We start from the raw sequence: 70,962 nt of genomic DNA, 5'->3' as shown, positions 1-70,962 counted from the left end.
AAAAGTTTGCAAGTTCCTTAAAAAGTTAAACAGATATCTATCCTGCGACCCAATTATTCCACTCCTAGATATTCACTCAAGAGCAATGGAAAGCTACGTTCACACTGAGAGCTGTACATGAATGCTCAGGGCTACTTTATTTGGAATAGACTGAAAGTGGAAAGAACGAGAAGGTCTGTGAGCGGGTGAATGGCTAAACAAGGTGTCAAGTGCCCACGAAATGGAACTTTACTCAGCAACAAAAAAGGAGTGAGTTGTTGAGACATGCTACCACACGGATGAATTTCCAAATAATTATGCTAAGTGAAAGCAGCGAGGCCCAAAACAAGGAGTATGGACTTTGTGATTCTATTTGCATAAAATGGTAGAAAATGCCAGGGAATTTATGGCGAAGGACCGCAGATCAGCGGTTGCCTGGGGACGATGGTGGGGAGAAGGGTAGATTACAGGAGCATGAGGACGCTTGGGGGTCAGTGGATATATATTCATAGAACCCTGCTTGTGTCAGTGGTTTCACGTGAGTTTGTGTATGTCACACATGAAATTGTACACTTCACATATGGACCGTTTGTTGTACATTTATTATGCTTCAATAAAATTAAATTTAAAATTCATTGAGCTGGACACTTAAATTTGATGTCTACTTCAATCAAAAAGCAAATAAAAATTTTAAATGCGTATGTGACCATGGAATCCCCGTCCCCCTGAGCTCTCTCTGCTGTCCCCCCAAGGTCATCCTCCAGTGACTCCTATTGCATTTGGGATGATGTCCACACTTCACCATTCTCACTGCGGGGCTTCCATTTCCTCAAAACGCTGTGTCCTTTCCCGACTCCAGGCCCTTCTCATTTAAACACATGGGACCCCAGTGTGTTAGTGTGTTAGGGCTTCTGTTGTGACAAAATCCCACAGACAGAGTGGCTTCAACCACAGAAATGTCTTGTCTCAGTTCTGGAGACTGGAAATCCAAGATCAAGGTGTCGACAGGGCTGGTTCCTTCTGAGACCTTCGTCCGCAGCTGTCTTCACAGGGTCTTCCCTCTGGGTGTCTCTGTGTCCAAACTGCCTCTTCTTATAAGGACACCAGTCCTATTGGATCAGAGCCCACCCTAAGAACCTCATTTTAACTGGATTACATCTGCAAAGACACTCTTTCCAGTGGGGGTTAGGACTCCAACATACGAATTTAGGAGGGGGCCGTAATTCAGCTCATTACTCCTTCTAGAACCGTCTCTTCCTTTCCCACCATACTTCTCAGCTCACTCACTCTTTCACCAGGAGGCACTTCCAGGACCCCCAGGCCAGGTCAGCCCCCAGTGGAGGACATGAGTCTTGTTCTCACCTCTGGCCTCCCCTTGGCCTCCGAGGCTGTTGTCTGCGCTAATCCAGGTCCTGGTGAAGCGACAGGACCCAGCTGTGCTCAGTGGGTATTTGCTGCATTGCCACATGATGGGTGGATGGATGAATGAATGAATGAGTGAGTCAGTGAGTCGACCTGGCCACGCCGCCGCTCCACCTCCCCCAGACCCAGAGGGCACCGAGATCTCTGTAGCCTGTGGCGTTTTAGTAAGCTTCTCCCGGGCCCCCAGGGAAGTCTCTGGAAGCCTGAAATTGCTGTTTTTTACCTTGGGCTGGAAGGTGATCAAACAGACTTATGTTTAGCAACAAGGCTGACTAGAGGCCACTGCCAGACAGACGGGCCTGAGTTCTGGGTTCCTGGCGACCAGCCTTCATGCTTCCCCAGCCCTCCCTGCGGCCGCCCTGACCCACTTTCCCCTGCCAGGCCCTCTGGGTGGGCAGGACGGCTGTGGTGCCTCAGAGCCGTGTGCTGTGCTATGCTGTGCCGGCAGGAGCCCTGAGACCTGATTCCTGAGTGATAGGACAGGAGGGGGCAGAGCTTGACTGTAAAGTGGGGTGGCAGCCCCCGCTTTCTGGGGATCGCCGGGGGCTGGGGTGCGCCATGCTTGTGGGTGCTGCCCAGGGGCAGCAGGTACCGCCTGCCCCTGGTGGGGCTGAGCCCTAGAGAGCTGGGTTGCGCCCTGCTCAACCCCATGTTGGCTGGGGGCTCCGGGAAGCCAGCTTGACATCGCCCAGCCTCAGTTTCCTCACCATAGCCCCCTACCAGGGGTGCTGACATAAGCGAGGTGAGTGCCACGTGCCCTGAAGGCTGGGGTCCTTAGCCCTGGGGTTCTGCAGACCCGGTGGACATGGAGACCTGCGATGGAGGCAGAGTGGCCACACAGCCGCTGTCCTGCTCTGACCCCTGTGTCCCACAGCAGCTCCTGTGTTCTCTTCATCAGAGGGCCACCCTCCAGCTGCCGGCACCAGAACCCAGTTGGTGGAATGGCCTAGAAAATCCGTCCCCGGGGGAAGAGTAATGGACAGGTGGGGAAAGGCACAGGTGTGCCAGCTCCCCGCCCTTGATTGGGGCACCTTGAGGTGTGACCCACACGTCTCAGGGCCCCTTTCAGGACGGGGCCAAGCTGCCCTCCATGGGACTCTGCATAAAATCACCCCCTCTGGGCTCCCTGCTCCCTCTGCCCTGCTGCCCCACCAGCCCTCTGTCTTCCCTGGGTCACTTCCTAATAAACCCCCTTCACAGGAACGCCTCTCAGGATCTGCTCAGGGAACCCTTCCTTGGATGGGTGACCGGCGGGGTTTGGGGAGATCAGGGCAGGCCCAGGTGGCAGAGGGTATGTGGGTGGCAGGATTCTGGAGATGAAGCCCTGTCCCAGTGTGGGCCAGTGGTGGCAGGTGGGGTCCTTACTGTCTGCAGAGTACAAGCCAGGCGGCCCTGCGCCCTCGTGCTCCAGCCTCAGGCCTTCCCCAGCCGCAGGGAGCAGTGGGCAGCTTGGTATAAGTCCTCCCTCTGCAGTCCGAGCCACCGCCAGGGGGACGCACATGTGACCAGGACCCCGACCTCACGATCCTACTGCTCCGTTTTGCCTGGTTGGTACAATGAGATGATAAAGGTCCCACCCCAAGGGATCGCGGAGCAAAATGCACCATCAATAAGAGAGCATCGAAGGGCCTGGCACGTGGCTGCCCCCAGGCTGGGCAAGGCCCTGAGGGCATATATATCTTTGTGGGGTGACTATCTGAGTCATCCTAAATCAGCATGGCAGAATTGTTCCGACCCAGGCCCGCTCCATCCCACAAGAGAACCCCCAGGCCAGACAGGGGGAACCATCGGCTTGTCAAGCTGCACCCTCCACCCTGGACCCAAGGCTTTGGGTGACGCCACCCGGACGACCCCCATGTCATCACGGCACCTAGATGACCCCACGTGTGCATTTCCTGGGGCCACCACAACAGACTGGGTGATTTAAACAACACAAACATATCCACTCACAGTCTGGAGAGTGGAAGTCAAAAATCAAGGTGTGGGCAGGACCGTGCTCCCTCCTGAGCCCCAGGGGAGGGTCCTTCCTGGCGCTTCCAGCTTCTGGGGGCTCCAGACATCCCTAGGCTTGTGGCCGTATCCTTCCCAGTCTCTGCCTCTGTCTCCACGTGGCCTCCTCTTCTCTGTCTGTCTAGTTTCCTTCTGCCTCCCTCTTAAAAGGACAATTGTCATTGGATTTAGGCTAATCCAGGGCGACCTCATCTCAAGATCCTTCACTTAATCACATCTGCAAAAGCCCTTTTCCCATAGGAGGTCGGGGATAGGTTTCGGGGATTATGATGTGGACGTATCTTTTGGGGGGAGGTCACCATTCATCCTTCTATACCGCACGTGTGAGGCGGCTCGGGGCAAGGAGAGTAGGAAAACCCAGAAGGGGGGAAGCAGGAGTTGAGGCTCCTGTGGTTGAGCCTGGGCGACCCACTGGAGGGGATTTTAGGAAATTTCCAGAAGCACGGAATCCCCGATACAGGGCACGGGGAGGGGCGCCCTTGCCCGGGTCTGAGGGCTGGTGTGGCCACCGCACGGCTGGCACCTAATCACGGTTGGCCCTTTTCACACGACAAACGTGGAGCTGCCCAGGAAATGGCCCCAGAGTTTGGAGACGGCCCGGACCCTGGAGTCGGCCCAGTGTAGAAGCTGTGTGAACCTGGCAGAATACTTGTCTTCCTGAAGCCTCAGTTCTTCCACCTGTAACACAGGGATGATGGTGGTCCCAAAGCCCAGGGCTGCCATGAGGTCTGAACACGACGTGGACCAGGCAGCACCAAGCCCGGCACCGGGTCCCTCCTCTCTCAGGCGCGAGGCTGGTCCACAGAAGGGTCTGGGGACCCGTCCGGCTCTGGGTCATCGGTGGGTGCCTCAGGCCCTCGTCCACGGCCAACCTGCAGAGACCCGGGGGCTGGGGAGCTGTGTCCACACACAGATTCCTACTCTTCGTCCAAGGTGAAAGTCAAATAAATATATAAAAGGTGGCCAAGGAGAAATGTAGACTGTGTACCGTTTACGTGAGTGATTAAAATTCTTTGGCTGGCATGTTTCATCCCACCTCCAGGAGAGAAATAGTCCTTCTTATTAAGTTCAAATGTAACGTGTCAGGTGGGGCTGGTTGTTAGGTGCTTTTCTCCCTGTTAGGCTGAGCCCAGAACGAGGGCGGCTTCTTCAAAGGGGCCTGTGGACCACCGCCCGATCCCACAGTGAGGCCGGCAGCCCCAGCCTCCCCAGGGCTCAGCCTCTCAGCCCCCAGCATGAGGCCCGGCCATTTGGCTGGATGCCCTCCTGCAAGTCGGTCCCAGCCTCCCTCCCGTGAAACTGCATTTGGGCTGTGTGCCACATGGCCTCAGCCCGCCTTGTGCGCTCTTTCCTGCACCCTCTGCCCTAGACTTAGCCCCTGACCCCTATCGTATGGAGACCAAAGTCTGGGAACGTTGGAGCAGTTCGTATTCCGCTTCATTGCTTCCCACGTCCCCCACCACATAGGCCGACAGGACCCAGGTCTTGCCCGTCCCCGGCCTCACGGGCCGTCCTTGTCCCATCATGCACTCTGCTCCAGCTGCATGCCCCGCCTCCTGTCCCTCTGGAGACCCCACACTCAGTCTGGCCTTCGCTTTGCACATGCTGTTCCCTCTGCTTGGAATGCTTCCCCTCCCCCTTCTGGTTAATTTCCATCCCCCCTCCTGGTCTGTGTGAGTCTGCTCCGGCAGCCATAAAAAAGTACCATGGACCGGGGGTGGGGGTGGGGGGGCTGAAACAACAGAAATGTATTGTCTCACAGGCCCCGGAGGCTGGAAGTCTGAGATCAAGGAGTCAGCAGGGCTGGTTCCTCCTAAAGCTTGTGGAAGGCCATCTTCAATTTCATGTGGCCTTTCTCTCTCTCTGTCTGTCTCTATATCCAAATTTCCCCTTTCTATAAGGACACCAGTCACACTGGATTAGGGCCCACCCTAAGGACGTCACTTTAACTTGATTACCTCTGTAAGACTCTCTCTCTAAATAAGGTCACGTTCTGATATCTTGAAGGTTAGGACTTCAACATACCAATTTGGGAGACACAATTCTGCCCATAACAGGGTCTAAACCCCAGTGTCATTTCCCAGGGAGCCTTTCTCTGACCCCCTCCTCCAGGACAGATCAGATACACTGAGGACCTCCTTTGCTTCCCCTTCATGGCCCACACATCCCATGAAATTGCTTGTTCAATATCTACTCATCCCCCTCCAGACTCCTAGAGGACAGGTGTCCACCTGCCTTATAACCACCACCCACCTAATGCCTCTCACAGAGCAGATGCTCAGCGAGGATTTGTCAAAAGACAGGCAACCCTTTGAAGCCATATGCCCCATGTGGCCCAGGCTTAGCACCGTGGTGCACAGGCACACAAACACACACAATCACACACGCACACACACAGTCTATGTATCACTGAGGAGTGACGTCAGTAACAAATAACAGAGAACCCAGCTAACCTTGACTTAAGCAAATAGGGTTGTTGTTTTTTTTCCTCACACAAGAGGTCTAGCAGTAGGACGCAGCTGTGGTTGGCTCTGTGGCTGGCATCTCTGCAGTTCTCTTGGCTTGCCATTCCTGCTTGTAGCCTCGCCATTCCTTCTTGTTGCCTCATGGCTACAAGGTGGCTGCCATGGCTCTGGGCATCACCTCCATCTTCAAAGTATGAAGACAGAGGAAGGACAGTGCCACATGTGTTGGTCTTGCCTTTTCTTCTTAATCAAGAAAGTGAAAACCAAAACCAAAAACGACACCTTTCTCCAAAGTTCCTAGAAGACTTCTGTTTATTTCTCAATGGACAGAAATGGGCCACACAGCCACCTCCATGGCTGAGGAGGCTGGGAGCAGGAGTGATTAGTTCTCCTATCCTCTGTAACGGGAGGCAGTGAGTCAGAAAGTGTTTAGAGTGCGGTTGGGTCAGCCCACCAGCAGTGTTCACCCCCCAGGCAGAAGTCCACAACGAATTTTGAATTTTGGGATGTCTCTGGTTGTTTCTTTGCACTTCCCGAACCTCAGGAAGGGCTCCCAGAGCCTGCACCAGCGAGCCTCAGCTCCCCTACAGCCCCTTCCTGGAAGGCGCCCAGGCTCCTGCCTCCTGCCCGCCTCCCTCTCCTTCCTGAATCTGCATCCGCAAGGCCCAACACTCAGAGCTGCAAGGATGGAAACTTCCTCCCCAGGGGAAGGAGAGAGAGGAAGAAATGCAGCAGGGCAGGCAGACGGCGGTGGGACACTCACAGCCAGTTTTGCCCCAACGCGAATGAATGAATGAATGAAGCTACCTGTGCATCTCAAATAGTGTACACAGGTGATAAAAAGGCCACGTGGGGCAGTGGCCATGTGAGCAGTTGGTGTCAAGCCCAGGAGTCAGCCCTTTTCTGGGTCTCTGTCTGCTCATCGGAGGACAGAGTGACTGTCCAGGTCACGCCTTCCTCCCGGGTGGTGTCTCCGTGTCCCCTGTATGTGCATCAGTGTCACACCTGTTGGGAGGGGCAGGTGCACTGTCGCCAGGAGCCCCTTGCAGCCCAGACACAGAGGCTTGAGGCCTCCAGGACGGGTTCTGAGCAGCAGGGGAAGCCCAGCCAGGGTGCTGCGCTGCTCTGGGGAGAGAATAGGAGATACAGAGGTTTCCCCAAAAACAGTGAAAGAAAAGGCCCTGGGCGGGGCAGCTCTAGCCAGCACCGCTCTGGTGGTCTCTCAGGCGGGGGCCCCGTTGTGACACTCCTCCTAGGTGACAGCACCGAGCTTGGCTCTTCCTCAACTTGGGGAACCCGTGCTCTTGCCTGATGCCCTCCTGGAGCCACGCCCGGGCCACTCTCCCACCTGTCCCCCTTGCACCCTGTGGAGAGGATCGCCTTACCTGTCCAGGGGCGTCTGCCTTTGGCTTGGAGTTCTCAATAACATCCAGTGAATCTATTAAAACAACTCGAGGCAAATTCTGCTTCCAGCTCTGTTGATGTACCTGGCACCGGGCTGACCCTCCCCGCCAGGGATGGCCACATGCCTGGACAATATGTCTGAGGCAGCCCTTGACAGCTTCTGGATATAGCCAGCCACGTGAGACTGCAGTGCCCAGAGAAGGAAGCTCGGGAAAGGAGCAACAAGATCCCCTGAGACAATTCCCACCATGGCTCCGCAAGCTGGCCGGTGGGGTCCTCGGAAAGCGTGCTGGGCCCACCAAGCCGAGGGGACAAAGAGCAGAGCTCGGGGCATCGATGCTTCTGGAAGCTGCGGGGCAGGGCAAGAGACAGGCCCCAGACTTGGGGGTGGGATGTGATTCCAGAGGTTGGGCATTGCTGGGGCACACGGTCCAGCCAGGGTACAGAGGGTCATTGACCCCTGCACATCCGGCTGAGAACAAGAAAGTCTTGCCTTAGCAGCAAGGATGCCATCGTGAGGCCAGACCCACCTTAGGCTCCCCCGAACAAACTCACATCAGCCCTGATAGGATCTACAGGAGACAGTGTGGGAGGGGGATCTCCCTGAGCTAGAGGGTCGTGGGAACACCTTGGGCTCCCCCAATACCCACCAACAAAGTACGAAGCCGAGGACGTACAAGTTCGGGGAACAGAGAGAAATGGAGAACAAATGCCAACACCCTCCAGAGGGAGAAAAGAGGATGAGTGTCCCCACGATATACCCTTCATAAGCTTCAGTGCGCAGCAAAAAATAGGTAGATAAAAAAAAACAAACAGGAAAATGGGAACCGTAGTCGAGAAAAAAGCAGTCAATTAAAACGAACCACAAGATGACTCACGGGCCAATAAAAGAATCGCGAGGGCGCTAAGGCATTAACCATGAGAATAAAAATTGGATGAATTGACTTCAGCAAAATTAAAATATTCTGGGCTTCAGAAACCACGGTAAAGAAAACTGAAAGCCAGATCACAGACTGAGAGAGGAGATTCACGCCGCACATCTCTGCCACAGGGTTTTCATTCCGAAGATATAAAGGACTCTTAAACTCAACCATAAAATAAACAACCCAGTAAAAATGTGGGCACAGGTTACGAACTCACACTCCCCAAAGGAGACATCTAACTGGCCAATAAATACGTGAAATGCTTCTCACCGCCATTAGCAAGCATGGGAATGCAAACTCAAAGCGCAGTGAGGTGACACTTCACATCCACTAAATGGTTTGTGTTAAAGATGGGCGTTACCAAGTGTCAGCTAGGATACAGGGCATCTGGTATCCTCATACACCGGTAGGGCAGCATGCGAAGTGGTCCATCCACTTTGGAAGAAGTTGGCAGAGTTTATTTATTTTTTTTGTTGTAAAGATGTTCACTCAGACACCCAAGGAAGAACTGGTCGACATAAGGAAAAACCTTTCCAGGGGAGACTGCGAATGTCTGGAAAGTTGGCGGTTCCTTTTAAATTAAATATACGGTTACTGTACAACACCGTTGCCCCACTCCCAGGGATTCACCCAGGGGAAAGGGTAACCTACACCCACAAAAGACTCAGACACTGAGTTCACGGCAACAGGAACCGGGGCAGCCCACTGTTCATCAACACGTGACTGATAATCCAGGGTATGTTCGAAGTGAAAGGAACAAAGTATAGATCCACACGGGCTCCCGAAACCTCGTTAGTGCTCTGCTGACCAAAAGAAAGATGGACCCACAAGAGTGCCCGCCACATACGCCACCCGCATCCCTGGCAAATCTGAACCGTAGCACCAGATGGTCACCTGTAGACAAGGAAGGTCTGATTGATGAGAAAGCGGCAGAAGAGACCTACCTAGAAGCATTCTGTATTCCAGTAAAGGTGATGGCTGCCCAGCTGTGTACATGTGTCCACTCGTTGAGCTGAACACTTAAATTGGTGGGTTTCATTGTGTATAAATTATACCTCCGTAAAGCTGATTTAAAAAAAAAAAAAAGTCTGAGGCATTGGTGTTTGCCTTCCTTCTCTGCCCCAGACTAGGTAGGGTAACTAACGGGGACCGTGTGTCCAGATCCAGGTGTTCTGTTGGTGGGCTTGGCGAGGGCTTGATTCCCGGGAGCAGGTGGAAGGGGCAAGCATTAACCCAATGGCAACCCAGCACGTGAAAGCCACGTCCCCCGGCAGGTTTGTCGTGGCCACAAACTACCCCCACCCCCTCCATCTCAAAGGTCTACAGCAGCAAAGGTTTGTGTCCCCCGTACTTTACATGGCGCTACAAGTCGGCCCACATTCTTCACGCCAGGGTCCAAGCTGAAGACACAGTCCCGGCGAGGAACACGCTATTCTTGCGACAACACTCAACGGCACCTCAAACTCCTCCCGGGACGGGTATCCTGTCGCATTCCGTTGGCGCCAGGAAGCAGATGGCCTCGACCAGCAGCACTGAGGCAGAGATGTAGGCCCTTTCTGCACGAACCACTGCCACGTCACAAGGTGACTCTGGGGATGTCCTGTTCTCATACGGGAAGGGGACACAATAGCTGGGAACAAAACCTCCACCTACTGTGTCTTCCAATCAACACACACACACAGACATACACAAGACCCTTGCACAGAGTTTCACACTTTACAAAGCCTTTTCGTAGCCACAATCCCATTTGATGACATCAGTGACTTAAAGGTGAAGGGTGACCTGGGACGGGAAAGCCCACTGTAAGCTCTAACCATTGTCCAACCCTTGACCTGACCCGTTTTCCTCAGACGCTCCTCACTTAGTGGTGGCCCTACAGTCCCCCGTCCCCCCAGGATGGAGACCTGGGTTGCATCTCTGACTCTCCTCTGTGACCCTCCACATTGACCAGTCAGTGTGTCATGGAAGACGCTTTCATTACAAGGAACAGAACTCCTGGCTCAAGCTGGATTTAAAAACACAGGGACTTCATGGCTTCAGGCACAGCTTGATCCAGGTCAAACCATAGGGCCGGGAATTGGGTCTTCTTCCTCTTTCTTTCTTAACTCTGCTTCCTTAAGGTTGGTTCCATTCTCAGTGAAGAACAGCCATCAGCACTGTGCAGGGTGTGACCTGCACCTCTGTCCATGGTGGCTGCCCACATCTGTTGGGTTAATGGGGGAATGGAAGCAGACAGCAGGTCTCTCCCATTTCTGGGCAACCAAACTTTTCAAAGGCATGGGAGGCAGGCCGGCTGAGGTCCACCAAACAAGGCAGGCTGCTAGCTTTTAGTGACTCATGTGAGAAAACAACCTAAGGGTGGGGAAAGAACCACCCAAAGGGATGAGAGGGGACAGAGCCCAGAGCACACAGGACTGGGGATTGAGCCTGAAACAGCCAGAGGAGAAAATCTCACCGCTCATGGGGCATTCATTAGAATACTGAGAATAATTTTGCCTCAGTAGTGGGGGTAAAACTAACCCCAGACAGGACACTGTGCTGTTCCCACCCAACAAATCTTAAAAGCAACACCAGGGCTTCCCTGGTGGCGCAGTGGTTGAGAGTCCGCCTGCCGATGCAGGGGACACGGGTTCGTGCCCTGGTCTGGGAAGATCCCACATGCCGCGGAGCAGCTGGGCCCGTGAGCCATGGTCGCTGAGCCTGCGCATCCGGAGCCCGTGCTCCGCAACGGGAGAGGCCGCATCAGGGAGAGGCCCGCGTACCACAAAAAAAAAGAAAAAAAAGCAAGACCAAATAAAGATCAGACTGTCTCCAGGGAACCTAACTGCACCCAAGAACAAGGTCAAGAAGACTTTTTTTTGGATACCAAAAAATATATGGCCCCCAGCAAAGTAAAATTTGTAAAAATGTCAGCCATCCAATCGGAAATTACCAACATACGGGGGGAGTGGCCAAGATGATGGAGCAGAAGGACCCTGAGCTCACCCTCTCTCATGAGCACAGCAGAGTTACAACTACTGACAGAGCAACTCCTGATGAGAAAGACCAGAAGACTAACAGGAAAGATCTTCTACAACTAAAGATATACAGAAAAAAACACAAGATGGGTAGGAGGGGCGGAGACACACAGTCTAGTCGACACCCACACCCCCAGGTAGGCGGCCCACAGACGGTAAAGTCATCACGATTGCAGAGGTTCTCTCCAAGGACCAAGGGGTCCGAACCCTACATTGGACTCCCCAGGCCAAAGGTCCTGCACCAGGAAGACAAGACCCCAGAACATTTGGCTTTGAAGGCCGGCAGGGCTTACTTTAGGGAGAACCAAAGGGTTGTGGGAAATAAAGCCTCCACTCTTAAAGGACACACACGAAACCTCGCAGGCTCCAAGACCCAGGCAGAAGAAGCCATTTAAAGGAGCCAGGGTCAGACCCACTTGCTGACCTTGGAGAGCCTCCCTCCCAGAGAGGCAGGAGACGCCTGGAGCTCCACCTGAGGACACAGGCACCGGAGGCTGCCATTTCGGGGGCTCTTCCTACCACGTGGACACCGGGCTGGTGAGCGCCATCTTGGAATCCTCCCTCTAGCTCATTAGCACCGGGACCCATCCCGCCTACCAGTCTGTTGTCCCCAGTACTGGGACGTCTCAAGCCAAACAGCTAGCCAGGCAGAGACACAGCCCCACCCACCAGCAGCCCAGGTGCCTTAAGATGCCCTGAGCCCACGGCCAATCCCCCAGACCCAGCCCTGTCCTCCAGCATACCAGTGAGCTAGCACGAGCCCCGGGACCCCCGGGGCCCCACTGCCAGAGACCCCAGGATGCAACTCCGCCCGCCAATGGGCAGGTACCAACCCTGGGATCCCCTGAGCCTTGGCCCCACCCACCTGCTGGCAGACATCAGCCCTAGGACCACTGCAGCCTGCCATGTTAGGACAGCAGGCCAGCACCAGCTCCAGGACCTTCTGAGTCCCACTCACCAGCAGGCCAACAAAAGCTCCAGGATCCCCATGGCCCTGCAGCCAGAGACCCCTAGGACCTGACCTGATAGAATTAGCATATGATCCAGCAATTCCACTCACGGGTATTTACCCAAAGAAGACAAAAACACTGATTTGGAAAGATATATGCATTCCTATGTTTACTGCAGCATTATTTACAATAGCCAAGATACTGAAGGAACCTAAGTTCTCATCAATAGATGGATGGATAAAGATGTGGTATACACACACACACACACACACACACACACACACACACACACACAATGGAATATTACTGACCCATAAAAAAGAATGAAATCTTGTCATTTGTAACAACTTGTATGGACCTAGAAGACATTATGCTAAGTGAAATAAGTCAGACAGAGAAAGACAAATACTGGATGATTTCATTTATATGTGGAATCTAAACAACAAAACAGATGAACAAACATAACAAAACAGAAAAAGAGTTACAGACACAGAGAACAAACAGGTGTTGCCATAGGGTGTCGGGGGAGGAAAGAAATAGGTGATGGAGACAAATGGGTCGTGGGTATGAAATGCTCAGCGCAGGGAATATGGTTAATAACTATGTAATATCTCTGTCTGGTGACAGACGGTAACTAGACTTACCGTGTTGATCGTTTTCAAATGTATAGTAATAATAATGAAACACTCTGTAGTGTAACAGCAACTAACATAGTATTACAGATCAATTATACCTCAGAAACAAAGAAACAAACAAACTCATAGAAAAACAGATCAGATTGGTAGTTACCAGAGGTGGGGGTAGAGGGTAGGGGTAGGGTTAGGGGGAATTAGATAAAGGTGGTTATAAGATATAAGTACCAGAGATGTAATGTACAACATGATAAATATAATTAACACTGCTGTATGAAAGTTGTTAAGTAAATCCTGAGTTCTCATCACAAGGAAAAACTTTTTTTTTTAATTTCTCTAACTTTGTATCTATATAAGATGATGGATGTTCACTAAACTTATTGTGATAATCATTTCATGATACATGTAAGTCAAATCATTATGCTGTACACCTAAAACTTTTACAGTGCTGTATGTTGACTATATCTCAATAAATTGGAAGAGAAAAACAAAAAGCAAAAAAACAAAATTATCAGTATGCAAATCAACAGGAAAATACAACCTAATACGAGGAGAAAAATCTATCTACCAAACTGACAAAGAAATGACAAATACGATAGGATTAATAGACAAGAACATTAAAACAGATAATAAAACTATATTCCTACACCACGGTAATATCATGTGAAAGCATGAGCAGGAATCTGAAACTGGGTGAGAGGTGTACCTTTGTACACCTGTACTACCTTTGCACATTTTCTATAAACCTAAAGTTATTCCCAAATTAAATGTTTATTTGTTTTAAAGCTAGAGGAAATCCTGAATGTGTTAAGTAGAAACATAAAAGATATAAAAAGACCCAATGTGAATTTCTAGAGATGAAAATGAAAATATCTCAGATCAAATACACACTGGTGGGGTTAATAGTATATTAGACATTGCAGAAGGAAGGAGAAGTGAGCTCGAACACAGAAAAACAGAAATTATTCAAAATGAAACACGGAGCAAAAAGACTGACAAAGAAATGCATGGTGACAATAAACTGTGAGAAAACTTCAAATGCCCAAATGCATGTATCACTGGAATCCCTGGAGGAAGGAGGGGAGGCAGAAAAAAATATTTGAAGAAATAATAGATAAAAAGTTTCTCAATTTGAGGAAAACTATAAGCCTACCGGTCCAAGAGGTTCAATGAAACTCAAACACAAAAAACATGAAGCAAAATGTACCAAAGTACATCGTCATCAAATTGTTTAAAACAACAGAGAGCTTTAGTAATCTATTACTGTATAACAAATTACCCCAAATCTTAGCAGATTGAGAAGAGCAGACATTGATGATCTCACAGCGTTTCTGAGGGTCAGGAATCTGGGAAGGGCTTTGCTGGGTGTTTCTGGCTCGTGGTCTCTCGTGAGGCTCTAGTCAAGATGTCGACCAGGACTGCAGTATCTGAAACCTGGGACATCCAAGCCCACTCACAAGGCTGTTGGCAGGAGGCCTCAGCTACTCACTGTGGGGACTGAGGGCACCATCTTGGAAGCTGATGCTACAAAGGTGGGATCTTGAAAACATCCAAGATGACAGCAGATTTCTTGGCCTAAATGGAGACACACAGATCAATGGAACTGCATAGAATCCAGAAAGAGACCCACACACTTAGGATCAGTTGTTTTTTGACAAAAGTACGAAACTAAATCAGTATGAAAAGATAATCTTTTCACTGGTTCTGAAACTACTGAATACCCATATGCAAAAAAAAAAAAAATTTCAATTGACCCTTTATGCCATGTACCACAACTAACTCAAAGTGGATCACAGCTCTAAGAGCAAAACTTAAAACTGTAAAACTTTTAGAAGAAAACATAGGAGAAAATCTTTGTGACCTTGGGTTAGGCCAAGATTTCTAAGATACAACACCAAAAGCATGATCCATTAAAAAAAACTGATAGTGGCTGAGAGTCCGCCTGCCGATGCAGGGGACACGGGTTCGTGCCCCGGTCCGGGAAGATCCCACATGCCACGGAGCGGCTGGGCCCGTGAGCCATGGCCGCTGACCCTGCGCTTCGGAGCCTGTGCTCCGCAACGGGAGAGGCCACAACAGTGAGAGGCCCGCGTAACGCAAAAAAAAAAAAAAAAGATTTCTTATGGGATGAATAAAAACCCAGCATTGTCATGATTATGGAGTTAGGCGCCTTCGTCCACCTGAACCGTAGACTCCTTGGGAACCCTTAGGCAGAATATACCAAACGCCTTTCAATTATTCATATTCTTTGACTCTGAAATTCCTTTTCTAGGAAATGCCCCCACCGAAATGCTCAGACATGGGAAATCTGAACGTATACATATGTTCACTGCAGTGATGTTTAAAATAGTAAAAAAAAAAAAAAAAAATTGGCCACGACCCAAATATGCATCGCTGGGGACTGAACAATACATCCTCGGGATTCTGCTGAGCAGCTCAACTCTGACAAAGCGGGAAGCTGTGTCCAGTGGCCAGAGGTCGCCACAGTGTTCTGGTACCTGGATTAAGTTCCAGAGCAGCAAGTATTTGACCCACCGACAGGAAGTGGAGCCTTTGTACCTGCGGAGACCTGGAGAGAGGTCTGCAGGTGTCCCAGGGTTATCTCTGGAGGCAGGGGTCACTATCATGTGGTTTTTTACTTTTTCACTTGTGCTTTTCTATATCGTTTGAATTGTGTTAGGTGAGACTTTGTTTATATAATCAGCAAAAGTAGTCATGGCATTTTCCAGTTGATAACAGGGCTGCCCGACAAAGGTATCCCCTGGGGAAGTGGCGGGGGATAGCAACGGATCTCAACCTTTGTGCCCCGATATCTGGAAGCTGGGTCAGTCCCAATCTGTTCCCTGAAAAGAGGGGGCAAAGGAGCCAGATTGGGTCTGGCAAGACAATAGTCTTTTGTCCTCAAACTTGGAAGGCAGACTGTCATAAATTTTGCTTTCTTGGAAAGGTTCTGGGGATTCCAGGAGACTGAGGACATTAGAGGTATAGGGAAGGACACTTTGGTTTGCAGAGTACAGACATCCAACTCAAACTCCCGGAGGTTGTTAACATGACCTGTATAACCTGGAGGTTCAGGGCCAGATCAGGCTGTCTTCAGGTATAGCTGGATCCAGGGGCTTAAACAAAGCCCCTGGGGTTCTCTTCCTCCTCCCCTTTCTCCCTACCTTCTACTTTCAGTTCTTCTCATCTCTGCTGCACTTAGCAAGCCCTAGCAGGAACTCGGCTTGCCCAGCCTGGACCACAAGCCCATCCCTGTGACCGGGGGACGTGGGGTATGAATACTGCCAGCTCCCTCCAAGCCACATTGAGGGGGAGAGAAATTGTCGAAATTTTCCAAAGGAAAGAGCGTGCTGCGCCTGAAGGAGGAGAACCCTGCTCCACACACAAAAAAATTGCAGAAGCCAAGATCCACTGTAGCCGCGTTCTACAGATTCTAGTACTTGTCTGAGCGGGCGCGTGCTCAGAGCTTTACAGCTTCATCTTCCGGGTTTTCCACGTGATTGTGAGTACTCACAGGCCCTGGTCGCTCTGATCCCCAGACAGTCCAGAAAGGCAGATGGGATCCTTCTCCCTTTACTGGTGAGGAAACAGAAGTTCAGGGACACCGGGTAAGTGGTCCAGCGCACCAGGTAGTAAGCAGCAGAACTAGCCCCAACAGTTAGGTTCTCTGATGTCCGATCTCGCTGTACTTCTCTGCTCTCAGGCTCAGGCTGTCAGGCATCACCCCCATCACCACCAGGATCCCCACCGCCGTCATCAACACCACCATCACCATAACAATCACAAAAACATCCCTAACACCTTCCCCTGGGCAATTCATCACAGAGCCGTAGTTCACAGCTATAGGCACTGCCAAGGAGCTGTGAACCTAAACCGAAAAGGAGAAGTTGATTGAATCAGATTTTCCTAGTGGGAACTCCTTTCTCGGCAGCCAGGCCTGGGCCTGGCTCTTCCGTGGCCGGAACCCAGCATTGCACTCACAGCATTGCGATGCTTCTCCCAGATGACTGGGCTGATCCCAAAGGCCTGGGATGGTGTTTAGGGATCAACACACGTGAGTCACCGAGCCTGACATTCTTTGGAATCTGACAAGCTTTCTACTTTGGGAACCTGCTGAGTTGACTCAGCAGTGGTTCACCAGCAAGCAGGCGGTGAATGTGGGAGCACGCCCTCCTCGTTAGCTGCGCTGGGGCTGCGGGAGGCTGGGGTGGGTCCTGCGGGCTGTGCTTTCAGGCTCTGGTTGTCTCCTTTGTGGAACTTGGGATGGAAGTTAGGTTCCGAGAGATGAAACGCTGCACCCCAAGGCTGCACGGTAACAGGAAGAGGCAGAGCTCGAGCCCCGATCTGTGAGACGGCAGAGCCCACAGGCATCATTGCCCCGCGCTGTCACCAGCTGGCCCTTTGTTTCTGCCATCCGTCCCGCTCTGCCTTGGGCTCTCTGTGGCTCTCTCCCAACGTTGGGGGAGGATGGCTGGGTGGTTGGTGCTGCGTGAGGCCGAGGGTGTGCCCCACCTCCCTGCACTGAGCGGTGGCATGTCAGGAGCCTCTTGGGGGTGCAGAGTGCCCCCCTGGGCTGCCACGGGTTGGGGTGACTGTCAGTCTGGGTTCCACCAGGAAAGAGAGGACTCACGCTGAGAAAACTGCAGAGTGGAGGGAAACCACGCAAGGTCGGCAGCCTACCGCACCCCAGGCTGCTGTCACCCTTAGGCCGAAGGGATAAGGGGAAAGTACCACTGCCAGAGCCTGGGAGGAGGAAATCCCGGAGAGAGAGCTGCCGAGGGAGATGTGACCTTCAATCCAGGGACACAGCCTGCCCAAGGTGACAGCCCAGGGGAGACGCTGTGACATGGACATCCACACCTCACCCGCCTCCCCTCTCTTACCTGCAGCCACAGGCCCAGGGCCAAACCCAATGGGAAGCCAGAGAGTATGGGAGCCCAACAAAGGGGTCCATCAGGCTCAGCCCCTGGGGCAGAGAGTGGGCGTCTGGTCTTGTGTCTCCTATGATGAAGAGAAAATGTCCTCAGCCTGGGGAATCTTAGGATGTGTCTGAGGCCAGAGGTTGAAATGTCACAGGAAGTAGAGGTATCCGTTGGAGTTTCCCTACGAAAAATGGGGGGACATTGGGAAGGGGAGATAGGCGGCCAAAGGGAATTTCCCCTCTGTGAAGCACGCAGGTGGAATAGGACATCCATCCAATGCCAGGTCTCGCAGTGCATCTGCAGGTCCTCCGGGGCCTGCAGGGGGTCTTGGGTGCATCATCTGGGGACAGGTGTGCACACAGCCCTGTCTGCAGTACCTTCTCATTCTGGTATGTCCACAATTCCTACAATGAGCTCTCGCTATCTCTTTCCCTGTGGGAGACCCTCAGGGACCAGAAACCCCCAGAATCATTGCCAGGGGCAGTCAGCCCGTGGAAATATCCTTTCTCTCCCTGGGGCTTGCATCCCCCTGGAGAAACCCCCAGGCTCCACCTCCAGCCTCAGGATGCACCAACACCTCCACTCACTGGTCCCTCCATAGTCCTGGACACTGGCTCTTTCATCACACGGTGATGGGGCAGGTCCCCCAGCCAGGCTTTGGGGAGACACAGTAAAAGTGCCGTTCCTCTGTTTTTTAAAGATCTGAGAGCCGGCTATGATGGAGGAAATGCAGATATAGCGTTTATACATAGAAAAAGCATCTAACTCGGGCTTGGAAGACCAGGGAAGGTCACGTGAGCTAAGATCTGAACAGCTGTTATGCAAAATACCCAGGGCATGGCATCCCGCTTACCCACCAAGTGAGGGCTCTGAGATAAGAGGTGATGTCACCTGAGAGCTGCAAATAGGCCCGTGTGGTGGGAATGCAGAAGGTGGCAACAAAAGGGGGTGTGGAGATAGGTGGGGACAGATCTCAAGAGTTGCCCCCCGAGACAACAGCAGCAGTGCCCAGGCCAGATGGTCAGGTTGAGAAGGAGCCCTCTGCTGCTGGGTGGGGAATGGGTTGGAACAGAGCGAGACTCACGGTCAGGAGGCCAGTGAAGAGGCTGTCAGAGTGGTCCCAGGGAGGATAGCCTAGGGCGATGGGGGTGGAGAAGGACATTTCGTCAGACCCAAGAGCTCCCATGAATGTGAAAGAGGCCCCGAGGGCTGATGGATCCCCCACAGGGAGTGATTAAGAGGGTAGCACCGAAGATGAGTCCCGGGATTCTGTGTTGGAGAAATGGGTAGATTGTAGTAAGTCTTCAGAGGGAGACATGGGGGAGGAAGGTTTGGGGTAAGATGCTGAGTTCCTCATTTCTGGTCACAGCACAGTAACTGGAACTGGATCAGCCCCTCTGTCATAAACAATCATAAAACTGCACAGAATATATGAGGCCACTGTTTTCAACCTCGTATCAAAGGCAGGGCAAGACTGTGAACCCCAAGAGGAGAAAATTACATGAAGTGAGCCTTGAGATCTCCCTGGATCTGTACTTGGGGATACTTCCTGGACCGCGGTGCAGCATGTGGGCGTCCATGTAGAATTCAGAAATCCCACTGAACAGACGGTGCAGAGATGAGAGTTTGGTATTGTTGAAGCAGCTAGAATCTTCAGAGCTGGAAGCTGTACGGGGAGAGGGGAGAAAGTCCACGTGAGGGTCCCTGGGTTCTGATGAGACCACCTGAGTCTTGTGTTTTGATAAATTTATTTATTTTATTTATTTATTTTTGGCTGAGTTGGGTCTTCGTTGCTGTGTGCAGTCTCTCTCTAGTTGCAGCAAGCGGGGGCTACTCTTCATTGCAGTGCGCAGCCTTCTCATTGTGGTGGGTTTTCTTGTTGTGGAGCATGGGCTCTAGGCGCGGGCTTCAGTAGTTGTGGCACGCAGGCTCAATAGTTGTGGCTCACGGGCTCTAGAGCGCAGGCTCAGTAGTTGTGGCGCACGGGCTTAGTTGCTCCGCAGCATGTGGGATCTTCCTGGACCAGGGCTCGAACCCATGTCCCCGGCATTGGCAGGCAGACTCTTAACCACTGCACCACCAGGGAAGTCCCCACCTGAGGCTTAACAGGTGGTCTCAAGCCCTAAAGTTTTGAGAGTGGAACAGAGATGCTAGATGTCAAGCAACACTAGGGGACTTTGGGGTTCTTTTCCAACCACAGTGGAATAACCTCATTAACACTAGGGCATCTAGCTGTGACACCAGAAAGGCCTCATCTTAATAATTAGGTTCACACCTTGGACTAAAGCCTATGGTAGACCTTCTATAACAAGAAGCCTTAATAAGATTTGCTTGGAGCTTGATTCTCACCAAGTTAGAGAAGTTTGAGAGATGCCTTAGGCTTTCCACAGATCTGCCATAACAAATAATAAACCAAGACCACCCACATTCAGGTAATCAACCAGTAATTGAAATGCCTGCTAGAACAAAAATCAACCCTTTTCAGAGGGAGATATTCGAATCCAGAGTTTCTACGATATATCACGCACAATGCCCAGTATATAATCAACAATTACCAAGTACACAAAGAAACAGAAATGTGACTCATAGAGAAGAGGGGAAAGCAACAGTCAACAGAATCAATCCTGAAATGGCCTGGATAACAGATTTAGCAAACAAATCTTTCAAAGCAGCTGTAACAAATATGTTCAAATATTTAAAGAAAAATTTACTCAAAGAATTAATAGAAAATATCTTCATCATAAGGGAGCAGATAAGGAATCTAGGCAGAGGAATGGAAACTGTAATAAAGAAACAAATGGACATTCTAGAACTGAAAAGAACAAAAAGTGAAATAAATACACGGGTAGGAATCATGAGTTACTCGGTTTGAAACATCCCACGATGCCTCCACTTGGGTATCCACTTGGGCATAATGTCTCCACTCGTGTATCCATCCCACTTGGGTAGGATACCCAAGTGGAGACATTAATATATACGATTGGAGATATGGGTCTGACATTCAGGAGGGAAACCAGGCTGGGAGATAGATATTTGAAAGTCATCAGCATGGAGATAAAGATGGACGAGCTCACATCTAAGGCTTTGGAGAGTGGTGTAACTCTCAATTCAGTCAAAGTCTTCAATCTCACTGGGAAGTGAAAAAAACCAAATAAGCAAAAACACAAACACTGAGCTCTAGAGAGCTTAGGTACCTGCAAATAACACCCACCCTTTCAGTCCCACATCTCAGAGGACCCTGCCCCCCAAGAAGAGCCTCAACTAACCTTGCACAATTTGATGCCCAGCTACTAATTACAAGCTCCTTATGAAGCAGAGAGGGGCCTTGGGGATCCTTCTCTGCCAATGACAGCTGCTTTGGGGAAATTGCTGTGAATGGGGCTCCTTGCTGGTGCCTAGCAGACCAGTTCTCCTGCTCCCTCCCACTCTTGCAAAACCTGCTCTGTGATTTGCTTGGTCCTGGAACCAACAGCGTCCCCATGGGCACCCCATACCCTTAGGCTCCGGAACCTGAGGAGGGGAGTGGGGGCGGTGGCAGCTGTTAGGAGCTGCTCTTGGCAACCCAGTTTCTAGGGTGTGTTGAAACAGAAAAATAGGAACAGGGCTGCTGAGGTGGGCATGAGGAGCTCCCCATCCAGTGGAGAGGTAATGATTAATAGTAGTCTTTATCTGAGCTTCTACCTTCTGCAGGCACTGTGCCACGCATGTTACATGAACTGTCACGACGTCCCCATTTTCCATGTGAGGTCACAGAGGTTGAGAGAAGTTCAGCGACTAACACATAGACAGTGGTAGAGCTAGGATTTGAACATAGGTCTCTCTGTTTCCAGAGCCTGTATGTTTAGACTGAGGTGTGTGCCCACCTGTTTTTTAGACCTATTTCTTAGAGTCATCCTGGTCTCTGAAAACGGCTCATCGTCTTCCCAGTTTCTTGGTCCAAACACCTGAGAATCACACCACTTCCCTTCTCTCCCCAGACAATTCACAAACCAACTCTGTCATCTCTACCTACAAAATATGTCCTGAGCCTGCCCCACCTCTCCAGCTGTGTCTCCACTGTCCTCTCTAGCCTGGTCTACTGTGATATCCTTCTCACCACCTTCCTTGTTTCCACCCCTGCATCATTCTGTACACCCCCACGTGGGAGCCAGAGACATCCTTTGAAAAACTTAGACCAGTCATCCTCCTCTTAACACCCTCCCTTGGTTTCACATGCTGCTCAGAACACAATCCATAGTTCTTACCTGACTCCTTGTCAGGTCTCAATTCAATGTTACTTCCTCATCAAGTCTTTCCCTGACAACTGAAGTACACCTTCTCTGCTACAGAACTTCCCTGAGTCACCATAGGGATTTATTTGTTTTCTGTCTGTTTCCCTTGCCCCCGCCCCCATACACACACACACTGGGAGTGCCACCAGGGCAGGAACAATCTGATCATTTTCTAGAGCCCAGCAGAGCAGGTAATTGAGTGCAAATTTTGTATGGATGTTGGATGGATAGATTGATGGGCGGTGGATGGATGGATGGGTGGATGGATGGTTGATGGATGGGTGAGTGGGTAGATGGATGGATGGGTGGATGAGTGGATGGATGGATGGGTGGATGGGTGGATGGGTGGATGGATGGATGGGTGATGGGTAGATGAGTGAATGAGTGGATGGGTGGATGGATGGATGGATGGGTGGGTGGATGGATGGATGGATGGTTGATGGATGGGTGAGTGGATAGATGGATGGATGGGTGGATGAGTGGATGGATGGATGGGTGGATGGGTGGATGGATGGATGGATGGATGGATGGTTGATGGATGGGTGAGTGTGTAGATGGATGGTTGGGTGGATGGGTGGAATGGATGGTTGTGTATAGAAAGGGTCCTCACACCCTCCCTTTCCTCCAAAATGGTTAGTTTTGTGGCTGTCTCAGTGTCACCCATTGAAGAATGGGTGCCAGGGCCAAGGCTTGGAGGCCTGGAGGTGAGGCCCAGGCCCTCCCACCTTCCTCCCACACATTCCTCTTTTCTTCATGGCCCCTCCCCAATTAGGCCTAGTACTCTGACACCCCTTTGAGGGGCTCAGCTTTCCAGGAAGCTCCGCCAGAACCGAATCGCCATGATCCCCTCCATGAACCACTCACTGCAGATGCTGCTGGCCTTGGCCTCCCCCCCCCATCTTCCCAAATCCAGCCCCTCTGCCGACCCCCACCCCCAGCCCAGAGCCGCCCCCATGGCTGCAGCTGTCCACACTTACAAAGCCCGACTGTTCGATAAGGCTGTGCCAGCTGGAATGAGACACTTCCCGTCCAACGGGAGGTTCTACACGGAGCCTGGGGGCAGCTGTCAGCTTGGGGGGCGCAGGACCGGATCTGGGGCCTCCTGGGGGCTGGCCCCCTCCCGGGCCTCAGGGGAGTCTCTACCGGGCCTGGCCTGGCTTCGGGTCCCTGAACTGGCTCCGCAGAGTGGAGGGCTGGAGTTGAGGGGGCTGGGGAGCGGGGCTTCAGCTGCTGGAACCCTCTGAGATCCCACGTCCAGAGCCTTAGGAAACATGCCCCTTTAGGAGGCATGGGGGTCAGGAGCTGCCCTGGGGTCAGGAGCTGCCCTGGGATCTGGGGGCTGGCAGGATCTGCTGGCCCCCCCACCCCACGGTGACGCTGTCCTCCTTGGTCATCAGCCACCAGTGACTGGGGCAGAGGCTGCAGGAAGAGGTGAAGGTCAGTATACACACCAGGCAATGCAGGAAGGTCCCCCACTGCTGGGATGGACACTGGTTGACCACCACGGGGAACAGAGCTACGTGTTCTGGCAGAGTCTGGCCCCAGCAAGGAGCTGCTGCTTCTCTTCTGGAGAAACCGTCAGCCGAGGGTCTTCGGGGCAGCTGAGACTGTCACTCCCCAGCCCTTCAACTTGACTCCACAGCTATTTCTTGAGCACCTACTGCGTACCAGGCATGGGGACACCACAGGCCCGCATCCCTGCCCTCATGAAGCCTGTGTTCCCCTGGCCTGGTCCCCCCTCCGCCTGGGGCCGGCCCTGCCCACTCACTGGCCCGGACCCCAGGCCCAGACCCAGGCCCACCAGAGCCTGTGCCTTTTCTGGCTCTGATTCCTTCTCAAAGCCTCTAATTTCATCCTGGGAGAAGCAATTAGAATGAAACTAAAGGTTTTTTTTTTTTTTCTGTCTCTCTCGCAGGCCGGGCCTATTTAATAACTTAATTAAGTAAACAGAATTATAATTATAATGTTAATATTTCCTTTCTGTAATGCCGACACCTTCTGCTGGAGAAAGCCTGTCTTGGGAAGGGGGGCTCCCCGCGGCCCCCAGCACCTCCCTGGTCCGAGGCTGGCTGCCCACCGCCCCAGTCTGGGGCCACCCGGTTCTGGGGCCCCGCGGAGCTGGCAGGAACCCCAGCCAGGGGAAAAGCCGTGTCCTCTCCATCCTGAGTGTTTACAGTCGAGCTCAAACCACACGATGGAAATTCCTCTGAAGCTCCTAATTGCACATTTCCTTCCTCCAACCATTTTCTTTTGACAGTCGACTTTGAAAACATTCACCACTTAATTCTCCCCAGGCGGGAAGGGGGAGGGAAGAGGCTGCTGCAGTAGGAGACAGCCCTGCCCCCCACCAGGGGCTGGCCTCATGGGGCCAGGATGCTCGGGCATCTTCCGTGGGGACCCCAGGGTTCGGGGCAGTGAATCTCTCCTCCCTGCCTCCTGTCCCCCATCTCTAGCTGACCTGGAGAGAAAGGAAGCTCAGTATCATTTCCTTGTCTATAAAATTAAGAATATTCCTTTGCAGAGTAATGGTAGGAAACCAGCCAGCACACAGTAGGTGCTGGTAAATGTTAGATTCTTCCACCTTCTGGGAGGAAACGCAGCACATGAAAACGGGATTCTCCCAGCTATTTTCTCTATGTGTGTAGTATAGACAGAGGTTAAGAGCAGGCTGCCTGGGTTCACACGCCAGCTTGGCCTCTCAGTAGCAGAGCAGTGAGGCCCTGGGAGAGCGTCTTGCTTTCTCTGGGGCTTGGTTTCCAGGTGTGTAAGAGGGGACCTTACGGGGTCTACACCACTGAGTCGTCCTGAGGCCTACGTGACTGTACCTCTTAAAGGGTGAGATGCAGAGGGAATCTCAGCTGATATTGGCAATGACCCCCATGGCTCACTCTGGAGGTGGCTGGTGGGCTTTGGAATCAGACTGACATGGGTTCCAGTCCAGGATGTACAGGCACTTGGGAAAGTCACCTGAGTTCCCGCACCTTCTGCATCCCCGCTGTGAAATGCGTGTGAGCACACACTGGGCTTTTTGCAAGGTTTGAGGCAGGCATTGGGCGTGAAGACCTCAACAGGGTGTGGCAGGACTCCCGCCCCAAGGCTGGGGATCCTGGGGGACCTCAGATCCTGGGGTGATGAAAGGCAGAGGCTGCAGGGTCAGGAGATACCTTCTGTCGGGGTTGAGCCACTGCCGAGGGAGCACCTGGGACCTCCATGTCTCACCCTGCCCAAGACTCAGACCCCCCCCCCATCCACGCCAGGCCCTGGAGCCAGGCGGCTTCAGCCCTTACTCGCCGTGTGACACTGAGGAAGACACGGAACTGCTCTGAGCCGCCATCTCTACACCTGCCAACTAGGAGTAATAACTGGGTTGCTGGGACGCTTGGTGAGTGAACGCATGTCAAGTGTTGCCCAGGGCCTGGCACACCGTAGGCGCTCAATAAATGTTATTTATTCATCCCCAAGCTCAGTGTCAGCCCTGGGCGGTCCCAGAGCTGGTGGAGACCCAGCCAGCTCCCCGAGCATCATCACGGGCAGAGGTCAGGATCCACTCTCTCTGCCTGGCGCACCTCTCACATCCCCACAGCCTGGACTCCCGTGTCCTGAGGCCCCACTCTGCAATCACCCTCCTCTTGGAGGCTTTCCACAGGCTCATGCCCCAGGACCGGACTCCACTCTCCCCAGACCCTGCACTCAGCACGTCACAGCTCCCTGGAGTATTAAACTTATTCTAATGTCCCATTGGACTCAAGTCTTGGAGGGCAGGGACTGGGGGCTTATCTCTGCCTAACTCTCAGCTGCTCTTCTCCCCTCCCCGGGTGCCGTGGGAAACCACAGGAGGCTGGGGTAGGACCTTGACCTAGAAGCTTTCACTCTAGTGCGCGTGGGGCATCAGAGGGCCCGTGGGGATGGAGGGAGGGACCTGTCGTGAGGCATGACAGCTGAGTGAAATACAGGGGAGGTACTGGAGATGAGGAGAATGAGATGGATTGAGATTCGTGGAAGGAGCTGGAACGCCGGAATGAAGTGAAGAATCTGAGAGCTGTGTCCGAGAGATACGGTGGATGGAATGGGCTTTGGAAGGACTTGTGGGCGGTGATGGCCACGTGTGAGGCTTGGCACCGTTCCCTGAGATGCGGAGCACCCTGGAGGCCCAGGTTGGGGCTGGTCACCAGTTTGGGGTGGGGTATGTTGAGTTGAGGGAGACTCTGAACACCTAATTGGTGGTTGGGAGATAGATTTGGGGGTGCCTTTGTGCACGTGGTGATGACATTGAATAGGTGATTCAGAGATAGGTCTGGGGGTGCCTTTGCGCACCCAAGGGCGGCATTTTGATGGTTGGAAGGAGGGGATCTGGGGTTCGGAGGAGAGATTGCCACGGGGAGATGCCCGGCCATTACTGTTCGTGTTTTTGTCCCAGGATCACACAGAGAGCTACGAGCAGAGCTGGGACCAGGACCTGGGTCTCTGTTACCCTCCAGCCCAGCCTGGAGACCCTTTCCAGCCCTCCTTGTGGCTTCCCAAGAGGAAGCAGGGTGGACAAAGCCCAAAGAGGAATGTTCCCTTGAAAACACAAATCCTTTCAGCTGTTTTCCTCTTGAAACATTGGCAAGAGCCCAAAATCTATACATTTTTTTTCTGGTGAAAAAGAAGAGCAAACCTGCCTTGGTCACTCACACTGTGAAATCGGAGGCAGCAGACAGAGGACCCTCAGAACATCCCCAGCCCTGGTGGCCTCCTGCTTCAGAGCGAGCCGGGCGCCAGCATCTCCGTGCCCATGCACAACAGGTGCTGTGGTGGGAGCACCTGACAGCGGCCCGTGGGCCTGGAGCTGAGACAGCTAACTGCCCTCTCTCTTCCAGGCGCCCCCTCCTGGAGGAACCTCATGCCTCCATCTGAAGTCACCACATGAGCACTAGGACCCCCAGATCGTTTTCTCTGGCCAAGACCTCTCCTTGGGTCCAGAGCTGCTAAGGAAGGAGCCCAAGGCTCTCCCTTGGCCTTGAGAGACCGCAAGCGGCAGAACCACAGCACGCCCCAAGCCAAACCCACCTCTTCACCTCCTGTCCCCTGATTTCTCCTCCTGCACCCAGTCACCAGCCCCCAACCTGGGGATGCACCGGCCCCTCCACGGAGCCCCACTGAGGGCAGAGGAGGGAGGCTCAGTGGGGCGTTTCTCCCAGGCTGCTGCTTCACATGGCTCCCTTCCTGATGCACCCTGCACCTGTCACAGGAGTCTTTCAAGCAGGACCCTGCCATTATCACCTCCTGTTCCCACGGGCCTCCAGGTGGACTTCTGAGTCTCTCTGCCCGTGCACCTTGCCACCCCTCAGCCCTCCTCCAAGCCGTGTCCTGAGGTCCCCACCACTGCCCCCTGTGTGGGACCCAATGGGGCAACCCAATCTTGCTCTTTGCTGCCTTTGCACACACTCTTCCCTCTCCTAAAGTGCTCTTCCCACACCCCCAGCTAAGCCAGATCCCTCCTCCCTGTCACCTCCTCAAGGCTCAGCCCAGGGGCTCCTGCTCCGGGGATGCACCCCCGGGAGCAGCTTGTATTCTGGGTGCTGCCTGGTGACTTCCTCCCTCACCAGGAGGGGCTCTCTGTGCGAGCGGGGAGCAGCGGGGGCCTTGGTGAAAAGCCGGGTCTCGCAGTCAGACAAAGCCAGGTTCAAATCCACACAAGAACAGGGACACCCCAGGCAGGCCGTCCATCTCTGTGATGACAGGCAGCTTCTCCACGTATGAAATGCAGGCAACAGCATGACCTGTCCGGCAGGGACCTTCCCTCATTTGTTCAGTGAACCTTTATGGGCATCTGGTACATGCCAGGCATGGTTTAGGTGTAAGGGACAAAGTCGCAGCTGAAACACCAATGTCCCTGCTGGCAGGCTGCTGACCTCCCAGCAGAGAGAGACAGCTATCAACATGATAAACACAGAAACTACCTCGCGTGTCGGGTAGTGAGTGTCACAGCGTCAGGGGCAGGGGGTGGCGATTATAAATAGGGGGTCGGGGGAGGCTAACGGAGCCGGCGAGTGTCTGGGAAAGTGTCCCAAGCTGGGGACACAGCAAGTGCAAAGTCCCTGGGGTAGAAGGCTGCCCCCAAAGTCCGAGGAGCAGCAAGGTGGCCACTGTGGCTGGAGCCCTGGAAGGGTCAGGGAGGAGGCCAGAGAAGGGACCGGAATGGGGCGGGGTGGGGGGCAGGGATGTGTGGCTGCAGGTCCAGGGAAGACTCTGCCATTCCCTCTGAAATGGAACGGTGGGAGGCATGACCAGCCTCAGATTCTAACAAGATCACTGGGCAGCGGGGCTTCCCTGGTGGCGCAGTGGTTGAGAGTCCGCCTGCCGATGCAGGGGACACGGGTTTGTGCCCCGGTCCGGGAAGATCCCACGTGCCGCGGAGCGGCTGGGCCCGTGAGCCACGGCCGCTGAGCCTGCACGTCCGGAGCCTGTGCTCCGTGACAGGAGAGGCCCACGTACCGCAAAAAAAAAAAAAAAAAAAAAAGATCACTGGGGGGCCAGAGAAGACCTCTGAGGAGGCCAGGGGTGGAGGCCGGAGGGAGGGGACAGTGGCAGGACCCAGCAGACTCTGAACGTGCACGGACGGGGCGGACCAGGACACGGAAGGCGCTTTGCAGTGTGTCTGGCATGAGTTATACTCTCAGGACGCGAGAAGAGTTTGGTCAATAAATAACACACACATACAGGGGACGATGAGCACAGCTAAAGCCAAGGCACAGGCTGTGGGAGCCCGATGGAGGGGAAGGTGGCTCTCCTGACCTGGGAAGGTGGGGCTGGGGTCCGGCGGCCCTGATGGGAGAAACTAGAGGCTGCTCCCTACTCCTGCTTCGCCTCATCCAGTCCCAACCCTCTAGGCCTGGCTGGGCAGGACCTGGTATCCCCCGGGATCTTGGAGTGAGAGGAGACCCCAGGACCCAAGGTCTTCTGGAAGACACGGCCCGTGGCCAATGGGTCCGGGTGCTGGGGAGCTGGGTGCCCACTGGTTCCTGAGCCAGCACCTTCCAACTCAGCTGGCTGCTTGTGTGACCCTGGCCCTGCAGCTAACTTCCTGGTGACAAAGGGAAGTGGTGTTTGCAATCATGCAAATGCTCCCTGAAAGGGAAGGAAGAACATTCTAGAGTCAAGCACAGCAGGGGTTGGTGGAGAGCGTTCCTGCCCGTCAGCAGTTTTAATTTTGACGTGTTTCTTTGTCCGAGAAGTCGCGGGGTGACCCCAGTCCCGAGCCCACCATGTGGCAGCAGCGGAGGGGGACCTAGGCTCCTGGGGTCCTCCCAGTAACTGGCTCTGTGCCTCTGGGCAAGTCCCCTTCCCTCTCCAGGCCTCCGTGTCCCCTGCTTGTGTTGTTGGGTATATTCCTGAAAGGAAGAGTCCTCATATGAGATCTAACATCCCCCACTGATCGGAAGAATTCCAATCCCAATACTCCTGGCCTCAAGCCCCCTCCCTCCACCTCTGTCTACACTACCGGCGCCCAGCACATGGTATGTACTGATATATCACAGTGCCCTCCCCGATCCTGCATCTTCCTGGCTCGGTGCTGAGTGAGTTCCAGGACTGGCAGGTGCCCCTGGAGGCCCTTCCTACACCAGGACGGCCAGCAACGGCTCAACTGTACACAAATGTGTCCTAACTACACAGATACGTCCAATAAACCCAAACTAAACAGATCCCCAGCTCGATCTCCCCCTTAACCGAATCCCAAACATGCCTACGGCCATGCCAATGTCCCCCAACGCAAGGGGAGGGCTGACAGAGAAAATGTGATGGAGACAATGACTGTCACCAGTTGCAGCTAAAATATCTTACTTTAGCAAATTCTGTGGATACACAGGAGCAGGACGCCGGGCCTTGGAAAGGGTCCGTGCGCGGAAGGGGCCAGGATCTGACCGTTATCAGCTTCAAGAGAAATCACGCTGTGGCTGGCTGGGGTCTTTTCTTAGGCCTAAACCCCACCCTCCAACCCCAGATGCCCTCAGGATGTCCATCGGTGTCCCTGTCCCCTGACCACGCCGGAAGCAAGAAGGCCTTGGTGATACCTATTGCCGGGTGCCCAGTGTCCCAGCAGGCCAAGCCCATTTCAGACGTCCTTCTGGGTAAGTTCCATGCTGAGAGGCCTCTGGGCATGGCACTGGACATGAGAACATTCAGGACTTCTTTCGGGCCTCCTGCTACCCGTGGGACTGTAAACCCGTCCTCGGGTCTCCCCGTCTGTGAGATGGGGCCCCGCCTCCCTCACTGCTCTGACCACGCAGACCTCTGCTCTGCACGGAATAGTGGGGGTCACCTGCAGCTTCTGTCCACGGCCCCGGCTCTGCCCCACACAAGGGGGCCACTTCAATAAGAAAGGAGCCCGCAGGGTGGCAGCTCTCGCTGGGTGGCAGCTGCTCTACAAATATTGCATATCTTACATCAGCTTGCGTAGACTAGCCCATTCAATTCTTCAAACAGCCCTGCGAGGGAATTCTTATCACCATCATCCCCATTTTACCGATGAAGAAACAGAGGCTCCAAGAGGTTGCCCGAGGACGCACAGCTAGAAAGGGGCAGCCTGACCCCAGAGGCCCTGTTCTTAACCATTGCACCACACTGCTTCCCTTCCAATGAAGCAGAGAAGGTCCAGAGAGGCAAGGGGCCTGCGGAAGGTCACACAGCTGGTTACTGGCTGCACACAAACCCAGGATCCTTGGACCAGGAATCCCAGGCCTCTGTTCTTGCTTCTCCGCCCCTAATCCGTATCTTCTGGGAGTCACCTGGGCCGGTGTTTCATGGGAGAGGAACACAAAAGAAATTTCTCCTTGAAGGAGGTGCCTCGTGAAATTCCTGTGAAAGATTAATAAAATCTTATCCAAGAACACAATGATTCATGCCAACCCACCGAGTCAATCAGGAATCGGCAGGACTGTAATTTCTATCAAACTATAATTAGCTGAATTTCCTTTTTGTAATCTTGGGAATCTGAACAGACTGCAGCCTATCATTGGAGCCGTGGGTAATGACCAGCAACCTCGAGTACAGAACGTTTAAGAGTAAAAACGTCCTATGGTTCCCTTTGATGTTTAAAGAGGAATCATGAATGCAAAGACACGAAAAAATTAGTGGAATTTCAAATACAAAACAATTGTAGCCTTGTTGGGATACATGGTTTCCCAGGGGGAGGGATGTTGGCAAGGATGTTAAAGCAGGTTGGTGTTCTGGCCGTGACCACCCCCTCCTTGGGCAAGATCTGCAGAGAGTGGTCAAGGGGGGTGGTCAGTGTTTCTCCAGGGCTGTGCGCTGGGTAGACTGAAGGCGTGCAAGAAATAAGTAGGGAATGAATGAATGAATGAATGAAGGGAGGGCAGGGGAAGGGTGAGGGGAGCAGCTGGGCCATTTCCCTCTCCTCGGCCCAGTGAAATTCAGTGAGCTGGGGGAGGCCCAGTGTTCCCAGGTCCCCAGATCTCAAGGTGGCAGATTCAGGTCTTCACAGCAGCAGGGACCTAGCCAGTGAAACACAGAGGATGTCTATCCCCTTCCTGGGAAGTCACACTGTCTGGTCCTCTTTCCCTGCCAGGGTTCCAGGGACCAAGCCCTTGGTCCATCCGGCCGGGGCAGGCTAAGTGCCCCCCACACCCTTGGCAACTGCCCCAGGAGATTCCAGGGAGGTGGCCTTTGGATGAAAGAATGTGCGGTAGGAAGTGACAGTGGTGACTCAGGGTTACTCAGCCTGGAGCGCGCCAGGGGCCTGCTGCACGGCCCCTCCTCCGTGGCCTTGGCAACCCCTCTTCCTCCAGCCTCGGGGCAGGGGCCAGGGCTCCTTTCCCCAGGGCCTGTCTCTCAGCTGGCTTTGTGCCCAGAGTCCTGGAGAGCAATGGGAAAGAGGGAGCACAACAGGTGCCTGGACAGAGTCTGGGAAAGGAGCGAGGGAGAGCCTGTGAGCTGGAGGGGGAGGGGCTGAGCTGCTGCCCCCCTCCCACGGAGGACCCGGAAGCCTCCGGGGCCTTCCTCGGAAGCCCATCTCATCCAGCATCTTCACGTTGCAGACAGATAAACCAAGGCCTGGAGGGGAGGCAACTGACCAGACTCAAGGAGCCAATGAAGCTGAATCAGGAAAAGGATCCAGGCCCCACTCCCGTCCTAGCTTGGATCATTGATCCCCAGGCTATTGCCCAGCTGGTGGAGGACGTGGGCATCATGCTATGCACGCCAGTACGCCCTCCAGGAGGTCCTGCTGGTCCCAGCAAGTTCACATGGCCCACATTCCCTCTTTGAGGTGGACTCATACGTTCACTCCACTGTCTACCAACTCACCAATCCAACCGTCCATCCATCCACCCACCCACCCATTCATCTAGCCACACTGTCATCCACCCATCCATTCATTCTTCCATGGCCCACTCCCTCTTCTCCAGCCATCAGACCCTGTCCATCCCAGTAGCCTCTGTGACTCAGGCCATGGCCCATGATCTTCAAGAGCTTACAGTCGCCAGTTTTCTAGGATCTGGACCCAGAAGGTTCTAGCCCAGGCAAAGCTGCCCCGTCCTTGCCTCCCTGCTGTCTGTGGAGCCTAACCCTCCTCCTGCTGTAGCTCATCCTCACCCTTCGTGTGGTCAGAGCTGGGGGAGAGGCCTCCAGTCTCCCCACCCTCCTGCCAGTTTGGTCAGGAACAGCAGGCTTGGGGCCTCCGGAGGAAGCCAGGGGCCCCAGACTCCAGGGCAGCAGTGAGCGTGAACAATGCTCGCTGCTTCCTGTCTGGCCCCGGCCCACCCCTCCCCGCGCTCCTAGGTGCAGTGTGCAGTCTTTGGCCGCAGGGCCTCATTAATTCTGGATGGGCCCAGCACTCTGAGATCGCTGGATAAGACGGAATTCCAGAGGGGCAGCTCAGCCTCCTGAAACCTTAATTGGTTGTGTTTTGAATAATCCTAATCGTATCTTCCAGCCTTTGCATCTCAAAGTGCTTCTTTCCTAGGATTGATTTAGTGCCTGCAGCAGCCATGCGTGGGGGGGGCGGGGGGGGGTCAGGGGAGTGGTCGAGGGACCACTGCACCGCATGGCCCTTCGTGACCCTAGGCTGGAACGTCCTCCAGAGCTTGTCTCCTCCCACCTGGCCAGAGGGGCACAAGGTCAAAGTGAAACCTCTACTGGAGAACCCAACCCAGTGCCCTATGGGCTCGTTACGGGAGGCTGTGGTCAGCTGGGTGAGGGTGGCAGAACGGGATGGGGCCCTCCCACCTGGCGCTGGGACTGCTCGTCCCCTGGAGTGGTCCAGAGGTGCCACAGACACGAGGATTCATGGTAACCTCCGGCACCTTCTTCATCCGGTCACGCCCTGCGGGTCAGTTCTAAGCATCCGCCAACCTCTTTTCTTTTCCCTGTTACGTTGACTTTCTCTGTTATTAACTGTGACACACAAGCAAGGTACCTGAACTAGTCGCTACAGCTAACAAACGGCCACGGCTGACAGATGGGACCTACAGGGCGGTCGGGAGCCCACGTGGCCAAGCCCTGCCGCGGACGCAGCACCATCGGCCGACGGATGGCTGCGCTGGGCCATCCTTGCCCCCCTCTCCTCTGGGTCCCAGAGCCACTGGAGCCTGCAGAGACGTCTCTGGGGACACTCCCAGGGATACTGCTCTGCTCCGGAGAGAGGGGCCCAGGCCCTGGGTGGCCGGAGCAGGGCTGGCTGTGCCTCTCGCTCATAGGACTTCCTCTTTGGTTTCCAACTCAGGGCTGAGGCCCACCCCACCTCCACCCTGCCTCAGCTCCTCCCAAACCGACCAAGGTGCCGGGTCTTAGAATTCCCTCTGCCTGCCGGGCCTGGGGGTATTCCTGGCACCCTTCTGGGGCAGCCCCAGGGCTCGGGCAGGGGCTTGGCAGGAGGGGTAGCGCTGCCTCGCCTGCCTGCCCCTCCCCCAGGCACCCCCTCCCCCATCCACCCTGCCCAAGGAGGCATCCGGAAGCTCCCGAAGCAGACCAGGCCCACGACAGCCCTTCACCACCCTTGGGAAACGTCTGAGCTGCTCGGTTCGGCCTTCTAGTTCAGCAGGGCCCCCGCCTCGTCCCAGCCTGGGCCCCATCCCAGAGCACTCTGCTCAGCTGCCCTGACGGCTCTCGAGGCCTCCAACGCACCCCAGGTCTCTGCTCCAAGCCTTTGTCCCTCTGCCTGGGGCCCCTCCCCGCCACCTCCCCTCCACCCGCACCCTCTCACCCTTCAGGGGTCTTCCCAGGCGCCCCCTCCTCCTGGACGGCTTCTCTGACCCCCTGGCGGGGCCGGCCCCCTTCTCTGCACGTCTCCTGCTTCCCACCCTGTGTTCTCACCGTCTAGCTGCCCATCCGCCTCCGCCCTCAGACTGGCAGCTCAGGAGGTCGGGATCGCATCGAGTCACTGATGCGCCTGGAGCACCCTGGCCCTGAGGGGCTGCAAGACGAACAATGTGTGATGCTGGCAAGACCCCAGGGCTCCCTGCAGGTGGCTGAAACGCTGCCCGGGGGAGGAACACATGGCAGAGTTTGGGAGTTTGTGCCCCAGTGGCATCCTTTTCTTCTCACCCCTTTATCTTCCCTCATCCTTCTCTCCAACCCAGCCTGGGAGGTGGTGACCACAGAGGGGACGGGCGCATCGGGCAGGAAGCAGACTGCCCCACAGGGACCCTGGCATCCTGGCTGCCTGGGACAAACCAGTTTGTCCCCTGGGGAGGACCACGGCCCCTGTGACCAGTCCCGACCTCCCTTCCCTTTTCCCTGTCTCTGCTTTGCATCCATGCCCCCACCCCCATCCCTGCCCCAGCCACCAGGAAAGATGAGCCAGGAGGCTGGAGGGAGAGGCCCAGATAGACGCCAGCCGGGTGGATGCACGAACTCGGGCCTCTTAAACCCCCAGGAGCGCCCCAGCCCCAGCAAACCTGCAAACACCACGAGCCAGCAGCACGTGGGAAGCAGGCAGGTCCTATTTTTGTGAATGAAACAGTGGCCTGGCTCTTGCCGTTGCCCAGGCCCTGCCGGCCTCGCCTGACCACTCTGTAACCTCGGCAGAAACGCTGACAAAAAAGGGAACTTCAAGACCTAAGTGTGAGTCAGACAGAGGAAGAAAAGAGGGAAATTCTTCTTAAGGCTCCACTAAAGCCGATTGGAATTACGCGCCCAGCCCCTGTGGGAGCCCCTGGACTCAGGATTGCCCACAAGTAACCTTGGCCTGTCCCCTGGTGCCCTGTCTGCAGGGAGGAGCCCCCCATGCTCTCGACAGCAGACGGCCGCGGAGGGCCCTGCGGCTGCCCACCCGTCCATCTGTCCGCTCTGCAGATTCTTATTCCCGCTTAGTATGTGCCAGGCCTGGTGCTGTAAGCAAGACACACAGTGTCCCCCTGCCCTCATGGGGCTGACGGTCTCGGGCGGGGGAAGCCAGTGAACACACACTCAACCGAGCGGTGGGCTGTTACTCACGCTGGTAGAGCTGGCAAGCTCCGTGACAGGGCCTGGCAGGGCCACATCGGAGGAGGGGGCAGGAAGGAGACCTGAAGGAGGGGACGGAACCACGAAAAGCAGGGACGCGCATTCCAGGTGGCCGGAGGGGCTGCCCGGGAGGCAGCTCGGGATGTTCTAGGAACGGTGATGAGAAGAACGTGGGACAACTAGGGCGGCTGGCAAATGTCTGTTGGCCTTTCTGAGCTTGGGCAGGGTTTCTGGCCAGGCAAGAAGCAAGGTTGCCAAATGCCCGGGGGTTCCCGCCCTGCAGTCGGTCAGCCCTGGGGTGAAATCACAGGCTCCGCTCCCCAGGAGAGGGCAGGAAACCCCCTCGACCTCCAGAGAGGGGGGATGGAGGGATGCCGCCTGCCAGAGAACCCCAAGCTTCTTCCTAACCCCCTCTTCGCCTGCCCGCCCGGAGGAATCAGCTCTGCTGTCCCTTTAAAGGGGTCTGAGTCAGAGAGTTAAGAATGAAACTGACTCATGATGGGATGGGGGGTCACTGGGCTGGCCGGGTGCCAGGGCTGCGGCAGCAGAGGAAGCCGGGTGACCGCAGCTGCCTGTGTGTGCTCTGCTGAGAGGGGCAGAAACCACAAAACCCCATTTGAAATTCCACCGTGCGGCGCAGCTTGTGTAATGAGGTTACCCCTCATAATGGGGGCATTCAGGGCCCACGCGGGCCTGTGGGGCTGGGGGGCCTCTGCCCCCCAGGGCCAGCTGATGATGATGTCACCTTCCGTTAGGAATCTCCCCAGCTCCCCCCATGAAGGACTTAAAAAAATGCACCAGGAAACTAAAGTGAAAGAGAGCCAGAACGGAAGTCTTCGCTTTATTTATAGTTGATAACTTATGTCCGGCCTGCTCCACGGGAGGCCCAGCAGGGAGGAGAAAGAGCCCAGAGGAGAGGGTGACAAAAATGTCCCAAAGCCTAGGCCAATGTGGCACCTGGGAGCAAGCTACAGCTCCATTCTGAGCTCCCCAGCAGCCGAAGCAAAGAGGGGAACGGGGTATAGCAACATGACACCACAGAAAACTGGGATCCTTGGAACCTGGGTTCAGATCCCAGCCTCTGCTACAGATGAGCTGTAAGACCTTAGAATCTTCTTTCTCATCTTAAAACGGAGGGAAGAATCTGGAATTGGTTTGGAGGGCCAGGCGAGGCACCCAGCACTGCCTGGACGCATATTAGGGGCCCTGCTGATTTGGGGTCTACAGGTAGACAGCACAGTAGCCCCCGCTCCTGCACCTCCGTTCATGGCAGACATCACTAATGGATTGCAGCACACCTTCCCAGAGCCGGATTCTGCCTCCCAACCCCCTTGCGCACAATTCTCCAGGGTGCCGCCGCCAATGCACCAGAGTCAGCCTGGGGACTGACCTGCCTGTCATCCAGCAGCTGAGGAGAGGCCCAGGAGGGCCTCCGTCACCTTAGTCTTCCCAACACCCGGCTGGTGCCTGCACACAGTGGGCCCGCAGTAAAAAACCGTCCAGTAAAGGAGGGAGGGAAAGAAATGGGAGAGAGGAAGGGGGAGGAGAAGGGGAGGGGGCAGGACAGCAGGAGGGAGGGCAGCAGGGGCTTGGACTTGGGCAAGTCATTGGGCTTCTCTGGGCCTCAGTTTCCTTATCTGTTAAAAGGAGGCTTTTCGTAACTAGCTCTTGGAGTCGTCTCAAAGATGAAATGAGGCCAGGCCTGAGGACCACTTGGAGGCCCCCCCCACCCCCAGGGGCAAGGAGGAAGGTGACAACGACGGGCAACGTTGTCACCACCACGAAGGGCCTGACGGGGGGAGGTGGGAGTGGGGTGACCCTGCCGGCCAGTCCTCTCAGCTCCCCCGCCCCAGGCCCCAGGATCTAAGCACCCAGTGGGCGCTCGGCAGGCACCCAGCGCCGCCAGGGCAGGGCCCAGGGCTGCAGCTGTGAGGGGTCGTGGCGGGGTTGTCGAGCCTGTCACAGTCAGAGGCAGCTCTGTTCGGGCCACAGGCTGCTGCCTGGCCCCCTCCCAGCTCGGGGTCACGCTGGGTACCCTTGGCTCGGGCCGGAGGACGCAGCAAGGTGACAGCTGAGTGCTGTGTTCATGCGGGACCATGTCATTTCCGTCCAGAGTCATTTCCTGTGGACCTCCTCACACCAGAGTTAATGGCCTTTTCAACTTCCCCTTGAAAGGCCGATCTCAGGGTGAGCAGTGCTGGGCCTGGCGCCCGCCACCCTCGCAGAGCCGTGTCCCAGAATCCCTGCGTCTCATCCCACGCGGGGCTCACGGTGGCATCCGTGGCCCCGAGGCGTGTCCGTGTCCCGGCCTCCTGGCTATCGTCCTCCTTCCTCTCCCTCTGTCCACTCCCGGCTCCAGGGGCAGGTGTCACCCCGAGAGGCCTTCTCCCCACAAGGCAGAGGGAAGGATGGGGCTGCGGGGGCCCAGCTTTGGATCCCTCCACGGAGCATCCTGCCCTGTGCTCAAGGGGGATAGCAGTGACACTCCCAACCATCAGCAGGCTGTGCTCATTGCCACGGAGGAGAGCGACGCAGGCGAGTCAGGGAAGCACCACCGCTGCCCGGGGCGGTCAGGAAGGCTGGCCAAGGCGGGCCCGGAACCGAGGACCGAAGTCAAGGAGGAGGCAGGGAGGGGAGGGGAGGCTGTTCCAGGCGGAGGGAACGGGTGTGCAAAGGCCCAGCTGGGGAGAGTGCATTGTGGGGACAGGCTGTGGGCAGCGCGCACCGGCGGGCCGGCCCTCCAGGGCGTGTGGAGTAGACACCGGACATTGTCCTAAGAGCAGGGAAGTAAGTCACTGGAGGCGGTGACTAGCTTGATTTACGGCCTCGAGCGGCGCACACCTGCCCCCACGGGATCCTGACTGTCACGGCTGTGCGGGGCTGCCGCCCTGCAGGAGACCTGCCACCAATGTGTCACCTCCTCGGGCTGGGCGCTCCCACTGCCTCCGTCAAGCCGAGGGCCAGCGGACGGTCCGGGCCTGGGTCCCTCGGCGTCTGGGTCCCTTCACATCTGCACTCGCCAGCCCGGGACCTGAGAGGTGGAGAGACCTGCCCAAACCCCCGGGGCGGTCCCAGCCCAGGAGTCCCTCCCACTGTCCTTGGAGACAGTGGGTGAGCAGCCTTACCAGCCCAAAGTTACAAGGACACTGAGGTCTCGGCCCTGGCTCTGGGGCCTTGAGAAGCATCCTGCCGTCTTCACGCACAAGGCAGTGACCAGACAGAAGCCGCTGGTCTATCTTGGTGGGAGCTGGAGGCCTCGCGCCGCGTAGCAGCCTAGCCCCACCACTGCCTTGGGTGGGAGGCGTGCCCAGCAGAGGAGGACCTGGGCAGCTCAGCAGTGGCCCCGGCCCTTCCCACAAGATCTGTTGGGTTCACTTCCAAAATACCCCTCCGTCTCTACCTGCAGCCCCACCTGCCTGTCTGAGCGTGTCCGGCTCTGCGGGGATGACCGCCCCAGCCTCACAGTGGGCCCCTGCTGCCCTCTGCCCCCTCCAGCCAGCTCTTCACAACAGCCAAAGGGCTTGCCTAGAATGTATCAAACACGCCGCCCCCCCCCACTCACACCCACCAAGGCCCGGCCGCCTCTCTCTGAATAAAACTCAGCCTCTCCCGCTCGCCTGAAGGCCCACCTGATAGCGGGCAGTTGTCTGTCCTCCAGGGGGTCCCAGGCCAGCAGACGGACCCAACAACTGCACCACCAAAAGGTATGAGCCCGAGGGAGGCTCCCCGTTCACTCTGTCTGGGAGACACCCACCGTGATCTCCCAGATCTCCACGGGGGCGGGGCCTGAGCTGAGCTGGCCCCCTGCCCCACCCTCCCCCCACCCCCCAGAAGGCAAGGCCGCTGGCAACGAGGAGAAACATCCAGAAAAAGTAGCTTATGGCTCCAAAGCTGGTGGAACTCCCTGATACAAGCTGCCCAGCAGCTGAACAGGCTGTCTCTAAGGTGGTGAGCTCCCCGGCCCCAGAGGTATGAAAGCTGGGACCCTGGATATGGGGGTTGGGGGGGGAGATACAGCTGGTGGACGTGCCCGATCCAGAAGTGATGACACCAGAAGTCCCCTCCCTCTGTTTCCTGGCACAGGAGAGGCAGAGGCTGGGGGACAGTCACAGTATCAGGTGGGAGGGAGCCCCGGGCACCTGGCTTCTAGCCCAGCCGCAGCCCTGGAGCACCAAGTCACCTGCCTCCTTCCAGACTTACCTTCCTCCTTTCTAAGAGAATGGGCCGGTAGATGGGACCCGGACAGGAACAGAAAGAGAACAGAACCAAGACCTCGGAAGTGAGGTGGGCGGAGCAGCCTGGGTGGGCGGGGCTTTCTTCCCCCCACGGATTCCTTCCCCTGGGTTAAGGTCAGGGTGGAGCGACACCCAACCCAAGACCTGCCCTGGGTGAGTCAGGCCTCCCTGGCTTGTCTGGGTCCCCGCTGTGGGAGATCTACACGGCCAACTCCTTCAGTGATCCTGGAGGCCCCAGGGAACCAGGGGGTGATGTAGCCGAGTACCCTTCCTTCCTTCCTTCCTCCATTCGTTCACTTTCCATTTATTCATTCACTTCCTCATCCCTTGCTGGGCAATATCAATAATATTCGTAACAACAGGTGTACAGATACAGAACATTCTTGAGGATTTCCCATACACAAGGCGTCCCATAAGCGGACACGCAGTAAGTCATAACCCCACACGGCCCCCCCATGAGACAGATGGGTGGGAAGAGGGGGGAGAGTGAGTGCACAAGGCCCAGAGAGGAGACAGCCCCGGCCCTGCTCAGGGTCAGTTCCGTGTGCCCGGACCCTGGTGGCAAGCCGGCCCTCCACCTGAGACAGAGCTGCCGCCACCAGCCACCAGCCGGCCCCAGAGCTCACGGGGCCTCTCAGGCCTTGTCAGGGCCTTGCACTTTATCCCGTGGCCGGGACCCTGCACGTGACAGGAACAGGGCCTTCTCTTCCACTTTAGAAGCTTCTTCTTGGACGCTGCATGGAAGGGGGTTGGAAAGGGCAGGAGAGGAGGTGACCATGGTCACACAGGTCCCTAGTGGGAGATGGTGGTGGGACAGAAGGTGACTCTGACAGGGCTCAGGGACAGAGTCAAGGTGAGGGGGTGTCCAGACAACTCCTGGGAGGACAGAGTCACCATTTGGTGAGATGTGGAGGCTGGGGTAACGCAGGAGGGACTTCGTTACCCCTCATTTGGTTTACACTGAGCTGCAGATGCCTGTGGACAGCTGCTGAGACGTCCCAGCAGGGTCTGCGCCGCCACTGAATGGAAGGGAAGAGCTTCTGACAGTAGCCAGCACCTCAGTTCGGGAATTCCAGGGCCCCTGCAGCTCGTCCACACCCATTGCCCCCCTGCCACCTGCCCCCGGGTGGCTTTCACGCCCATCAGCACCATCTATGGGCTACTCAGGGCAGGCCCCCAGTGGTGTCCCAATGTGTCCCTCTCTTAGAGAAGAGGAAACTGAGACCAAAGGGGCCTGTCTGAGACCATCCAGCAAGGGAGAGGCGGAGGTGGCGTGAGACCTCTGGGGTCCTGCCAGGCAGCCCCTCTCCACAATGAGTCCCTTCTGAGGAGCAGATGGAAGGAGGTGGGTGCCAGGAGATGCCTCACCCCACTATAGTTTGCTATCAGCAGCCCAGCAATCCTAGATACTTCCAGCACCCAATGCTGACCCAGACTCAGTCCCACCGGAGGCTAGTTTTGGACAACGAAGTTCATTCCTTTGGGCCAACGTCTGCTTCTGTGACCACCACTCCCCAACCACAGCCCATCTGAGCCCCGCTGGGAGGTGGGGAGTACCATAGAATTGTGACCTGTCTCGGCTGGATTCTCTCCTTCTGCCTGCAATACTCAGGGTGCAAACCCACCTGTTTAACCAATGATGAGATGGCGATGGTGATGGTGATGATGATGATGATGGTGATGATAGTGATGGTGATGATGATGATGATGGTGATGATAATTGTGGTGATGGTGGTTGTGGTGATGATGATGATGGTGGTGATGATGATGGTGATGGTGGTGGTGATAGTGATGGTGATAGTGATTATGATGGTGATGATGATGGTTGTGATATAGATGGTGATGGTGGTAATGAATGTGGTGATGGTGATGATGATGGTGGTGATAGTGATGGTGATGATGGTGGTGATGGTGATGATGATGATGGTGGTGATGATGATGGTGATGGTGGTGGTGATAGTGATGATGATAGTGATTATGATGGTGATGATGATGGTTGTGATATAGATGGTGATATGGTGATGATGGTAATGATGGTGGTGATGGTGGTGGTGATGGTGGTGGTGATAGTGATGGTGATGGTGGTGGTGATGGTGATGGTGATGGTGATGATGGTGGTGATGGTGGTGGTGATAGTGATGGTGACGGTGGTGGTGGTGGTGATGGTGATGGTGATGGTGGTGGTGATAGTGATGGTGATGGTGGTGGTGACGGTGATGGTGATGGTGATGATGGTGGTGATGGTGGTGGTGATAGTGATGGTGATGGTGATGGTGGTGGTGATGGTGATGGTGATGGTGGTGGTGATGGTGATGGTAAAGACAATGATGATGACAGTGATAATGGTAATAATGACGATGGTGATGAGGATGGGATGAAGATGAAAATGGTGAGGCTAACTTTTATGGAGCATTCATTACACGCCAACTGCATTCCCACACTATTTCATTTCATCCTCATGACAACATTTTGAGCTCGGTCCCCCACTATCTCCATCTTACAGAGGAGGAAAATTAGGCTGACCTCAGGGAGGTTCAGTCACATAACTAGTTAGTAGTAGAGTTGAGAAGCTCACCCAGGAGGTTGCACCAGAATCTGCTCACTAACCATTACCTACCCTACCTCTGTTACGAAAGAGCCTGTCCTTGTGGCCCCTCATATGATACTCCTTGTCTGCCCCCAAAGGACAACACTGTCCCCATCAATACCATTCTGGCCAAACTTCCCCAATAAGACACGAGGAGGAAGCTGAGGTCCCCGAAAGGTGGGACACAGGGTTGTGGGTGCCCCTCAGGGCACTGCAAATGAGGGACCACCACTCCACTACCGTGGGAACACGAATGTTCCACCTGCCGTCACTACCCACCCAAGGTTCCTGCTCTGAGGGGATATGGCTCTGTAGCAACTGGACAGTGGCAGGGCCAGGCTGCAACCACCAGCCGGGGCCGGCACTGGTCAGCACATGGCACGCCTCTCAGGGACCCCATCTGGCAACCAGGCCCTTCTCTGGCCACACTTGGATTTTGAAAGATGCCTGAAGTGTACTTGGACGTGTTTGAGCCTGAAAACATACTTTATCATCAATCACATCCTGCTCGAGATGAAACGGAAGGCTGGACTGTTTAAAAACCACGACACAGCCGCCTCATTCATCGCACAAAACCAAAACCCTTGTCTGCTTGACTCATTCAGCTGTCCAGCTGCCCCACCAGCGGCTGTCATTCCATTTTACAGATGAGCAAACTGAGGCCTGGAACAATTAAGGTGCCTCCTTGAGGCTCTCAGCCATTAGAGAGGGAGCGGTAATTCCAGCCTGGGGCTGCCTAGAGCCAAAGGCAGCACACCCAGCGCAGCCCTGCACCTGCTGCCCCCATGGGAAGGCAGCACCTAGGACCAAGGTGATGCTGATGTCACTGAGTGCGTTGTTACGTCGTGGCAGGCTGAATTCTAGGATGGCCCCCATGATCCCTCCTACCCTGTACACGCCCCATGTACTCCCTGCTGCTGTGAATATGATGGATTCCACCCCCATAATAGCTTGCGTCACACGGCACAACTTGTTCACTGTACAAAAGGGACATCACTCAGCCAGGGGGGCCTGATCTAATCACGGGAGCCTTTAGAAGCAGAGGGTTTTCTCCAGCAAGGAAAGGGGGACATCAGTCCTACAGCTTTGAGGAATGGAATCTGGCCAACAACCTGAACGATGTGGCAGTGGAATCTTCCTGGAGCCTCCAGAAGGAATGCAGCCTGCCCAGCACCTGGATTGCAGCCACACAAGACCGCAAGTGGAGGACCCAGCTAAGCTGTGCCTGACTTCTGACCTGCAGAGCTGTGAGCTAGTACATGAGTGTTGTTTGAAGCTCCCAAATTTGCAGTGGTTTGTTACACAGCGTAGATAGCTGATACAGACAGACATTCAGGTGGCCTAGGCTGTGAAGAGAGAGAGGGAGGGAGACCTTGGTCCAAACCTCCACCTTGCCCCGCCTCTCTGGGCCTCCCACTTCTCAGATCGATGCCAGCAAGTTGCGGCAGGATGAAATGAGAGAATGCACTGAAAAGTGCTTAGCTCCGTGTCTGGAACACAGTATGTATTTAAGAACTCACGGGCGGTAATACTATGCTAATATTAACAACAATTGTATTGTGATTTTCACGCAGATGGAAGAGGTGTCCCAGCCAAGCCCTGTAGCAGTAAAACAGGCTTTAGCATCTCGGCCTCGCTGGTCAGAACCCCAAGTGGGAATCTCACCCTCAAGGGGAAAAAAACTGGCCGGCTTGTGCCCCCCGCCCCAGCTCCTGGGGCAGACAGGGACCCTGCCTGTCCAGTGGAAAAGTCCACATACTCACACCCTCAAGAACCTTTCGGAGGAGTTTAAGAAAGTATTTATCAAACAATAATAAAAAGTAAATCTTAAAGACCTGCAAGGGCCTTTCTCCTGTGTCCACAGACTCAGGACGAATTGGACACGGGCCCTTCGCTGACACCATTAGGACCAAAATGAACCAAGTCACTGGTTCTGTGAGCTCTGGGAGAGACAGACTCAGAAATAATGGCCGACACAAGGCACCAGGAGGAGACGTGACCGCACTGTGACTCTCGGAGAGCACCTGCCATGTGGCACACCCCAGGCTGGACTGTGTCCTGGGCCCCTGGAATCGAGCAGTGAACAGAGACCCAGCACACATGTTGTTTACCACGTGGTGTGATCCGTGCGAAGCCCAGGTCTGCTGGGAAGGCTGCAGAGCTCAGGGAGGGTGGGCCAAGGAGGGCAGGAGGCTTTCTCTGAGCCCCATGGAGCTGAGAAGTGCTTTCCAGGCAGACCAGGTGAGGAAAAGCATCTCAGACAGAGGGAACTGCCTGAGCAAAGGTACAGAGGCCGGAATGGACGTGACTTGTCAAGAAACTGCAAGCTGCCGGGCGTGAGGTGGGCCATCTCCTCCGGGAAGCAACCCTGGACCTCACTTCTCGAAAGGAATTCCTTTGCTTCTATTCCTTCCAAGACTGACTCAGATGATTAATTAACCAAATGTACTACTTTCCCAGGAAGCTTTGCAGATGGCAAGCCAGCAGCCAAATAGGGCACAAGGAAGGCCCCAGAGGGTGAGAGCAGCAGCCATAAAGCTGGTGACTGTGGGCGCATCGGGTAGAGGTTTAGCCCTCATTGGTGTGTGAGGCCATCAGGTGACCCTGGGCAATGGACGGGACCAATGCGGGAGTTTAACCTTAGACCATGTCACAAGGTACTCCAGGTCCCTGAGATAAAGTTCTGTGGCTTTGTCCAAGAGCTTTTATGATTTTTCCTCAAATGCTACTTCAGTTTAGATTTTAGAGCAGGGTCAGCACCTGCAGAGCACACGTGCTGTCACTCTCTGTTTCTGCACTCATGGCAGACAAAACTAATCAATGGTAGAATTCTCAGTCCAGTTAGGCAACTGATCCTTGGGGATGTCTGGGGTCTGCGCCACTGTTCTCAGTGAGATGGACACCCAGCTTCGTCATGAGCCCACTAGGTTCTGACTCTCCTCTCCACACTCTGACCACTTTTGGCCAAGACAGTTGGAAGCTTGTAGAAACCAGTACAAAGGGAGAATGAGACAGCTTCCTCTGTCTCTCTGTCTCTGTCTCTCTATCACACACACACGCACACACACACACACACACACACACACACACACACGCACGTAGGAACATAGGCAGAGCAAGCCCACGTGCGTCACAAATGATCTGAAGCAGAGTGTAAGCCACGTGGCAGACGGCACAGTCAGGCCCATCTGTGGCTCTGTGCCAGTGTCTAGGACAGTTCCTGGTACACAGAAGCTGCTCAGTTAATGCCTGTTGAGTGAAGGAACGCCTGTGGGTCCAAGATGTCTTCAGACCAGCCCTGGCCTCCCCAGCTCTGTCTCCTGGCCGCATCAATGTCTCAACTCCCTTGTCCTAGCGCCCTGATGGTCATTTCTCCCCCCAGGAAGTGTCGGCGGCCTAGGGACAGCACTCCCATTGAACAGTTGATGAATTAGGGCCTGGAGAAGTTTTCCTGGAGTCTTTAAATTACTCTTGAGATGAAGTTCTAGATAAATGCAGAATGAGTGACTGAGGTGGGAAAACCGCACTTTCCAAGGGGTCTCTGCCTCCCCCCCACCATACCCCTGCTCATTCCTCTGGGAAATTAATTGGTATCAAGCGAAGATTTTAGGAAATGGCCGTGTTCTAAAGGCCCCTGCTTAACGTTCCCTTTAATTAGAATGGGTTTCACTTGACGTTTCTGCTGACCCGCAGGGGGAGGGCGGCCCTGCCCGAGTGAATGCCCATTGACCCAGGAATTCCTGCGTCTCAGTTATGCCCCGTTCGTGGGCTCACTTAGCAGAGTTCAAAAGAATGGCTTTCTCTGCAGCAAAACAACAGCCAGGGCTCAGAGTCACTCCCCTGGTTCGGGCACCTCTGTGGGAACCTGGGTCCAGGACATTCCTCGGGAAGGAAGAATGCACACGCGGGGGATAGCTGGGTCCCTGCCAAGGCCGGTCTCCCAACAGGCTCAGCTGGCAGAGCCGGAGCCCCAGAGAGGATGGACTCTGAACTGGGCCTGGGGACAGAGACGTGGGCAGGGTGGCATGCACCTGCCTCAGGGTGTCAGGCCAGGAGGGGGTCCCGCGAGCTGGCGGCTCCAGCCAGGTGGGAGGTGATGGAGAAGTCCAAGGTCAGGGAGCCCAGGAGAGGTGTTGAGCCCACCCAGCGCAGGGCGCCATCTCCCCAGGGCCAGTTCTGGCTAAGGTGGGACCTTGAATTAGTCTGGACTCGCGAGGCTGGGCTGCCATAACATAGAAACCCAAACCTTGAATCCATTCTGTCCTCTTCTTGTGGTCCACTGAGGGTCTTCTCTGTGGGTCTCCTCCAGCAGGGGTGAAGGAGGGAAGGGCTTAGGTGAGGGGCTGGGTGTGGGCCATGTGGGCTGGAAGCACTGACGAAGAGGCTCTGGCCTTGAGCCCCCAGGTAGAGAGGGGTGCACTTGCTGAGCGGGAAAAGCAAGGACAGGAACGGGGGGCAGGGAGCTGAAACCCAGAGCCCCTGGGGGACACGCCAGGTGTGCAGCGCCACAAGCAACCCTAGTGGGGATGCTGGCAGAGGCTCGGATACACAGAGCTCAGGGGCATGGGCTGACCCCAGTATGGAAGAAGCACATTGGAAACACTCCCTAATTCTGGAAAGATGACTTGGCCAGTTTACCAAATCTAAGCAGTGGGGGCGGGAGAAAAGTGATCAACAAACCATTCTTACAGGGCGAGGGGGAGGACCTCCCCATTTTACAGGCAGAGGCACCAAGGCCCAGGAGGGACACAGCCAGGGTCTCTCAACATGTGTCAGGCACACCCCCAGCCTCACTGTGTTTGGTCCACACCCAGAAAATGATGGGAACCATTAATATCCCCATTTTCCAGATGGAGAAACTGAGGAACAAAGCAGTTCAGCGAGATCCCCAAGGTTACCTAAGAAGCCAGTGGCTGACCTGAGGTTTAATCCAGGCCGTCCGACCCCACAGCTCATGTTCTCACCTACGCAAAGCCAACTTTCCTGATTCCTTTGCCCTCTCGTCCAGGGTCAGTTGGAATTCCAGAGCCTTTAGCCCCCAGAGAAGTTATCAGCATGTATCTAAAATTGCACCTTGTGTGAAGCAAATTTGGGTCTAATTCTTCCCCTGCTATCGTTTTCACCGGCATTCCTGGGCATAAGACGTCTCAGCTTGGCCCTAGGGTCTTATCGATGAAATGACCGGGTATGGAATGTGGGACCCACCGGCTTTATCTCAGAAGACAGGCGGTAATTAAAGTGTCCTGTGCTGCTGAAACGACAGAGAGGCCACCACGCCCGGCCCCCTGCTGAGTGGCAGTTGGGTCAGGCTGGGGTCAGGCAGGGCAGTGTCACCGTTTCTGACCTTAGGAGTCGAATCAGGAAGCATCTACACCCCCCTCACACCCCAGTCATCACATCTGACCCCAACAGCTGCCCTGTGAGTCACCATCCCCATTCCATAGACGAGGAAACGGAGGTTCAGAGAGGGCAAGCCACCTGCTGAGGCCACCCAGCCAACCAGTGGCTGAACCAGGACACGAACCCAGGCATGTGGACCTTAGTCATTTCTTCCATACATGCATCTTGAGTAAGGCTGATTCAGGGCCAAGTTCCAAGATATGTGCTGGGAACAAGCAGATAAGTAAAACTTCATGCCTGACCCCAACAATCTCATGGTGGTGATGGGAGCAGAAGGGACACAAAACAAGAAACCATTCACTGTGGAATATTACTCAGCCTCAGAGAGGAAGGACACATTCTGACACATTTTCCAACGTTGGGGGGGGTGGGGGCCTGGAGGGCGCCATGTGCTGTGAGACAAGCCAGGACACGTGCTACATGAGTCCACGGACGTGAGGTCCCTCTAGGAGTCAAAGTCACAGAGACAGAGAGTGGGATGGTGATGCCAGGGACTGTGGGAGGGCGATGGGGAGTTGCTGTTGAACGGGGTCCGTTTAAAAAGAGGAAAAAATTCTGTAGACTGGTTGCACAACAATGTGAAGGTACTTAAATACTACAGAACTGGACACGTAAAAACGATTGAGAGGGTAAATTTCGCGTTCCTAGCATTTTGTCACAAAATATTTTCATTAAAAAAAAATCCCTCTTCATTCATTAGTTCTGCAGCAGTGCCTGAGAGCCCACTTCAGCCCTGGTCCAGGCACTGGGCCAGGTGAGTGTGTGGGGGGTGCCTAAGAGGGATGTAAGAAGGTGGCCCTGGTCACAGGTGCTGACACCCTAAGCAGGGAGGTCAGAACCCCACACAGGCACAGGTGGCTGCGGCAATGATAACAGCAGCCCGGTGGCCCCTGGGACGCCAGGCACAGCGCAGGCTGCATCCCATCTGGCTCTCAGCACAGTTCTCTAGGGAGTTATGATCAGCCTGTCTTGTAAAGGACGAAACCAGGGCTCCAAGCGGAGTCACCTGACCCAGGTGACTTAACTCGTAAGGAGAAGCACACCATTCAAAGTTCAGGTATTAATTATCTCTTGCTGTGTAACAAATTACCCCAAAACGTAGTGGCTGGAAACCACAAATATGTCTCACCTCCCACTGTTTCTGTGGGTCAAGGATCTGGGAGCCGCTAGACTGGGTGGCTCTGGACCAGAATCTCTTAGGAGACTACAGTCAAGACGGCAGCCGGGGCTGCAGTTATCCGAAGGCTTGACCGAGGCTGGAGGACTCACCTCCGAGACAGCTCCTTCACCCGGCTGTTGGCAGGACGCCTCAGGACCCTGCCACACGGGCCTCTCTACAGGGACGCTTGTGTGTCCTCGCAACGTGGTGGACGTCTTACCCCAGAGTGAGCGGTTGAAGAGAACGAGGTAGAAGCCACAATGCCTTCTATGACGTGGCCTTGGGAGTCACACTCCAGCATCCCACAGCATCCTGCTGGCTACCAGGTGAGCCCTATTCAAGGTGGGAGGGAACTACACAGGGGTTGAATACCAACAGGCAAGGATCGTCGGAGGCTGTCTTGAACTGGCTGCCACCCCAGGCCTGTCTGACTCTCCCACCAGGCTCCTGCATTCTGCTATAAGACCAGTGGTCAGTGGTACGGTGGTATCTGGTGTCAGAGGAGTTTCAGAGACAGCTGAGATTGGAGGAGGGGGGCGTGCCAGGTGGGGGTACCATACTGATTGGAGACAAGACCTGTACCATAGAGGCAGTTGTGGGCCTCTGTCTCAGGTGAGGGGAAAAGCTCACACCAGGCCGTCATCACTTTTGGGTAAACACGATGGACGCTTGGGCCCAGGAGGCACCCTTCTCAAACACAAGCCTCCTCGGAAGGCCCTTGGGGAGAGGATGACCAGGTGACGGCAGCACCTCTGGCCGTGGCAGCCAGAGCTAGATGTTGGTTTCAGATCTGAAATGTGTGTGACCTTGAGTAAGTCTCCCATATGCACTCTGACCCTCAGTCTCCTCCTCTAAAATAGAATAATGAATCATTTCTCCCAGGCAAGAGAGAGAATAAAGCTGCATGGGCCCAGGGGTCTGGCACATACCAGAGCCTGAGGTTCAGCCTCTGACACAGCCCAGACCCAGCAGCAGGCCAGCAGCTGACTCAGACAAACGCACCGCCCCGGTGGAACACGAGTGTCCCCGTCCCCCCAGTTCAGCCAGTGAGCCAGGACCCTTATGCCCGCAAATCCAGATTAGCCAGACTAGTGGCTCCCTCCGGGCTGTGCTTAGGAGAAAAAAGGGCCAACACTGCTCGTGGTTATTGGAATGTCCCATTGATGAGAAATGATCTGGACAAATATTTCACACCTCCTTTGTCACATTCCAGTGGGAAAATAACATGGGCTGTGGAACGCTCCTTCCCAGGACCGCTGACAAAGAACACGGACATTCCTTTATCTCCGCTGGAAGTTTTGTTTTCCTTTTATCAAAAAGGTGTTATCAGTGCTGCTTAAATAAAAAAGAAATGTGCAATTGAAAACGAGACCCGGCCAGCTACAAAAAGGAAGGCTTGGGTGAAGGAAAAGCTGCAGAAAGAGATGTTTTTTCACGAACCTGGCATTCGGGAATCCCAGCAACCTTTCTTTCTAGTACCATCAGATGACATTGGACAGTGCAGCCTCCGTCAGTGATGATTAATCATGGCAATGACGCAGGTTACTTATGGTGGGCATTTCGCTGTTACAGTGGCTCAGCAAAGACGTGCTGGAGTGAATCTTCACGTCATACAACATGGAAAAGCTACCAAGTCCAAGGTCACGCAGCTAATAAATGGCAGAGACCCAAAGCCCACGCTTCCCCACCCTCCATGCCTTTTGACTTCTTCCCAGGAGAGGAAGGGCAGGTGTGGCTGGAGGGAAAGCCGCAAAGCCAGTGACAAAGTGTTTGCTTTGAACCAACTTGGTTTTGGCTACATCACCCGGAATTAATGCCAGCCAACCTTGCCTTGTGCCCACGGATGGCCTCAGGCCTGGCACTAGGGGTTTGAGGGAGTGGACGGATGTGCAGGTACATCAAAACGTGGACAGAGGGACAACTCAATGGGCAGGTGAAGGCTAAGTGAGTAGATGGACAGTCAGTGGAGGATGCCTGTGAGTCAATAGGTGGACCGGTGGTCAGATGACAGGATGGACGCCTGTGTGAACGGCTGGTTGGCGGGTGGGTAACCTGATGGGATAGCTGCGTACCTTTGGACGGACGATGGTAAGTGTTCGTTGGAAGGGTGGATAAGTGGATGGGCAGTGGAACAAGTGAGTGGGCAGGGCTGTGCCCTGACTCCAGGCCTGACTCCCCATTCCTGCGGGGAAGGGAAAGCCGGCCCTCAGAGGACAGGTCATTCTTGAGCACGTGCCCTTTGGCCACAGCGTCAGTGGTTCCTGACCTTGCGAGTCTGGAATCTGAGAGGTGAGAGGGGCCATACTGTCCCACTGGATTCCTGGCTGGGGGCCCGCGATGGGGAGAGCCTCGCTTCACCCTCCATCCCAGGCTCTCAGCTCCCACCCTCATCTGGGCTCCAGGAGCCGCTGCTGTCCCAAACTCCAGCCTGAGAGGTGCCCTTTGACCCAACTTAACCTCGTCATAAACATGGGCTCTGAGGTGGCATGATGAACCGGCAAGATGGTGCTCTGTTTGGGGGTACCGGCAGCAGTGTGGTCCCCGTGAGGCAGCTGTGTGGGGTCCTCCGAGACCTGAAGACCCTCAAAGCCCCAGGGACGCTTGGAAGCCTTTGTCCAAGCAGCGACAGCTGGTGACCCAGCAGTGGCCACAATCATTCAGCTGGCTCTTCCTGTGCACCTACTCCACGCCAGGTCTGTGCTGGGTGCTGAGGTGGTGGTGGGGCGGTCTGCACCTCTGGGACCCCCGAGCCTGCCCACGGCCAGCCCTGGGTCAATGTCCCTCAAGCAAAGGGGCAGCCCTGCCCTCCAAGAGCTCCAGCCCGGGAGCATCTCTGAGTGGCTTGGGAGAGGTGACCCACGTGTGGCCGTGGCCTGGGCTCCCTGGTCAGTTCGTCTACTCCTTTCGAAGCAAGTGCTCATGGGGTTAGAGGAGCTAGCTCTCGGTCACCCCGATTTCAAGGGTAGGGGGACACCCACCCCAGGCCACCCATCCCAGCCCAGAGATCAGTAGAAGTAGCACTGGAACAAAAATCTAGGAGTTGAGGCTGTTGTGTTCCTCCAGCGCCTTCTCCCCACAGCTGGGTGTGCTGTCCTATCACCTAGCATATTCCACTGAGGTCGGTTTAGGGACCCACTCACCCTTTGCAGATGGAGCCCTAGGTCACTGCTAATGTGGACTTTTGCTGTGAAATGAGACACGAGGTTGCCCACGGGACCATGGCCCTGATTACATTTCCATCCTGGCCCCCGGCTAAGAGCCTGGCACACAGGAGGGGGTCAGCAAAGGTTTGCTGAGTGAATACATGACTAAAGGGCACAGACTTCGAAACCAGAGGAGCCTGAGCCCAAATCCTGACTCTTCCCTTTTGGGGCTGTGTGACCCAAAGGAAGTCACTTAACCTCTCTGGGTCTCAGGTTCCTATTCTGTGAACTGAAGACCATAATGTTAACCTAGCAGGATTTCTGTAAGGACTCAGGGAGGTGGTGTTTGCAAAGTGCAAGTCACCGAGTAGGTGTCAGCGCATGTGCTCAGCTGACCCCGCCCCCAGGCTGTGGGGCTCCAGGCTCACCTGTGGGTGGCTGAGGCCCCGCCCTCCTGGCAGCCCCAACCCCCAGCAGGTGACTGCAGAGGCTCCTGGGCGCCAGTCCTGGGAGCGTGGGAACTTCCTGCCACCCTGTTTGTCTTGGGCTGCCTGGGAGGGGCTGCCACCCTCTGTCAGCTCCAGCACACTCCTGCCGGGTCGCCCAGCGTGAAAGGGAGGAATTGTTCCCGTGACCTTTGCTTTCCTTGTCAAAGGTGATTTCGGCAAGTCCCGCCCCTCTTCCCTAAAGGCCAGGCCAGCTTCGGTTCCCACTGCCACAGGGGCTGGAGGGACCGCCTGTGCACCTGGGGAGGAGGGGCACTGGGGGAACCTGTAGCCTCGTTCCTGCCGGCAGGTGCGAGGCCCTATGCCCCTCTGCCCCATCCCTGAGCCAGCAGCTGGCCGGTGTTCCTTCCCTATCCCAATATCCTGCCACCACTTACCTGGTCCTCCTTCCTCTGTGGCCCCCAGGACCCAGCACGGGACCCAGCCCAGGGTCAGAGGCTCCGGCATTTTGGATCAGTCAATCTCCCCAGCGCAAAAAGACACCCCCGCCCGCCGAGAGCAAGGCATCCTCCCCTACTCCTGCCTCCACCCCACCCTGCCCTGGGAGGGTGTTCCCTGTGCCGGTCTCTGGAGGTGGGCCACAGGTCTCTACACAAGTTGGAAACGCTTTTTTCTCCATCAAGTTTTTATGACTCTGCCCCAGCCTCGTCCTCCCCCTAGTTATGTGGCCAGGCCACTGCCTACTGCCCACTGTCCGTGCTTTGGCATGGCTGGTGGCCTCAGGGTGTAACCCTGGCAGCCACGGAAACTTTGGTAGATCAGCCATGCGGTGGCCACTGCAGGCAGCATGGCTGGGGTTAAGGGCAGCCTCGGATCATGAAGGCTCCATTTCCTATTTTCCAGAAGATGCTGATTATTAATGATCATTGTTCTTTCCTTCTGGGGCATGAAAAAGCAGGTTTAGCTCACAACCGGAAAGCAGCAGGTCAGGGTTCCCAGAGTATGAAATGTCAGCCTCTGGCGGCAACGACATTCACCCAGAGGCACGAAAAATACATGCAGAACAGAAGCACCAGGTCTCTGGAGGCTGAAGAAATCAAGCGAGCTGAGGGCAGAAACAACACTCGCTGAGTATGTGTGTGGCCGCATGGCAAGGGTTTTACTTTTTTTTTTTCCTTAGAGACAAGAAAGTGAACTTGAGAAGGGTCAGCCCAGAAGGACCTTGCTCTTTCAAGGCTGACCTTGCCGTATGTAAAATTCAGATGGAAGCGGAACCTGCAGTGAGATGTGACCCCCGGGCAAGTCTGGTGTTTGGCAGAATTCACGCCTTCTTGGCCCAAAAAGGCAGAGGGTTTGCTGTCCTTCCCAGCAATGAGGGCAGCACAGTCCAAGAGAACATCTGTGATGACAGAAATGTTCTGTATCTGCTCCGGCCAACAGGGAGCTGCTCTTCCCATGTAGGTGTACAGCCCTTGAAATGTGACTATTGCATTTCAGCAACAGAATTATTCATTTGATTTCATTTGATTTGATTTAGATTTAAATAACCATTTTTAAATGATGGCTGGTGGCTACCATATTGGGCGGCATGGTTTTAGGCTCTAGGGGAAGGAGAGCCGCAATTGATTAGCAATGTCTACCAGAGACACAGGATGGTAAGGTAAGATACGAGTTCTGTGTTGCCAAATGACCAAGGGGACTGGTGTGACCCAGGTCACCCGAGGCCCAGGTCATCGATTCTGCTGCCTGCACAGCTTTCACATTTAGAAGAAAAAATATCTGTGAAGTTTAGTGTCACATTCCCCACCCCCCACCATGATCTCTAGTCTCATGATCTTTACTCCAGGCAACTACCAGTCTCCTAACTGGTTTCCCTCCCTGTGGGACCCCATTTCTAATCCACAGCAGCCAGAAGGGTCCTTCCAAAATACTAATCCAACCATGTTCTACCCTGCTCAAAACCCATGATCACCACGGCCATCAAGACCTTTCCTTACCATGCCTCTCTGGTTTTGTATCCTTTCATTCTTCTTCGTTTCCACCCCTCTGATGCTGGCTGGGTCTTTTTCTGCTCCACTGCCCAGAAAGCCCTGAAGACCAGGGCTAGCTCTTGTCCCATCTTGGCAGCCCCCCCCACCCAAAGCACAGGACCTGAGTACCTCCTACTGGAAGGCTCACGTGGTTCCAGGGACTCCCTGTAAATTTTCTTACCGTGCCCTCAAAATAATAAGACAAGTACCATTACTGCTCTGTTTCACAGATGAGGAAGCTGACGCTCAAAGAGGGGAAGGGTTTAGCCAAAGACAGGAGTGAAAATGGCAGATGTGAGGCCCAGACCTGGGTAGGTGTCACTCTCATACCTTGCTTTCTGCACAGAGCACTCAGCTTCAACACTGTGGCCGTGCTAAGACTAGAAGCCAGGTCACAAGACTCTAGTCCACTATTTCTTCCACTACTAACTCAATACATGGTAGGTGAAAGAAGGGATGGATTCATGGATGGGTAGATGGGTGATGGGTGGATGGACGAAGGATAGATGGATGATGGATGGATGGATGATGGATGGATGGATGGGTGATGGATGGATGGATGGATGGACGATGGATGGATGAATGATGGATGGATGGGGGGGTAGATGGATGATGGATGGATGGACGATGGATGGATGGATGATGGATGGATGGACAATGGATGGTTGGATGATGGGTGAGTGGGTGGGTAGATGGATGATGGATGGATGGACGATGGATGGATGGATGATGGATGGATGGACAATGGATGGTTGGATGATGGGTGGGTGGGTGGGTAGATGGATGATGGGTGGATGGACGATGGATGGATGGATGATGGATGGGTGGGTGTGTGGATGGATAGATGGGTAGATGGATGACGGATGGATGGACCATGGATTGATGGATGGGTGGGTGGGTGTGTGGATGGATGGATGGGTGAATGGATGGATGATGGATGGATGGATGATGGATGGGTGGGTGGGTGTGTGGATGGGTGGATGGAGGGATGAATTGGTGGATGTGTGGATAAATGGATGGACATGTGGATGGATGCATGCATACGCTCATGAACGAATGTAAAGTCAACAAAACATGGTAAGAAGTGAAGTGAAAGGTCATGACTAAGGAAGTGGGTGGAATAATGGGCTGCCTTTTTCTTAACCATTTTTCAGGTTTATCAGAAAATCAAGTCATGCAAAAAATTCTTTGAGGCTTTTGTTTTTAAAGAGATCAAGTGAATGGTAAGTCCTGTGTGTGTATCAAGAAAGCCCGGGGCTGTGCCAGGGCCTGCATCCCTCTCTCCTCCTCCTCTGCCACCACTCCCGCCTCCCCTGCCGGTTCATTGAGCTCCTCCCCTATGCCGCTTTCCCATGGGAAGGCTGAGTAACAATAGCAATTTCTTCTGAATGGAGCTCTTCCCTGAGCCTATGAGCAAACAGGAGCCAGGGTAGAGCTGGCCGGCGTGGAGCTGCTCCGCGGTGATTACATAACCAGGACATACCTGGGAGAGGCGCTGATCCAGGGGATTTTGACAGGGGTGGGAGGACGCGGGGCACGCCCGGCGCAGGAATGGCCGGGGAGGTACCGGGCCTCGCTGGGAACTGGAGCCGGGGTGTCCGGGAGGAAGGAAACTGGAGTGTCATTTTCCAAGTGTCATGTATGAAGATAGGTCCCTGCATGCTCGTTTTGTTTAATCTTCACAACAGCGTGCCGGGGGGGGGGGGGGGTACAGTTATGTTCCCTTTTCTAGGTGCAAATAATAGAAATGAGACACAGGGAGGTGATGTCCCCAGCCAGTCACACAGCTGGGATGTGAGCTTCATCTGACTCCAGAGCCTGTGGGGTTAACGGAGCTGGACCACCTCCCACTTCTACTTTCTCTCCATCTCCCCTCTTCCTCTCTCCCATTAAATCTTGTGTCCATTTATTTGTCCCATTTTCCATCCATCCATCCATCCACTAGTCCCCAGCGGTTTTCCCTCCCCTCAGGACTGGACCTGCATCAGGAGGAGAGCCGAAGAGAAGCCGGGCACAGCTGCTGCCTGAGAAAGACTGGGTCACTGAGGTGCATCGGTGCCCGTCTGAGCTATGATTTAGAACTTCTATGTGTTGGGCCCTTTCTGCGTGTGAGGGACACGGAACGAGCTTTATAATAGTTTTCTCGCCTAATCTGCAAGGTGATTCCCGGGATCACTCTCCCCTGTGGCAGAAGAGCCTGAGGTCCACAGACCCCCAGGAGCCTCGCCCTGGAGACTCGGGGGTCGGGGAGGGCTTCCCCGAGGGGCAGCCTGAGTGGGCTTGGGCAGGGCACCCAGGGGTTCCTCAGGCAGAGGAGGAGGAAAGTGTGGGTGCATTTCTGACCCTGAGCCACGTGATCGAGAGGAGGCGGTGGGAGGATGGGGTCTGTCATAGCCTGGTCACCTCGCCTTACCTGGGGGCTGCCAGCCTCGGCGCTCCTGAAACAGGAGCTGGGGAAGACCCCAGGGACCCCAGGGCTGGCCAAGCTAAGGGCAGGCTGCCCAGAGCAGGGGTCTCAGCCCTAGACCAACCCTTCTCTTGAACAAGCATCTCTCCTCTCTGGGGGTCAGCTGCCCCATCCATAAAGTGGGGACAGTGGGAGGATTCCGTGAGAGCACGTGGCGATGCCGGCTGGGCAGCGGTGAGCCTGCAGACCTGTGTGTGACTCCAGGAGGGCTGCACAGAGATGTCCTTGTATCTGGACGTCCTGCTGCCTGGGCCATCCGCGGCTCCTGGATCAAACAAGTAACCCCCAGGGGTGGGCACCAGGGTACCAGCCACATCATGAAGGGGGCCTCCCTCTCCTGTAGCGCCCAAGCGCCACGCTGCCGTTCTGTAAGCTGCCTCCCCCGCCACCGCAGACCGGCCACGTTGCCACGTAACTAGATGCCTGTATTTACCTACCGTGGGGAAGGGACAGGCCTGCCTGGTCGGTCGGGCAGAGATGAGCTCAGAGGGCTTTGGCTCGGTTCCTGCTCCACGCTGTGTGTGCACGCCTCCTGGGCCTGGCAGCTGGGCTGGGGTAGGGGCACGTCGGCAAGGACTAGAGGGACACTATGACCTGGGAGCACAGGCCATGCACCTTTGGGTTGCCTGCTTGGGTTGCAGCAGCCAGCCTTGGCCGGGGGAGGCCGGGCCCAGGCCACCTCCGGGTGGCAAGCGTCCGATGGCCCCCCATGGCTCCGAAGCTCAGGCTGCTGTTGGCGTCACCCAGCTGCACTGGATGAGCAGATGGCCACCTGAACGGGACGGCAAAGAGCTCTGAGACTAGAGGAACGAGCCCTGGGCACAGCCTGGGTTCAGCGGTTGTTCCTCCAGGGCACAAACTTTTATTAAGGACCTACTATGTGCAGCCCTCTCTCTGTCCTCCACCGTGTGAGGACACGAGAGGATGGCTGCCTGCAAAGCCAAGAGGGGTCTCACCAGGCACTGGATCTGCCAGCACCTGGATCTTGGACTTCCCAGCCTCCAGAACTGTGAGAAATTAATGTTTGCTCGTCAAGAAAAAAAGAACCTACTATGTGCGGGAAAACGTTACACCTTTTATCTTTAATTCCCAGAACAATCTCAATGTTCATATCCTTGTTTTACACAGGAAGAAACTGAGGCTCAGAGAGGCAAATGACTGACCCAAGACCACACAACTCAAGAGAGGATGGAGTTAGGGTTTGAGCCCATGTCAGTCTGACCGTGAGTCGTTATTTCCAATATACATGCTGCCTCCTATGCCCCAGTGTTTTCACCTAAGTAGGGATCGTCGTACGATCCAAGAAATGGTGTCACTCTGCGCTTTGTGACCAATGTGGCAGCCTTGTGTGACGTTATCTGTTCATGGACATTTGGCTGGATCAATGAATGGACAGGTGGATGGACAGTGGCATAATTGGACAGATAGATGGATAGGTGGTTGGGTAAATGAGAGCCACATTTATAAATAGGGTGGGAAGACAGAGGGATAGATAGATGGATGGATGGATGGATGGATGGATGGATGGATGGATGGATGGATGGATGGATAAACCTGTGAATGCATGGGCCAAAAGATGGATGGATAGATGGATAAATAAGCAATGAATGGATCGACGAGCCAATGGATGGGTGGCTGAGTGCCTGGAGGATTGGAATGAAGGATAGAAGTCTGTCTGGATGGAGAGATGGATTGAAAGTTAGGTGGGTGAGGGGACAGATAGGTCCCACCTGCTCCAACTCTAGCTGTGCAAGAGATTTTCTCAAATACCCAAAACCCATCCCAAGCTGAGGTCCAGCTCTGTGGTCCAGGTGCTGCCTGGGGAAGGTCAGAGTCACCTTATAGAACCAGTGTCCCTGCTACTGTGCCAACAGCCCTGTGGCAGGCAGAGGGGAGGCAGCTGCCACTTTCCCTCCCAACTAGAGAAGCTGGAGGGAGAGGCCTGGGCTGGAGACACACCTCCAGCCTTGACACTGACCTGGCATGTATCCCTGGAGGGCCCTGCCCATCCTGGGGACTCTGCCACAGGTGGGCAATCGGACAGAGTGAAAACCCAGGCAGGTGTAGGTGGAGTCGCTCGGCTGCCGCCGGTGGAGCCCTGGAGGCCCCCTTACAGACCCCGGCGCTACTTCTCAGAGGTGAGGGGTCTCCGGACACACGGGCTGGGACTGTCTCCGGGGCTCATCCAGCTTCAGCAGACCGAGATTCTGGCCAAGAAAACCCAAGTCACCGGAGCCCGCGCTGGAAAGGCGGCTGGGCAGGGCTCTTAACCTCACCTGGCCGAAGGCGTCTTCCTCTCAGATGTGCGCTGGGCCAAGGTCAAGCCCTCTTCTGGGGCCACCTTCCCATCTCTATCCTGAGTCCGTTTGGAAGATGGGGTGCGTGAGGAACATGGGGATTTTTATGGGGCAGGAGTCTGGGAGGTCCTGGGCCTGGTGGTGGGGGGCTGTGGAAGGAGTGGAGGGGGTTTGGGAGCCACGATGTGCCACACGTGCCCCAGAGCGGTGGGGGGGGGGGGGGAGCAGGCAGCGGAAGACCTGGGCTGGCGGAGGGAGCCAGGGTCCCTTCACAGGCACCCTCCTCCCCTGCTGTGCTCACCACGGCCTTGGCAGGGTGGCTGCCTGGAGCTGACCTCCCGCCATAATGCAGCCACCGTCTCAGGGTCGCAGTGCGGGGGCCCCAGCCCTTCCCTCCGATATCCAAACTGAGGGGCCAGGCCTGGGAGGAGTGGGAGGGGCGCAGTGGAAGTCAGGGGCTCGCTCTTCCCAGCACACCCTGCCCGGGCTACCCGCCCCCCACTGATCAGCCGTCAATCCTCTCCCCCGGGAGGCAGAGCGCAGGCCCTGGACCTTGTCAATCTTCGGGAACGTTCGCAGCCTGAGCCCGAGCGTTCCCACGCTGCGTCGGCTGCCGGGGAGGGGCCCTGACGGCAGGATCCCCGCCTGGCACAGGCCCGGGGCCCCAGCTCCTCCCAAGGCTCTGCGCCTCCCACTGCACCACTCGGCAAACTGAGCCCACCCAACACCCTCGCAGCCGTCCAGCCACAGAGCACGTGGGGCTGGCTGTGGGCCAGGCTCCTGGCTGGCCCTCCCTGTGGGTGTGCGGAGGGGCTGCCAGCCCACCAAGGCCAGGAGAGCAGAGCCTCTGCCGGCTGCTCCTCGGGAAGTTCGGATACTTCTGGAAGTCTCACATGAAGGCTGGGGTGGAAAAGCTGGGGAGGAGGTGAGCCTAGGCAGGGGTCCCCCTTTCGTGCCCAAACCTGCACTCTGCCGCCTCTGGGGATCCCCCTCGGCCTGACCAGGGGCCTGAAATTCCCTTGATCCCACCCTTCCCAAATGGCCTTGCACCCGGCCGGCTCCCTCGCTGTGACCTCCCTGAGTGGCTCCCTGCCACCACGTGCTGACCGTCCATATCCACTGGCTCCTCACTGGTCTCTGGTCAGCTCCGGGTTGTCCAGCTTTGGACCAGAGGTCTGGGAAGCCCCTCTCTGCCCCGGCATCTCTTTCCCAGCCTCCACTGTGCACAGCCGGCATTGCTGGGCCCCGGGGTCCTCTCTGCCCTCCCATCTTTTCTCCCTTTCCTGGGCAGGATTGGGGGGACCCCCTGTCCCCAGACTCTCCAGGGGCCAACAGCCTGAGGAGAGACCCGCTCTGATGGTTTTTGTAACAGTGTGGGACCCCCAGCACCCAATCAGGACAGAGCTTTTCCTTCCCACCAGAGAGGCAGAAAGGTGTTCCTTCCCGAGGGAGCAGACGCTCCGCTGCCCCACACAGTGTGGAGGATTCTGGAGGGTCGCTGATGCCTATCCCTGCCCCACCCCGCAAGGGGAACGATGCAGCATCTGCAGTGTGGGACAAGGGCAGCACCTGACCCACCCTGCAGACAAAATCCACTCGAGAAAATAAAGATCACAGCACTGCAGACACCCGCTTAGCTTGGAGAGAACACAGATACACGTTTCCCAAAGGCACCTCTAGTTCCACGGGACATCAGTAGGATCAAAGAAGTTTGGGGATCACAGGACGAAGCAGTCTTTACTGAGGACTGGTCAGAGCCTCTACGATGAGCCTCCAACAGGAGGAAGCAGAGTTTTTCAAGCTAATCTGACCCCGGAAATTCTTTCCCTGGAACATTTTATGGGACCAGTGTTCCTTGAAACCCTCTTTAAGAAACACTGCCCAAGTTGCCCACAAAGCCCCGAAGGGCTAGGTTCCTGGCTCCGGCCCAGCCTGGTGTGGGGTTGGGGCCAGAGGAGGTTGCTTAGAAAGCTCCAGGTACTGGGCGTGGGCTCCTGGCATCCCCCCACCCACACTCAGTGACTGACGCCTGCCGTTGTCTCCCTCCTCTGAGGATTAACGTGGTATCAAAGCCCACGAACCACCACCAAGGACATGGGAGCCAGACGGCTTCCCCACCTGGGCCCCTGGAGAGACAGCTCAGTGCCCCACGGCCCGGCAGAGGCTGCAGCCCGCAGCCCGAGACAAAAGCTTCAGGAGGCAGCGGGAAGGCCTAGACAGGTGGCTGGGTCCCCTGGGGAGGAATAAAGCAGGCGGGGTTTGCCCTCTGAGACCTCTCCTCGCCCCGCTATGCTCTCCCCCAGCCAGGAGTCTCTGGGGCCCCCAGCGTCTAGGTCTGGCCACAGAGCTGGCAAATGCAGGACCCAGCTCGAGGGGCACGGCAGGCATCCAGGTGGGCACCAGGCAGGTCCCAGCTGGCCCAGCTCCCCAGCCACATGGCACCCTCCTCCTTCCAGCCTGACCCCGAATAGCCATCCACATCCCCCAGAAGCACCTTTGATCCGGCTGGAGACTCTTCAACTGATTCAGCATCTAATCTGCTTCCCATCTGATTTGTGAAGGGCCCTCCACGCCTCTCCTTTCCGCTTGGTGCTTTCCTAATCCCCTGGGCACTGCTTACTTACTGCTCCTTCCTGAGTGCCAGCCAGCTCCTTCTTCCCCTTGACATTCCTGCCCCATCTCCCTCCCAGCCTCCCTCCCAGCCATGGCCTTGCCTCACCACAGGGCCCGAGCCTGGCAACCTTGCGTCTGGGCGCATTGCTGGAGCTCACACCACCCATGTGTTCCTGCCTTCCTTCATGTAACCGGCTTTCCTTGAATGCCTCCTCTGTGCCAGCACAGGGCCCGCATCTGTGGTCCTGTCCAAAAACAGCACAACACTGTGGGCTCTCGCAGGCCTCCCAGAGCAGTTACGACACCCCACCACCCCCAACCCTGGAGGCCGATGAGATTACACCCACTGCGCAGATGGGAAACCTGAGGCCGGAAGTTGCTCTCAATGGCTCCGTTCACATGCAAGGAGAGCCGGGACGGGAGTTTAGGCCCCTCTGGACGAAACTACAGAAGGCTGTTCTGGTTGGCATTTCATTGTCCGATACTCACACTGACCTGCACCAGGTGGCCCTGTGACAGCTCTGAGCCTTGGGCCCCAGGGAAGCTATACTTTACAGAAGGTGACCCAGGCTCTGACACTGTCCTGGCTTGAAAAGTCCGTGCCCATCCCTTCTGGGTACCCTCTGTTCATCTACTGCAGGCACCCCGGGCGGCACCCCGGCTTTGATGCCCTCGTGAAGAGAGATGATTTTGCTCCTGACCAGCGATTGTCTCCAAGCGGGGGTGGGTGGGGGGCACTGGAAATGCACGCCTGACAAGCTTCCATCCCTGACCGGCAGAGAGGGCAAGTCCCAGCCCCGAGTCACCCCCAGCCCTCCTCCCACACAGGAACACGGGGGCGTGGCCTGAGCCAGGGCTCCCCAGGCTGGGCTTGGGTTCCTGGGCAGCAGGACCATGGGGAGGACCCGCGGGGCCAAACACAGGGGCTCTTGTTCAAAAATGATGAAGAGTTTCCAGATAGCTACTGCAGAGCAGAACCAAGTGCGTGCCCTGCAAAACGTCGGGCCAAACTGCACGACTGCTCGCCGTGTCGCCGGCCCTGCGCTGGGTGCTCAGCAGGGCTCCAGGGTCAAGGTGCACAGGACAGTTTGTGGTGTTTAGGGGAAGAGGCGGAACCAGTGCCGTAGCCCCAGCACAGGTGGGAGCAAAGGAGCCACAGAGGCCCAGGGACCCCTGAACTCAGAGAGGCAGGCCTCGTGCTCAGTGGCGGGCAACCTGTTCCATGTGTGGCAGAAGTGGCCCAGTCCCAGCAGGGGCCTTGGAAAGCAGCCAACCCGGTCCCTTCACAGTGTGGGCAGCGGGGACCAAGTTGGGGGACAGCAAACTGCTTGAGGTCGTGTGGCCAGTCAGGGAGGCAGCTGGGGCCTGTGTGGGCTTTGAGTGCCCTGGTCTCAGCCCAGATCAGGCACCTTCTGCCTCCTTGGAATCCAGGAGGAGCAATTTGGGTGTAAAGGGGAAAATAGGTCAGGTCAGCTACCTTGGAGACGCAGCCCAGAGCAGAGAAGGCGTGTGGACTCATGTTTTCAGAACCCAAGTGGGAAATGTTCTCTCTCTTGGCCCTAGATATCCAGTTGTCACTGTCTGTTTACTCAGCTGTCTTCCCACCAGACGGAGGCGGACACGGCAGGTGCTCACTGAGCGCTTGCGGGGTAGATGGAGGGTCGAGTGGGTGGGTGGGTAGGTGAGTGGTGGGTGGGTGGATGGATGGATGGATAGCTGGGATGAGAGGGCAGATAGAAGGATGCATGGTGCTATAGACTAAATGTGTGCGTTCCAAAATTCATATGTTGAAATCCTAATGCCCCACGCCCCCCACAGGGTGATGGTATGAGGAGGTGGGGGCTTTGGGGTGATGAGGTCATGAGGGTGGAGGCTTCATGGATGGGATTAGTGTCCTTATAGAAGAGACCCCAGAGGGCTCCTTCCCTGCTTCTGCCATGTAAGGACACAGTGAGAACTCTGCCATCTATGAATCAGAAAGAGGTCCTCACTAGACACTAAATCTGCCAGCACCTTGATCTTTGACATCCAGCCTCCAGAACTGGAGGGAATAAATAAATTTGTGTTGTTTATAAACCACCCAAGTGTATTGGGTATTTTTATTATAGCAGCCTGAATAGACTAAGAGATGGATGGATGGGTGGGTGTTGGATGGGTGGGTGGGTGCTGGATGGGTGGGTGGGTGGTGGATGGATGGATGGGTGGGAGGATGGATGGGAGGATGGATGGATGGATGGATGGGTGGGTGGGTGGATGGATGGATGGATGGGTGGGTGGATGGATGGATGGATGGATGGGTGGGTGGGTGGATGGATGGATGGGTGGATGGATGGGTGGGTGGATGGATGGATGGATGGATGGGTGGGTGGATGGATGGGTGGATGGATGGGTGGATGGATGGGTGGGTGGATGGATGGGTGGATGGATGGATGGATGGATGGGTGGATGGATGGATGGATGGATGGGTGGGTGGATGGATGGATGGATGGGTGGATGGATGGGTGGGTGGATGGATGGATGGATGGGTGGGTGGATGGATGGGTGGATGGATGGATGGATGGATGGGTGGGTGGATGGATGGATGGGTGGGTGGATGGATGGATGGATGGGTGGATGGATGGGTGGGTGGATGGATGGATGGATGGGTGGGTGGATGGATGGGTGGATGGATGGATGGATGGATGGGTGGGTGGATGGATGGGTGGATGGATGGATGGATGGGTGGGTGGATGGATGGATGGATGGATGGGTGGGTGGATGGATGGATGGATGGGTGGATGGATGGGTGGGTGGATGGATGGATGGATGGGTGGGTGGATGGATGGGTGGATGGATGGGTGGATGGATGGGTGGGTGGGTGGATGGATGGATGGATGGGTGGGTGGATGGATGGATGGATGGATGGGTGGATGGATGGGTGGGTGGGTGGATGGGTGGATGGGTGGGTGTTGGATGGGTGGGTGGGTGGTGGATGGATGGATGGGTGGGAGGATGGATGGGAGGATGGATGGATGGATGGATGGGTGGGTGGGTGGATGGATGGATGGATGGGTGGGTGGATGGATGGATGGATGGATGGGTGGGTGGGTGGATGGATGGATGGGTGGATGGATGGGTGGGTGGATGGATGGATGGATGGGTGGGTGGGTGGATGGGTGGATGGATGGGTGGGTGGATGGATGGGTGGATGGATGGGTGGATGGATGGGTGGGTGGGTGGATGGATGGATGGATGGGTGGGTGGATGGATGGGTGGGTGGATGGATGGATGGATGGGTGGGTGGATGGATGGATGGATGGATGGGTGGGTGGGTGGATGGATGGATGGGTGGATGGATGGGTGGGTGGATGGATGGATGGATGGGTGGGTGGATGGATGGGTGGATGGATGGGTGGGTGGGTGGATGGGTGGATGGGTGGATGGGTGGATGGGTGGGTGGGTGGATGGATGGATGGATGGGTGGGTGGATGGATGGGTGGGTGGATGGATGGATGGATGGGTGGGTGGATGGATGGGTGGATGGATGGGTGGGTGGGTGGATGGATGGATGTGGGCAGGCACAAGCTCATTGGTGCGAATGAACTGTTGGGTGGGGACCACACAGTGGGAGGAGAGCCCACTACAGCTGAGGTTCTAGTGGTTCCAGGGAGCCAGGGGCTATGGGGGTGCTACAGGGATAGTGAGGGCAGACCTTCTGCTCCTACTCTGGGGATGGGGGGCTGTAGGAAGCAAGGAGCCAAGGGGACCACAGCCAGGCAGGTGGGACCCTGAGCGACAGCGGGAAGGAGGAAGGAGCAGGTAAGATGCTAAGGAGCCGCCCCCCCCACCCCCATCCCCAGACCTGGGTCTCTTTATTCTAGAAAGGCAAGTCATGGCTGGGCTATTCTTTCTAACAGCTTTATTGAGACATAACTCACATACCATACTATTCACCTATTTAAGGTATTTTTAGTATATTCCCAGAGCGGTGTGCCCACCACCACAATCCTTTTTAGAACATTTTAATCAATCCAAAAAGAAACCCTGTACCCATCTGTCATCAGCCCCCATTTATCCCCATCCCCTCCAACTCCAGGAAACCACTAATCTACTCTGTCTCTATAGATTCTCCTATTCTGGGCATTTTGTCCAAATAAAATCATGCAGTAAGTGATTTTGGTGACTGGCTGTATTCACTCAGCATACTGTTTTCAAATTTCATCTATGTTGTAGCATGTGTCAATATCAGTACTTCACTGTTTTCTAAACAATATTCTATTTAATATTTTATTTAAACAATATTCTATTGTATCTGCCACATTTCATCCATCCGTCAGCTGATGGACATTGATGTTGTCTGGCTGTTATGAATAGCGCTGCTGTGAACACTCATGTACCAGTATTTGTTTGAGGACCTGTCTTCATTTCTCTTGAGTATCTACCTAGCAGCGGAATTGCTGGATCTTATGGTAACTCTGCTTTTAACCTTTTAAGGAGGAGCCAAGCTCTCTGGCTGCACCGTTTCACATTCCCACCAGCAGCATTGGAGGGTTCCCATTTCTTCCCATCCTCACAGACACTTGGTATTGTCTGTGGTTGAAACTGGAAGGAAGCCAGGAGTAGGTCATCTTGAATGGGTCCCTCCTGCCCAAGAAGATGAAACCACCACCCTGAGCCAGGTGGGGACTCCCTGGAGAGGAGGCTGGGGGAGTCACAGGGACTCAGCTGGAGGGCTCCTAGCCGGGCCAGCGATTCATGCCGGGGTCCCAATGAGGACAGCCTGGTGGCAAAGGCACAGCCACGCAAGGGCTGGTCATGTCTTCCATCCCGCCAAGCTGGAAAAGGGACCTTCAGAGCGGCCAGGAGGGTGGATCCTGGGAGGAAGGAGGGGCCGTAGGGCCATGGAGTAGGAAGGGGCTGTAAATCGGATATGAGACTGCAGTTCTGATTTAAATCCGACCAGAATCTCTACCCCCCGAGAACAAGACTATTTTTAATATGTAGAGGGGACACTAAGGAGGGCTACAGGGACAGACTTCAGGTCAGGAAGGAGGTCCCCCGCAGAGGAGGTCTGAGGCTGAAGGTCTTCCAACACTTCAAGTCACCATGTCAAAGCTGATGTCTGGCCCTTTAAGTCTTAAAGGGTCCCAGCAGTTTTAAACGTGTATGCTGGGGGCACAGGGGAGGGACCCACCCCTTAATGTCACCATCCACCTGACAATTTCCAGATGAATCCTGATACCACAAGTGTGAGCTCCAAGGAGTCTGGGGGAACATCTTGCTCAGAGATGAACATGGCTCTGGAAATCTCCTCAAGCTGTGCTTGCAAACTGGTATAGCCACGGGCCCCACAGAGTAAGCGCTTTCTAGACACTCCCTTTGCCATCACATGTGATTGGTTTTGCCCTGCTTCCCCCAGGCCTGTCACATCCTAATTCCCTAACCTTGGTAAGCGAGCCATGAAATACTTCAAAATCGGTTTAACAAAGGTAAGATCTCTACCGTGAAAATGACAAAACGCCATTGAAGAACTTAAATCAAGTCCTGAATCAATGAAGAGAAATGTTCTCTAAGAAGAAGATTTGACTATAACAATTGGCCAGGTCTCCAAGTATTAATCTACTTATTCTCGTCCATTCAGAATCCCAGCAAGGTTCTGAGTTTGGGTCTGAGTCATTGCTTTAAAAACTAGACCAAATCTTCATTTTTTAAAAATTGGACCATATGAATCTGATATTCAGGTGGAAAAATCAATCTGCAAAAATTGTCAAAACAACTTCGGAAAGAGACCCTGCAGGGGATTGTAACCAACCAGATTTAAAACTCACTCTGCAGCCACGGTAATTAAACCGCTCCTGCCATGGGACAGACAGAGCAGTGGAAGAAATAAGAGTCCAGAAACCCCTCTAAGTACATATAGGAACTTAAAATATGACAAAGGACAGATTCTTTATTCGAAAGAGTTGAGACAATTGACGATCCATTTGGAAAAAGTCAAAGTTAAATCCCTACCTCACACCATATACAAGAGTAATTTCCAAATGAATCCAAAGTAAAGGAGTTTTTTTAAAACTCTAAACATATGGAAGATCATAGAAGCAAATATTCTTATAACACCACTGTGCAGGAAGTCTTTCTAAGCAAGATAGGAAACCCAGAAGCCATTAAGAAAAAATAAAAGTTGAGTACACAACATACATATTACATACACATACGTACACAACATAAAAAGTCTTACAAGGTTGTGCTTTAGGAAGGCCACTCTGGTGGCAGGTATGGGAGAAGCATTGGGAGAGGATACCAGCTGGGAATTTAGGAGGAGTCCAGGGGGAAGAACGTGCCCTTGGTCCTGAGAGGAGATATCAGAATGAACCAGAGCAGTGGCCAGCAGGGGTGTGAGAGAGATGCCAGGATTACATTAGAGCTTAAATACATATGATAGAAACAAGTGTTATTCCTTGTCTTTTCCCCAGGCAATCCTTGATGCTAGAGAGAACATCATCTCCACTGGATCAGATTCGCTCCCTCCCCTGCCCCAAAAGGGACTTTGGGGTGTGTTTGATGGAGAATGGAGATGTCAGCTGTCAGGTGAGTCAGGCTGAGTGGAGCCCTTGAGGCTTCAGTCCAGGTAGGTTGATGAATAAAGACCAGGGGGTGGGATGGGCAAGGGATCAAAGACACCGCAGACCACTGCCACCAGGAGAGGACTGCAGGGGCCCCTGGGGCCAGATATAAAGGGGCTCTGCTAAGGAGGGGGCCTCAGGACACGGCTCTCTCTGCACCATCACCCAGTTTTTTCCTCTCGCAGTGGTTCTCAGGACTGTGCCCCAGACTCACCTGGAGGGCTCATTAAGACAGATGGCTAAGCCTGCTCCCCAAGTTTCCTCCTTTTTCAGGATTCTGTTGGCCGCTCTGCTACCCATACCTTTCTGCCTAGATTTTAGAGTTGTTTCCTTGAGAGCTGTGAAACAGTTTTGCTGGCATTTTGATTGGACTCCTGTTGAATCTACAGATCAAGTTGGGAAGAACGGACATCTTGACAATATTGCGTCTTCCAATCCATGAACATGGAACGCCTCTCCACAACCCTCTACCCTGAGTTTCTGATGCAGTAATCAGGAGGGCCTGAGACTTTGCATTTCTACCTCATGGCCAGGTGACCCCACTCTGAGAACTACTGTCCTAGGCCCCCGAAGCCCTGCCTGGCTTGGGAGTTGGGGCCATTCTGAAGACTGGGAACCTTCCGGGCTGGGCCACAGAAGGAGCTGTGGTTCCCATGCAAATCATAGCAGGTCGGTTCTGCTGGGATTTGCATGCTAACAGCTGACTTTTTTAGATTTTTAATCTCCAGCAGATAAACAGTGAGTGCCAGGAATTCACAGGTGTGGAGGTTCAAGGGGACACAGCCACTTGTGGGAAAGGGTTTTTTCTCTAAGTATCCGATTCCTCAATTTCCTGGGTGAATTTCTTGCCTCTTGGGACTCTCCCTTCCCCCAGTAAATACCTCCCAGGCAATCTCAGAAAATCAACCCCAGGTCTAAAACTAGCAGGGTGTGGGGGTGGCCTCTGGCTGACCCTAAGGTGAGTCCAGCTGGGTGGCCCGAGGAAGGGACTGAGCCATCAGAGGAATCCTTGCAGGACAGAACACGATGCTGTGAGCAGAGTGCTGGCACACAGCACACCCCACTTGCCTTCCCAGAGGAGTCGAGGGTCAGCCGAGGAAGGACCAGGCCTTCCAGGTGGAAGGAACAGCCTGGGCGAGACTCAGAGACCAACCCCAGGCCTCCACTGGGTCACGCAGGTGGCTCTCTCAGTGGCCACATTCCTGCCTGCTGTGACTCTGACCCCAGGCACTCACTCAACCCACCGCCTTCCCTTCCTCCCGGACCAGCCCTCCTAGGTGCCCCCTCGCTGACGCCGGCCACGCAGAGCCCCAGTCGGGGATGCTCAGCGACATGATGGCGTGTCCCACGGGGTGGTGGCTCTGGCCCTTCTCCCTGGCTGGCAGGGTTGGAAGGGCGGCCTCAGTCTCCACTGGGGGTCCTGACAGCTCTGCCTGCTTCCCAGTGTCTGCAGGGGCTCAGAGTCCTCATGGGACCAATCCAGAGCCTGCTCTGGAGAAGCAGGGACCCCAAGAGGGAGGGGCCGGTGGCCACGGCTCCAGAATGCAGGGCAATTCACTGCCACTTGTGTTGTGATTGAGCTGGAACAGGGCACACAGAAGGCCAGAACTGTTGCCATGGATCCAGCCCTGTGGGCCCTCAGAGACCACAAGCTAGGCCTCGCGGCCAGCAGAGGGGTCACCCTGGAGACCCCAGGCCCTGAACCCCACACCTTCTCCCTGCATCAGGGCCCTGGTGCCCCAAAGCCCAGGTCCCAACACTGGGGGTCGAGGGGACCAGCTGAGATGTACGGGGCCCGGTCTGGAGCTGCCGAGGGTCCCACACCAGAAACCGCATGGAGCCTTTCGAAAGTGGCCAAGAACTGCCCTTTGCTGAATGTCCACACGCAGCCAGGGATTGAGTGGCCGGGGGCCTGGGCTTCAAGTAGTTGTGGGTTCAAATCCCAGGCACGCCACCCAATAGCTGTGTGGCCCTGGCTTCCCAGGACCTTCCCAGGCTCTGGATAGCGGGGTGAGGACGTCTGTCCCAGGCTGCAGTGATGGTTACAGGTGATGCGGAAGTGCACACCTGCGTCGGGGCCAGGCCTGGAGCAAGTGAACCGGGGATGCGGTCCCTGCTATTTGTGTTCTGGGGTCCTGGGCACCCAGATGGGGAGCGTCACAGAGGGGGGCGCTTGGGAAGTACATGAGAGGCATGGCTCAGATTTCCTAAAGCCGTGCAAATCCCTCAAAACGGGAATCTCTGCAATCTCCAGTGTGGCTTTGACCTCTCTGTGTTCTGGCCCAAGACCAGGCGGGTCCATCACAGAGTCCCCAGCACACACGCTGTTCATCAGCGTCTGCAGGTAGCGGGCATTTGCCTCTGAGCGTCCTGCCTGCTTCGTCCCTGTGTCCCCAGCACTCGCTGTCCCCTGGCCTGAGCCTGGAGCCTCTCTGCAGACCCCCTACTTTGCAACCAGGCGTCTGTACAGTCAGCTTGGACTGCCTTTCCAAAGGTCCCATCGACCAGGCAGCTGAACAACAGAAACGTATTGTCTCCCAGTCCT

General features: G+C 55.1%; 1 protein-coding gene across 1 annotated transcript; it reads right to left on the bottom strand.

Annotated features, from left to right (window-relative positions):
* Window positions 1–14,029: 14,029 nt before the first annotated feature.
* Window positions 14,030–43,136, bottom strand: LOC141279436 (uncharacterized). The gene is made up of 4 exons (XM_073809453.1): window positions 43,035–43,136; window positions 35,430–42,072; window positions 16,317–30,833; window positions 14,030–14,377 (listed from the first exon to the last, which is right to left on the bottom strand). Exons 1-2 carry the CDS (start codon window positions 43,134–43,136, stop codon window positions 41,146–41,148), a joined length of 1,029 nt encoding a protein of 342 aa, XP_073665554.1. The 3' UTR covers window positions 14,030–14,377; window positions 16,317–30,833; window positions 35,430–41,145.
* Window positions 43,137–70,962: the final 27,826 nt, after the last annotated feature.

The sequence above is a fragment of the Tursiops truncatus genome, chromosome 8, assembly GCF_011762595.2.
Source record: "Tursiops truncatus isolate mTurTru1 chromosome 8, mTurTru1.mat.Y, whole genome shotgun sequence".
NCBI classification, from domain to species: domain Eukaryota; kingdom Metazoa; phylum Chordata; class Mammalia; order Artiodactyla; family Delphinidae; genus Tursiops; species Tursiops truncatus.
Note: the sequence above shows the minus strand (reverse complement) of the source record. Positions and strands in the feature narration are given on the sequence as shown.

Excerpts from the sequence above, each read along its gene's own strand:
- LOC141279436 (XM_073809453.1), bottom strand. The coding sequence starts at position 43,136 with ATGGGGGCCATCCTAGAATTCAGCCTGCCACGACGTAACAACGCACTC. Across the intron at positions 42,073-43,034 it reads CCTTCCCATGGGGGCAGCAG|TTAGCCTCACCATTTTCATC; the intron begins GTGCAGGGCTGC and ends GCTCCATAAAAG.